The sequence below is a fragment of the Heteronotia binoei genome, chromosome 7, assembly GCF_032191835.1.
Source record: "Heteronotia binoei isolate CCM8104 ecotype False Entrance Well chromosome 7, APGP_CSIRO_Hbin_v1, whole genome shotgun sequence".
NCBI lineage: Eukaryota > Metazoa > Chordata > Lepidosauria > Squamata > Gekkonidae > Heteronotia > Heteronotia binoei.
In genome coordinates, this window is record NC_083229.1 from 111,571,766 (window position 1) to 111,637,426 (window position 65,661).

At 50.4% G+C, this 65,661-nt stretch overlaps 1 protein-coding gene across 3 annotated transcripts; it reads right to left on the reverse strand.

The window, feature by feature from the left end:
- Positions 1 to 30,683: 30,683 nt before the first annotated feature.
- Positions 30,684 to 60,412, reverse strand: TFAP2A (transcription factor AP-2 alpha). Of its 3 annotated transcripts, none has more exons than XM_060244205.1 (7): positions 60,279 to 60,412; positions 48,231 to 48,665; positions 44,269 to 44,320; positions 41,645 to 41,876; positions 39,067 to 39,185; positions 33,888 to 34,029; positions 30,684 to 30,973 (listed from the first exon to the last, which is right to left on the reverse strand). In XM_060244205.1, exons 1-7 carry the CDS (start codon positions 60,309 to 60,311, stop codon positions 30,685 to 30,687), a joined length of 1,302 nt encoding a protein of 433 aa, XP_060100188.1. In that variant the 5' UTR covers positions 60,312 to 60,412; the 3' UTR covers position 30,684. The 3 variants fall into 3 exon arrangements, with proteins under 3 accessions (XP_060100188.1, XP_060100187.1, XP_060100189.1); XM_060244204.1 differs by lacking the exon at positions 60,279 to 60,412 and adding an exon at positions 54,459 to 54,626; XM_060244206.1 differs by lacking the exon at positions 60,279 to 60,412 and adding an exon at positions 50,002 to 50,053.
- Positions 60,413 to 65,661: the final 5,249 nt, after the last annotated feature.

Genomic DNA, 65,661 nt, shown 5'->3' on the forward strand with positions numbered 1-65,661 from the left:
GGACAGGTTGGTTGGTTTGGGATTATTTTTTTTAAGTGAAATTGATCCACATTCTCCTTCTTTAGACCGTACAGCACTCCCCTTTTCTCTGCTGTCTTTCTTGTTTCCCTCGGCGGGGAATGAAGAATATCAAGGAGTCCAGGGCATGTTTTTTAGAAGAAGCCCAGCAGGAACTCAATAGCATATTAGGCCACACCCCTTCATGTCACCATTGTTTTTGTGGAGAAAGCCCAGCAGGAAATCATTTGCATATTAGGCCACAACCCCCTGGCCGCAGGGGGTGTGGCCTAATATGCAAATGAGGCCCTCTAAGGGTTGTTCCTGTGCGTTCCTGCTCAAAAAAAGCCCTGAATAGGACTCACATTTCGCTGGGTTTCAGGGCAAAAGAGCAGAGGCAACTCCTAGGCAAAGTGTCAACTTCTCAATTATCTTTGTCTAGATGGAACGTCTATGCAAGTCCTAAAGGATTCCTCTACATCTTCCAGGAGCTTTAGTTAACTAATCCGCCTACTGTTTGATTTTTACATTTGGGTCTTTTTTTTTTTAAGGGCTCGAAAATGTAGAGCCATCTGCAGCTTACAGAACAGAACACAAAGTTTCGTTAAATCAGTCTTTATTATCTGTGCTGTACCTACAGGGCTTTTTCCAGGTACACGACAGATGTTAGATTCAGATGTTGGTCTGAAGCAACAGAACAAAATTCGGGTCCAGTGGCACCTTGAAGGCCAACGAAGTTTTATTCAAGGCATAAACTTTCCTGTGCACCCACACTTCTTCAGATACAGTGAAATGGAAATTGCCAGTTCATATATATATATATGCAGCGGGTGAGGAGCAAATTAGCATAAGCCTAATAAACATTGCCTTGTCTTCCAGATAATATTCCGAAGTCAATTCAGCGCCGAAATAAGACCGAGTATCTGCGCTCTCCCCCTGGGGTAGCCCCTTGACTTATATTCGAATACCCTAAGGCACAGTCTAAGGCCACTTTTACACACACTAAATAATGCACTTTCAATGCACTTTGCAAAAATTGCAAATGATTTTGAAAGTGCATTATTTATTATGTGTGAAAGCACCGTAAGGCTGCGATCACACACACTTTCCAACTAGATTTTGCCAGTTCACACAAGTAGAATCCCTTTGGAAAGTGGATTGAAAGTGCATCATTTAGTGTGTGTGATCGCAGCAGCCTCGTTTTCTTCAGGGTTTCTACTTTGCACGTGGACTTAGCAAAAGCCCCAGAGAAGTGATCTATTTAGAATCTCAAGCCTATGTTGGCTTCTTCTCGTTTTCCCCAGTGTGCTTCCAAAGGCACAGCAGCACCGCCGAACTATAAAAGTTGGCCGCCGTGATTCTTTTCTTTTTAGACAGCCGCCTACTCACGGATCCACGCCAAGGCGCGAAATGAGTTCCAGTTTAAATTAATTCGGTGTGCGATAATGTGACTCGTCGCTTAGACGCAAATCCCACGTTTTTCAGCAGGATCATGGACGACCAAGGAAAAGTCCATCGAATGGAAGCTCAAGCCCAAAACCTATTTTACTTGGACGTCAGCCACCCGAGCGAAGCAGGGCTTCCTTTGCATGGGTCTGAAGCCCGATACAAAACATTGAGCAACATGGGTCTGGTTCCGGAGACTGAGACCATGCGCATTGACCCGGGAGTAAGGTCCCACCGCAGGGGTGGCCACTGGCCAAACTTGCTTAACCTTCGAGCCACGTGGAATGAACGTCAAATGTTTGAGAGCTGCAAGACATTAACGTCAGATGTTTGAGGGAAGGAAGGCAGGCAGGCAAATAGATTGGGGGAGAGGTGGAAAGAAAGCAACTTTAAATGCATTCTCCAAGCCACTTAACTGGCTTGGCTTGGAGAAGGTATTTTAATAAGAGAAATGCCTTCTCCGAGTTGTCCGATGAGGCTTCGAGAGCCACGCGACATGTGTGAAAGAGCCACAGTTTGGCCACCCCTGCCCCACCGAATATCTCGAAGATTTACTTGTGAGTAAACGTGCCCAGAACGGCGCCACGAAACAGCAGCTTTGGGGCCAAGATCTCTCGGCCTCAGGCTCCAGATGGCAACGTGCAACCCGAGCCGTTTCGCGCTTCTTCGAGAGTAAAGCTGCGACCCTCCCTTCGGGAGAGAATCCCCAGGGAACGCGGTAGGGCGGCTGCGTGGGATGGGGTGGTGCTCTCGCAGCTAGAGCTGAACCCCTGTCCCAGCGCCGGGCGGGGGGTGGGGAGGCGAACTGAGCAACCTGAACTCAAGGCCTCGACTCACCTGCTGCCCCTGGTGGGGGGACGCAGAAAGCCGGCCTGCTTCCCAGGGTGACGTTGCTTCTCGCCCCCTCGCCATTAAACTGGTAATACCGCCAGCTCCCCGCGATGTGTGTCATGCCTGGACTCCGCCTCATTAGAGCCAAGTTCTGAAAACTTAATAACGTCCCCCGCCGCCGCCCCCCCATGCAATTTAACCCTGGGAGACTTTTTTTGAAAAGCGGCTTTCTTGGTAGACTTTGAGCTCCAGCCAAAGAAAGCAGGGGAGGGGGGTGGCTCTTTGGCATGGGTTTCCCTCTGGCTTCTGCGATTGGCCTCTGGTCAGGGGCGTTTTTTCAAGAGTGCAGATTCTCCAGAGTGACATAGACTTGGGCTGTACCCGCGGGTCCCTCCCCCCAGCATAGGGTTAAGGGAACAGAACTAAGGGTTGGAAAGGGAGCTTCTGAAGCTTGGGGATTTTGTTTAAAGCAGGGGTGGCCAAACTTGCTTCAAGTAAGAGCTGCAGAGAATAAAGGTTCAGATGTTTGAGAGCTGCAAGACATGAGTTTCAGATATTTGAGAGGAAGAAAGGAAGGGGAATACCGTAGGTGAGCCGGGAAGGAAAGGTGGAAAGAAAGCAACTTGCAAGCTGCCAGCTGGTTTGGCTGGGTGAAGATGAAGATATTGGATTTATACCCCGCTCTTGTCTCTGAATCAGAGACTCAGAGTGGCTTACAATCTCCTATATCTTCTCCCCCAACAACAGACACCCTGTGAGGTGGGTGGGGCTGAGAGAGCTATTACAGCAGCTGCCCTTTCAAGGACAACTCCTGTGAAAACTATGGCTGATCCAAGGCCATTTCAGCAGGTGGAAGTGGAGGAGTGGGGAATCAAACCTGAAGCTCCCAAGTACTTGAAGATTTTCTAGCAGCATATGAACCACCTGTTTTTTAAGCCATCGTTAATAACACTTAGTGACCCATTAGAAGGGTTCTGATTTGGGTTTCAAGAGAAGATGACCATTTCTCTTAATTAACCTGACCTAGGAGTTTTTACTTACAAACGCTTATAGGCTGGAGAATATTGTTGGTCTTCAGGCCGAATGCTTCAGGGTCTTCAACAGGCCAGTATAAGGCAGCATCCTTGGCATCTGGAACAAGAAGGTATAAATGGGAAACTATCTGCCTGAAAACGTGTGTGTGTTGGGTTAAGTGTTATCAAATTGCTTCTGAATGGGCCCTGACTTGGATAGCCTAGGCTAGCCCAATCTCCTCAGATCTCAGAAACTTTGTTGTTGTTGTTGTTCAGTCACACAGTCGAGTCCGACTCTTTGTGTCCCCGTGGATTAAGTCACATCAGGCCTTCCTGTCTTCCACCAACCTCCGAAGTCTGCTCAGATTTGTTATCAGTAACGCTGTCCAGCCATCTCATCTTTTGCCGTCCCCTTCTTCTTTTGCCTTCTGTCTTTCCCAGCATCAAGCTCTTCTCCAGTGAGTGCTCCCTTCTCATTTGGTGGCCAAAGTATTTGAGCTTCAGCTTCAGCATCTGACCTTCCAGGGAATAGTCAGAGTTGATTTCCTTTAGGACTGACTGATCTGATCTTCTTGCAGTCCAAGGAACTCTCAAGATTCTTCTCCAGCACCATAGCTCAAAAGCATCTGTTCTTCTGTGCTCAGCCTTCCTTATGGTCCAGCTCCCACAGCCATACATTACTACTGAGAATACCATTGCTTTGACTATATGGACTTTTGTCTCAGAAGCTAGCAGGGTCAACTCTAGTTAGTAATTGGATGGGAGACTGGAATAGTAGCTGTGGACATGACTTCGGGGAGCAGACAGGCACACCAAAAAAAAAAAATGAATACCCCCAAAAAATTGCTTCCAATTTATGGCAATGCTATCAATGATTGCCCTCCAGAACATCCTGTTGCTAACAGCCTTGCTTTACAAACTAAGGGCTGTGGCTTCCCTACAGGAATCAATCCATCTGCTGGTGGGTCTTTGTCTTTCCTTGATGCCTTCATGTCAAAGTTGGCAACCTTACTCAAGGACAGATGCACAGAATATGTTGTGTGTGTGTTTTTTCTTTGAGCTTCAGAAAGTACTTCTTTGCTCAGAACCTGGGTTCTTAGGAGAGCACAAGAAGATATTTCAATGGAGAAAGCTTCCACTGGGTCTCCTAGTTAAGTAGCTGCATTGATTAATATATTAGAACTCCCAACCTTGATGAGAACTAGAATTTCAGAGAGAGGATGTAGCCAGCTCATCCAAGTCTTGCTCTGGAATGGGCATTCCAAGAGGTTCCCCATAAGCTTCATGTTAAAAAAAAATTAAGCTGAAGCCCAATGGCCCCATAAAACCTAGCACAAAGTTGTTCCAGCAAAATGCTATGAGTTGGAGTTCACTTATTTAGACCAGCATTTCCCATCTGCAGGGTTATGACCCAATACCGGGTCACAGAAGCCTCAATACCGGGTCACCAGGGGCGACCCAACAGCCCCCATCCCCCCCTCCCTGCTCTATTTATCTTTGGCACTGCATGCCACGCAGCTTTCCAGCCCCTGCCCCCAAGCTGCTGCTGCTGCCTGTAGCACACAGAAAGCACTACAGACACTGTGCTCTGGCCAGAAGCCCTTCCTCATCCCTCTCTGATGTTTGGAAACATCAGAGAGGGTGGAGGAAAGCTCCTGGCCAGCATACAGTGCAGACACCCAGAGGACAATTAGGGAGTGATGCTGAGACTGTGTGCTGGCCAGAAGCCCTCTCCTGTCCCTCTCTGATGTTCGGAAATATCAGAGAAGGACAGGGAAAGCTCCTGGCTGGTGCACAGTCTCTGTATCCCCCCCCCCTGGGATCATCCTCTGCCTGGAGGATTATCAGGGAGCGATACAGAGACTGTGCACTGGTCAGAAGCCCTCCCTCATCTCTCTCTGATGTTCAGAAACGTCAGAGAGGGCAGGGAAAGCTCCTGGCCAGCACACAGTCTCTGTATCCCTCCCTGAGCGTCCTCAGCCCAGATCACGGGGAGAGAACTGGGCCAAGGAGGGGGAAAGTTTGGGAAACCCTGATGTAGATGCAGATTGAACATCCATTAGAAATATATGGGCCTCTGTTTCATTTTTTTGCAAGATAGCAACATGGCTACGTATCTGAACTGACTTCTACAGTACCTTTTATAGAGAATGATATAAAGGTATCCAAGAAGGAGAGAGTGATAGAAGGTTTGGCCTTCTAGTGAGGAGAATTGAACTAGATTAACGGCATAACTTCCAGATCTGAGATAAACAAAAACACTGACGTGCAGCTAAGGGGAACTACAAAGCTCAAACACATCTAGGCAACCGGAATGTGAATATGTCCCCAAATGTGTATTTATGTCTCCATCATGACGATAATTCATTCCGTACTGAACAGGCTGTTTTGATGCAACGGGTGATAAGCAACGTTCCCTCTAAGCTGCAGAGTCTTGTGAGCAAAAATTCTACTTTGTGAGCTACTGGTATTAAAGAAGACGACTACAGATTTATACCCCACGCTTCTCTCTAAACAAGAGACTCAGAGTAGTTTACAATCTCCTTTATCTTCTCCCCCCAAAACAGACACCCTGTGAGGTGGGTGGGGCTGAGAGGGCTCTCACAGCAGCCACCCTTTCAAGGACAACTCCTGCGATAGCTATGGCTGACCCAAGGCCATACCAGCAGCTGTAAGTGGAGGAGTGGGGAATCAAACCCAGTTCTCCCAGATAAAAGTCTGCACACTTAACCACTACACCAAACTGGCTCTCTAAAGTTGCGAGCTACTGCATACATTTTTGTGCTCTGGGGTCCTCCTTCCTGAGCTAAGACAAAGACGTGTGAGCTGGAGGCTAAAAATCTGTGAGCTAGCTCACACTAACTCAACTTAGGGAGAACACTGGTGGTGAGTATTCTCTTTAGGGCCCACCCGGAAGCTTGAGTCCCAGCCATTAGTGGTTAAAAATGTTGATCTCTGTCCTGGGAAAGGCTCATTCTTGCATCCCATGTCTTTGTTGAAGGCACTCACAGAAGGCCCAGGTGGGGTAGCCATGTTGGACCGAAGCAGCAGGACAAAGTTTGAGTCCAGTGGCACCTTTAAGACCGACAAAGTTTTAAACAAAGTATAAGTTTTCATTTGCACACAAAAGCTTATACCTCGAATGAAACGTTGTCAGTCTTAAAAGTGCCACTGGATTCAATGTTTGTTCTAAAGTTGGCAGCAGGGCTTTTTTTTTGTTGGAATACAAGTTATTTACATCCCAGCCATTATAGAGTTAATGTTTGTTTGAAAGAGGAAATGATGTATTGTAGCATAAACCCAGTTAGCAACCCATTCGTCTAAACCCAGGAAACATGTAAACATAGTATTGGTCAGAAAGCACCCTAGGTGTGAAAAGCTTTGATGTTGCATGCAAGCTCAATGTCCTGTCTTCCTGTCCCAAATGCTTTCTGGGAACAAGAAGCCAGTCAGACAGAGACTTGTAGATTGTAGCCATGTAGAGATCAGACGTAGTTAGCCGTGCTAATAAGCTAAGTTTGTATTTCTTTTATCCCAAGTACCTTTCCCCTGATGTTTTTATAGTAAACGTTATTTCTTTTGCTAAGCTTAAGCCTCGACTCCAATTATTGCCACTCCACACCTCTGAATTTAAATATCTTTCCCAACATTTTTTTTGAGCAGGAATGCACAGGAACGCAGTTCTGGCTGGCTAGGCATCATGGGGTATGGTCTAATATGCAAATGAATTCTTGCTGGGCTTTTTCTACAAAAAAGCCCTGTGTGACACATTGGTGATATCGCCAGGTGCGGCCTAAGATGCAAATGAGTTCCTGCTGGGCTTTTTCTACCCAAAAAGCCTGGTTGGCAATATAGCTAATGGTACATAAATAGTGCAGGATTCAAGATAAAATCTTCAGGCTTGTTTTGCATGAGTTTTTGTTGCTTTGCTGAAAGCTTCGTGGGGGGGGGGGGGGGTTGAAGGGGGGGGGAAATCGCATCCACCCCTCCCCCATCTTGTAGGTCTCAAGAAAAGGAAATGATATAAAGTTGTCTGAAAAGCTACAATGTTTGAGTGTGTTTTGCCAGTAGGTGTCTTTTCTGCTCAGATGTTGCATAATTATGCCTCTTTTCCATTTATTCAATAAGTCAGAGTTAGACTTAAACGGCTTTGGTAAACCACATGAAACGCTTTTTGGACTGTGTACGTATGTTAATGGCTTTTAACACCATCCCCCCCCTCCCCATATTAAATGAACAAGCTTGCCCTTATTTGAAACAACATCCTTATGGAGATATTTCAACAGGCTCCCAGCCAATGGAGAAATCTGAGTCCTTTCCAGCTCAAACATAGCGTGTTAACTCTTTAAAAAATTGTTTTCCTTAAAAAAAAAAACCCTGTACATAACCAAAATTATCCTAGAGATTTATCCTCCTCCTCCACACATACACACACCAGTTCTGAATGACATTACAAAGATTTTTGTTAAAGAAAGCCAGACTAATTGCTGCCAGAAGAGGTTCTGCGTAGAAAAGTCTGGTTTTTATAAAGCAGCTTGTGTGGGAGTTGTGGTTACTGCTAAACCTAGAGGAGTTTTTTTTTCTTTTTAAAAGTACATTTTTCTCAATAGCCATTGAAAATACTTACCATGCTGTCAGGACATAACACAGGAGAAAAAGATATCAATATAATGTAGCCAGTTTTTTCTCTCCTGGGAGAATTCCTGTATCTTAAACAGCTGTCTCACAGGCAGAAATTCAGCAGGTAAAGCTCTTTTTCCCATTATTCGATCCCAGGGGTGGCCAATGGTAGCTCTCCAGATGTTTTTGCCCACAATTCCCATCAGCCCCTGCCCCAGCTAATGGGAGTTGTAGGCAAAAAACATCAGGAGAGCTACCGTTGGCCACCCCTGTCCCTATACTTAGGAAAGGAGTGCTCTGGCCTGAATAGTCCAGGCTGGCCTGATCTCATCAGATCTCAGACGCTAAGGAGTCCCCCTGGCAGTGGCTAGTATTTGGACAGAAGACCTCCAAGGAATACCAGGGTCATGATGTGGAGACTGGCAATGGCAAGCCATCGCTGAATGTCCCTTGCTTGAAAACCCTTGAAAACTTGATGCCCCTTTTCACCACCAGCAAGAAAAGCAGCAGCTGTTGTATCTGAGAGCCAGTTTGGTGTGGTGCTTAAGTGCGTGGACTCTTATCTGGGAGAAACAGGTTTGATTCCTCACTTCTCCACTTGCAGCTGCTGGGATGGCCTTGGGTTAGGCACAGCTCTTGTAGGAGTTGTCCTTGAAAGGGCAGCTTCTGGGAGAGCTCTCTCAGCCCCACCCACCTCGCAGGGTGTCTGTTGTGGGGTCAGGAGATATAGGAGATTGTAAGCTGCTCCGAGACTCTGATTCAGAGAGAAGAGCGGGGTATAAATCTGCAGTCTTCTTCTTCTATCTCTGCCTGCTTTGCAGTTGTCAGAGGGGTAGGAGCCTTGACTAGACAAAAGATGGCGACCCTCTACAAAGGCAGCTTGTACAGCCAGTATACCACTAAGCCAAATGCAGCCCCCTCCCTTATGTGTTGTGAATTGACAGATACTTGGCAACCCCTCCCTTCCTCACTAGGGAGGCTTATTGAGTGTAGGCTGATGGGGCAGTATTTGGCTTCATTCACACATAGGTGGTAACTGAACTCATTACTAGATTATCTGAATTTACAGCTTTACAGTCCCCATTCAGTCCTTGCCTCTGCTGTTTGACCTAATGCCACTTGTAACGACTGCTGGACACAGCCCCCTGCGGGAGTTGTCTGCTACTATAATGAAGTGAGATCACACGTTCCCTATCCAAACTGTTGGAGATGTTTGTGTGAGAGGCCTCTTTCCCAGAAAGATCTACCAGTGGAGGAAGAAATTTTCAGTTTGTTTCCTGACCACTCTGCAACATAAGAACATAGAAGAAGCCATGTTGGATCAGGCCAATGGCCCATCCAGTCCACACTGTCACACAGTGACAAAAACATCCAGGTGCCATCAGGAGGTCCACCAGTGGGGACAGGACACTAGAAGCCTTCCCACTGCTGCCCCCCCCCCCTTCCAAGCACCAAGAATACAAAGCATCACTGCCCCAGACAGAGAGTTCCATCTATACCCTGCGGCTAATAGCCACTGATGGACCTCTGTGCCATATGTTTATCCAATCCCCTCTTGAAGCTGTCTTCAAGATCAACAGGTATCATTTTCAACCACAAACTGACTTCAGGGGATGGTATTGCAAATCTACCTGGGAGAGCTCTCTGGAGAGTCATCCAGTTAAATACTCCAAATGGCCAACCCAACACTTTGATTGTATCATCGGTATCCAGACACTGGTAGTAAGATTGTGTCGGCAGAGTTTGAATCCTTGGCTGATTTGGGGCAGGATACTGCAGCAGACTGATTTAATCATCCAGCAGATGTCCCAGTTTCACCTGTGCAGGTAAACTGCAGAAGAACAAAAACCCCACATCACCTCCTGTTATGGCTTTCATTTACAAAACATTCGTCTGTGATCTGTACCGTAGTTAGTTTTACTGAGTCTTTAGGGGGGGAACGCTGTAATAGGTGCACATAGAAAGCTGAAGTGACAAATTGTAATAGCCCAGTAATAGGATTCAGATTAATAATCTATAAAACATTAATGTGAGTTAGAGTAATCTTAAATGGTGTTGCTGTTGCATGGCCTAATTTATTATTTGCTGCATAACATCTTGGCCAGTTTCAAAAGCCTGCACTGCTTATCTTTGGGGAGTGGTTACAGGTGGGGCTTTTTTTATAGCAGGAGCTCCTTTGCATATCAGGCCACACACCCCTGATGTAGCCAATCCCCCAAGAGTTTACAGGGCTCTTCTTACAGGGCCTACTGTAATCTCCAGGAGGATTGGCTACATCAGGGGTGTGTGGTGCAGGGCTCTTTTTCTAGCAGCTCCTCTGCATATTAGGCCACACCCCCTGATGTAGCCTATCCTCCTGGAGTTTACAATAGCCCTTGTACTAAGAGCTCTCTAAGCTTTTGGAGGATTGGCTGCATGGGGGGGTGGCCTAATATGCAAAGGAGTTCCTGTTACAAAAAAGCGCCCTGGTTACAGGTCACTGAGGCCACTCATGCTGCCCCCTCCCTTCCCCTCATGGTCATTTACACCCCTACATCAGGGACAGAGCTGCTTTTATACAACCGTTCAGGGCAGGAAATATACTTTGCTGGACTCCTCTGGATCTATAAGCTATTGGTATGACATGTGCTTAGTCATAGCTGTGGCACGACAAACCAAATACAAAAAGGGAAAGGGTTGTGTGGCTTAGTGGCAGAGTATCTGCTTGGCATGGCAAAAGTCCCCAGGTTCAGTCCCCAGCATCTCCAGCTGAAAGGATCAGGCAGCAGGCAAGGTGCAAGACCTCTTCATGAGACCTGGAAAACCACCTCCAATCAGAGTAGACCAGGACTTTTTTATAGCAGGAACTCCATTGCATATTAGGCCACACACCCCTGATGTAGCCAATTGTTGGGATTAGCAAGTTTGCAACACTTCAGTTAATTATAGAGTTAACTTTTGTTTTGTTAGTCAACAGGAAGTCACATGTGTTTACTGTACCCTATCTGTTAGCTAAAGAGAAAGCACACGAATGTTTGTAGGAGGTCTTAGTTAAATCACCTGGAACTGAGTGTTCTGATTGGAAATCAGTGCATTGGCTATTCTGCATTTTATGGTTCCTCTTCCTCCCTTTGTCTCAGTTTGGAGAAGAGAAGCCATTCTTAGTTTTGTTCTCCAAAGACGTAGAAGTTAGTGTCTGTTATTTTCTTCCCAGTTTCCCCTTCGCTTGTCGTTTTAAGTAAAGCAATCATATTCTTTTAAACACACACATGATCTCTGCATATTCTTTGCTGTGCTAATTCTCAACTCTGCTAAATAATATTTTTCTCTAAGAATATTTAACACCAATCCTCCAAGAGCTTACAGTAGGCCTATATGAAGAACCCTGTAAGATCTTGGAGGCTTGGCTACATCAGGGGTGTGTGGTCTAATATGCAAAGGAGTTCCTGTTACAAAACAAGGCCCGGAGTAGACCACCCGGAATCTAGATAAACCAGTGGCCTGATTCAGTATAAGGTAGCTTCATTTGTCCAAGAATGATGTAAGCAAGCCAGAAGGGGCTTCTGCAGGTCCTGACCTGCAAATGGACAAAATCCACAACCTGCTTTCTCCATTGTGACTTCCACATTGTAGAGACTCCCTCTCTTCTGGCCTTGTGCAAACTATGTAAAACCAAACTATTCAAGAGGGGGTTTTTGCACAGGTAATAAGGCTGCACTGTACAAAATGGCTTTAACAAACTTGCCTCAATAAATAATTAAGGACTGTGGTCTATCCTAGTGAGCCTAGCTTATAGCTAGTGGGTCTAGAGAGCCAGTTTGGTGTAATGGTTATGTGTGTGGACTCTTATCTGGGAGACCCGGGTTTGATTCCCCACTCCTCCATTTGCACCTACTGGAATGGCCTTGGATTAGCCATAGCTCTTGCAGGAGTTGTCCTTGAAAGGGCAGCTGCTGTGAGAGCCCTCACAGCCCCACCCACCTCACAGGGTGTCTGTTGTTGAAGGAGAAGATATAGGAGATTGTAAGCCGCTCTGAGTCTCTGATTCAGAGAGAAGGGTGGGGTATAAATCTGCATTCTTCTTCCTATTATTATTGCAAGGAGGCCCCTGTGCATGTTATTTCTGTACCATGTGTCCTGTGAATACTTCTGCTATGTTTAAGTTCTTTCTGGTGGTTTCGGACTTGCAAAATGTGAATGCACCGGTTATGGAATGTCCCATTTTGTTTATTGTACAGACTCACTCTGTGTAACCCACCTAGAGTCCCTGTGAAAAAGGCAGACTATAAATAATATAAATGAATAAATCATAAAATGCAGATGACTACTCCTTTAGAATATTTCCTAGAACATTTGAAAGCGGGCATCATGTTTTCTCCAGCTGTTGGTCGAGCAGGGGTGGCCAAACTGCGGCTTGGGAGCCACATGACGCTCTTCCACACACATTGTGGCGCTCTCAAAACCCTTGCCACCCTGTTGATCAGCTTGGAGAAGGCATTTGTCTCTTTAAAGCACTTCTCCAAACATGCCAGTGGCTTGGAAAACACAGTTAATGTTGCTTTCTTTCCACCTCTTCCACCCTTCCCCCCCATCTATTTTCCTTCCTTCCTTCCTGTCTTGCAGCTCTCAAACATCTGACATTCATGTCTTGAGGCTCTCAAACAACTGATGCTTACTCTATGTGGCTCTTACGTTAAGCAAGTTTGGCCATCCCTGGTACAGGGCCTACTGTAAGCTCTGTTACAAAAGAAAAAAGAAGAAAAAAGCCCTGATTATCCTCATGTTGCAGATGCAGAAGGGAGAGGGGGTTGAGGCTGACCTGGGACAGGCATTTTTCACACATGACTCCTATCAAGAGGGACATCCATGAAAAAGTAAAGAGGAAAAGAAGAATGTGACCTACACTTCTTGGGGAGGCTGCAAAGAACAGCGCAGGGTGCAATGCAGAGCGAGGGGGATCTGTATAAAGGGTGAGCACACTTGTGTGGCGAGGAATTGTGAGCATAGCCCTCCCCCAACCCTCATTTCCCCCCTAGAAGCCTGGGGACAGGATTACCCCCTAATTAATGGATTCAGTGCTGAGTTCACAGGACAAGTTAATAGGCCTTCCCCCACCTGCTTGTGTCGGGGTGAAGAGTGGAAGAAGCGCAAAACAGACATCATGTCTCAAAGCTTCAGTGGCAGAATTTTTGTGATGGTTTCCCGCAAATGGATTTGCTTTCATTGATAGAAGCTCAGTGGCTGTTTTTTTTTAAAGTAACACCACCCAGTTACATTTTTTAAATCATTTGGCCTAAGTTCCAGGATCTACGTGTTTTTTGAGGAGGGGCAAAATTGAAAAACGATGACCCCTTATGGGCCCATTCTATCTTATGGGCCCATAGAAAAGAATAGACTCCATACCCAATGTGGTGCCCACTAGTGCCCCCCCCCCCCAATTATTAAAAAATATAGGGAATATTAAGAGTGCCAAACTTAAAACTTTTCATATTTTTAATTTACTGATTTTTAATTTTATTTTTTTAATGTGATATGTTATTTAAAAAAAATTGTGAAAATAAGTGCTTGCTGGCCACACCAGGAAAGAGGGTGGTGGGATAGGATGAGGTGGGAGACCAAGTCGCGCATTGGGGAGAGGGGGGGTGGCTTGGCTTTCTTGAGGGCAGCTTGGTGATGGGAGAAGACAAGGTGACAGCGGTCAGGAGCCAGAGTCATGGGTCTGGGAGAGGGCACCCTGTGGTGCCCCCTAGGCCAGGTGGCCCCCTGGGCGACTGCCTATTTTGCCTATTCCCACGCACCGGCCCTGCTTTGTTCCCCCCAACAACAATCCCACATATGGGAAGTCTGCCTCTCTTTTTGGCATCCTGCTTTGTTGTAGCTGTAGGAGTCATAGATTTCAAAGGATGGTGGGATGCTCAAATGCTGGAGCAATGCCAAAAGAAAAAGCCCAACAAACCGATCAGAGAGACCACAGAGATCCTTCTTGCTCTGCCCCAGTGGATTATTACTTACACTTTGTGCGGTTTGCCGCTGAAGAAACATCTGAGAAACATAAACAATAGTTTCTATACCTGTCTGATTTGCTCTTCCATCTAATACATTTAGCAAGGATATGGGAGCATTACACGAAAGAAGGAAAAGAAGGATGTACTGAAATACTGGATGCAAGAACGGAAGCTTTTACAATCCAACATGTGTACGCAGGGGTCGTTTTGTAGAAAAATAGGTTGTGGAGCTCATCCAGGGATTGTTATGCAGCTGCACCTACTATTCAATGGACAAGGTAGGTAGGTGGAGAGGAAGAGGGGGAGCCCTCAGAATGGTTCAGGAGCTGTGCTCCTGTGAGCTCCTGCTGAATTCAAGGCCTGTGTGTACGTCTACTCAAAAGTCAGTGCCAGCCAGTTCCATGGGGCCTACTCTGAAAAGGTGTGTTCTAGGACTGCAGCCTTAGAGTTCTCTTGACACCCCTGCTACTAAAATCATTCTGAACCCAAATGTGTTCTCATCATTCTCAACAAACTGAAAAATAGTTGGAGCCAACAGTGAAGCAAACCTCTTCTCGGTTTCCTAGGGCGTCAGTGCAGGGTTGCCATTTTGGAGGGCAGTAGGCAAGGGACAAATATCTCCAGAGGAGGAGGCAGATCACAAAGCCTAGTTCAAGGGCTTGCTCTTGCATGCCCTCAAGGTTTCACTGTACAGAGCTGATGTGCATTAAAAGCATTTGTCCGGATTGCATTTTTGTGCCTCAGTGTTGGGAAGAGCAAGTCTGCAACACTTCAGTAGTTACAGAGTTAACCTTGCTGTTATTGTTAGCCCACAGGAAGTCACATGTGTTTACTGTAACCTATCTGTTAGCTAGAGAGAAAGCCCACGAAAGTCTGTAGGAGGTCTTAGTTGATTGACCAGTAATTGAGTGCTGTGATTGGAAATCAATGCATTGGGGAGGGACGGTGGCTCAGTAGTAGAGCATCTGCTTGGGAAGCAGAAAGTCCCAGGTTCAATCCCCGGCATCTCCAAAAAAGGGTCCAGGCAAATAGGTGTGAAAAACCTCAGCTTGAGACCCTGGAGAGCCGCTGCCAGTCTGAGAAGACAATACTGACTTTGATGGACCAAGTGTCTGATTCAGTATAAGGCAGCTTCATATGTTCATTGCCTATTCTGCATTTTGTGGCATCTCTTCCTGCCTTTGTCTAAGTTTGGAGAAGAGAGGCCATTCCTAGCTTTGTTCTCAAGATGTAAAGATGTAGAAGTTAACGTCTGTTATTCTACTCCCAGTTTACCCTCCCTTGTAGTTTTAAGTAAAGCAATCATATTCTTTTAAACACACACATGATCTCTGCATATTCTCTGCTGTGCTACTTGCTTCTAACTCTGCTAAATAATATTTTTTCTCTAAGAATACCCAATACTCTGTGACAGCTCATGAAGCTGCCTTGCACTCAGTCAGACCAATGGTCCCTTGCCAGCTAGTGTAAGGTGTTTTTGAACGGCTGCTACCTGAGAGCTTGGAGAGGGGGAGGTAGGCAGATATGAGGGGAGTGATCCTGGAACGTCCAATGTATGCAAAGCCTTGCCACTGAGCCTCACATCTTTGTCATGTCATCAACAGAGAGTAAGAGAAGGGGGGGCAGGGCCTAGGGTGATTGCCTAGGGTGCTGACCTTCTGGGGGCGCAGAACTGGGTGCCCCCCATGTGACTAGGTAACATTCTCAGTGCAGCGGGAGGCGTCAGAAGTTAGCCTTGCCTTGCCTAGGATGGCAGACAGTCTAGAGCTGGCGTTGGGGGGGGGGAGGGGAGAAAGCAAACCGATTTCAAGTTTTGACATGCCCAGTGCCCACCCCCAAAATGCATTGGCCTATTTAATTTTTGCTAGCCATTGTGAGCAAGGTGACTCGGATTTTCAGTAGGGAAATGAGGCGGTGAAATTCACTGGAAGGCATCACATTCTCCCTCTTGGTCTCCACCAACATTGCATGGCAAAGCCAGCAGCAACAACCCCTTTCAAAAAGCTCGGGGCATTTGGGCAACCGTGCGCCGTGTCATACAAGCAAAGAACCGGCATTCTTCAGTGAGAATCTCTGATCTACTCCGGAAGCAGGGAGCAGCCTTCCTTCCCGGGATTGTTCCACTGATAACAGGGAGAGGAAATAACCAATGTTCCCTCTAAGCTGCAGAGTCTTGTGAGCAAAAATTCTACTTTGTGAGCTGCTGGCATGGAAGTTGTGAGCTCCTGCCTCCGTGAGTGTGCTCTGGGGTCATCCTTCCCCGAGCTAAGGCAAAAATGTGAGCTGGAGGCTAAAGATCTGTGAGCTAGCTCACGCTAACTCAGCTTAGAGGGAACACTGGAAATAACCTTCCTGTTACAAACCAGCTGAACTGTAGCTCCTCCAAGGAAGTGGAATAGGCCCGGGGCTTCCTTCCAAGGTCTGAGCTCTCTCCTCTTTTAGGGGGGGGGGGCTATTTTTTTCACTCCAAGAGGGGGGAAGGGCGCAGATCGTGGGTCCCCTTCCTTTGGAGAGGGAGGCGGCGCAGAATTCGCCCAGGGTTTGCAGGGCCCTATCTGGGGAGGGGGGGGTGTCTTTCCTCTCCCCTCCCCACCCCCCTTTTTATTTTTTGGGTCACCCCGCTCTCCAGGGTTCTCTGCTCGTTTGCCGAGGCCGGGATTTGATAAAAGCAGACAGTCTTGGAGCAAGAATGTGATTGAAATGGCGTGTGCCAAGCGGATGGGAGCCAGCGAGGGACAAAAGAGCCCGGCAAAGCCGTGGCCACTCGAGCAATTATTTCTCCACGCTAAAGGTGGATTAGTGCGATGGAAAGAAGCATATGTTTGGCCTGCGGCGACTCTCTCCCATCCCCCGGCTGGCTGCAGAGAATGAGCGCCGGCGAAAGAAAGAGGCTGCTGGCCCAGGAAGATCCCACCCGAGCAGGAGCCCGGCCAGCCAGGCGCGCTCCCAGAGAATCCCCCCACCCCGCCCCCCCGCACCGGTGGAGAGCAGGGGCTGGGGGGAGAAGAGAGGGGCCAGAGGTGAACATCGCGCCCGAGATGACAATGAGAACAAATAAGCAGCCGGCCTCCCTTCCTCCTCCTCCTCCAAAGCTCTTTCCCCCACCCCCACCCCCACCCCCACCCCCCAAGCCGAGGAGAGATGGAAGGACCCTTTTAAAACGGGATCCTTCCCGACCGCGATTATTCTACCAGCCTCCCCTCTAAAGCTGCTGCGATTACACGCACTAAAATGTGCACTTTCAATCCACTTCCCAGGCACTTTTCCCAGCTCGCGCTGTAAAAATCCAGTTGGAAAGTTCAGTGAAAGTGGATTGAAAGTGCATTAATTACTGTGCCTGAACGGGGTCTTAAGGCTGTGATCACGCACGCACCAAAATCATGCACTTTCAATCCACTTCCAAGGCACTTTCCAACTCCCGCTGTAAAACTCCCCTTGGAAAGTGCAGCGAAAGTGGATTGAAAGTGTATTAACTAGTGTGCCTGATCGCGGTTTTAAGGCTGTGGTCACACACGCACCAAATCATGCACTTTGGATCCGCTTTCAAGGCACTTTCCAACTGGATTTTTACAGCGTGAGACAGTTCAGGCAGTATAATCCAGTTGGAAAGTGCCTTGGGAGGTGGATTGAAAGTGCATTGTTGAGTGTGCGTGATCGCAACCTCAACCTCCCCGTGGTTATAGGGCTCTTGGCATTTCCCTGTTGGAGAAGGGCAGGTGGGGGATACGTAATGGCCTTTCTGGGGCGTTCTGTAGGCACGCCACAAACCCCAGTCCACAAGCGACGCACGCGGCTCGGATGATCTCCCCAGAGCTTGGAGGTCCTGACTATAAAGGAAGCGCCATTCTATTATTCCCCTTCCCATTCTTCTTCCTGCAGTTTTGAAACAGGCGGCTTCCCCCTTCTTCCCCGGATGCTCTTTCTGCGAATGGCTCTTTCTGCCACCAGCGCATTTCTGTGCAGAGCTCCTGCGGCTAACTCTACACTCTGAGTAAGATTGCATCGCAAAAGAAATTGAAGCATCAGCCAGGTGAAAAGTGGATGGGTCCCCCCCGCCCCTTTGTTCTGTCTGTCGGGGTGGGGGAGAAGATGAGAGGCAGGGGGCCGCGTCATCCTTCAGATTCTGCTGTCTGTTGCTGACTCTCGAATGAATGGTCCTCACTGAACAATGTAGGCTGGGGTCATATCTGATAAAAAGGAAGACGCGATGACGGATTCGCGCAAGCGAGCCCTTCCCTCTGCTGCTGGCGATGAAAGGGCCTGGCCTTGAGCGCACCTCCCTTGACTGTTTCCCTTGCGGTGGCTTTTCCCAACTCAGCTTCTTTGATTTTGTAATCCTCCTTGAACCTCATCGAGAAAGACGGACTATAAGTAAAGGGGGAGGGGAAAACCTCAATAAAATTGCTCAGCCCTTGACTGTTTGCACCTCCCTTGACTGTTTCCCTTGCGGTGGCTTTTTCCAACTCAGCTTCTTTGATTTTGTAATCCGCCTTGAGCCTCAGCGAGAAAGACGGACTATAAGTAAAGGGGGGAGGGGAAAGCCTCAATAAATAAAATTGCTCAGCCCTCTCCTTCCTATAAGCGACCTGCCTTTAGTGAGCCCGCTTTGGAGAACAGGTGGGCTACAATCCGGTGCGCACTTACCTGTGAGTGAGCGCTATTGGATATAGCAGGACTTCCTTCTGGGGGAACAGGCATAGGATTGAGCTGCAACTCTACTTTATTATTATTATTATTATTATTATTATTATTATTATTATTATTATTATTATTATTATTATTATTATTATTATTATTATTATTATATCAGCAGGACTATATTTGATAAATTTTTGGTCATGAAGAATTTGCAAGCAGTCTAGTCGCAGGCACCGCAGTCAGGAAATTAGTTGATTCTCTCCCTTTCCCCATGAAAATGTATCTTCTTTTTTAAAAAAAATAGGATTCTGCCTTCATTGCAATAATTTCTGGATAACTGACATCCTAAATAAGATACCTACTTATAATAACCTAGGCATTCCAGCCAAATGAGCTGTTTTCCCTGTGCGAACAGCGTCAAATTACCCAAGTACCCAAAAAACTGCGGAGAATCTACCCACATTAGACAAACCCGAGAATCTGTGTTCCACGTGCGCCCCAAAAACAACACTTTAGGGGTTAATTTAGGCCGTGAGTAAAAACAACATATAGGGAAAGCTGACAGAGAAAATGTCATTAAAGTGAGCCGAAGTAGACAATGATTTAAGATGTTAAGACAGCAATGCCGTGTACGCTAACACTATCTTTGGAGTACAACACTACTACACACACTCAATGGAGTGTTTTTATATCCGTCAGTCTGTAAGTATCCCTTCTACAAACTTGACCACGCTGCAAACCACTGATGGATCTATGGAATCAGGATTTCAGTGACATCATTCCAGAATTCTTTAAAAACTGGACCTATCAAAGTTCTGCAACAGGGCTCAGACCCTTCTCTGGATTAGATATGAAACAGCAGAATACTATGCATTGGGTGTGCGTTTCATCCTCCTCCTTGCATTAAGCAACACATATAAGCCTGCCTTCTACTGAATCAGACCCTTGGGCCATCCAAGTCAGTATTTTCTACTCAGACTGGCAGCGGCTCTTCAGGGTCTCAGGCAGAAGTCTTCTACCTGATCAGGGCTTTTGAGCAGGAACGCAGTTCCAGATGGTCTAGTTCAGGTTGTGTGGCCCAATATGCAAATGAGTTCCTGCAGGGCCTTTTTCTTTAAAAAGCCCTCTGTGGAACAATGGTGATGTCAGGGGTGTGGCCTAATATGCGAATGAGTTCTTGCTGGGCTTTTTCTGCAAAAAAAAAAAAAGGCCCTGCTTAAACGGAAGATGGTGGGCATCGAACCTGGGACCTTCTGCATGCCAAGCAGATGTTCCAGCCCTAAATCATGAGGGGAGCATTTCACAAATAGGAGCCGCAAAGGAGTGAATTTAAGTGCCTTCTTCAAGCAGAAAGACAATCAAGCAATAGACTAAAAAACAGGTGCAAGTGATATTCTAGTTTACGGGGAAAAGATGGCTTGTTCCATAGAACCGAACCGAGGAGTAACCACTGCATAGCAGCATAATAAAATTAGTGAGTATGAGTTGTGATAATAATTTCAAAAGCTACAAATGAAGGACACGATCCCACCAAAAGTAAGCCCTCCAGTCTTTATAACATTCGTCCCACCTTCTGGTTGGGACCAAAGGACCCCGAGAACTCCCTTTTTACTCGTGTGTGACGAAGGAAGCTTTGACTCCCGAAGGCTGACACCCCTAAAGCTCTCGTTGGTCTCTAAAGTGCTAACGGGACTGGAATCTAACTTTTTTTTAAAAAAAATGAAAACTTTTTAAAATTGAAACAATGGAAACCTGCAGCTCTAAGCACGCTTGTTAGGAAGTAAGCCTCCCCCCCACACACACACACACGCACGCACACCATTGCCTTCAAGACGCTTAGAAGGACGCATCTCTGCTTGGGGTGACACGATGGCTGTTATTCCACCTACCAAATAATGCACTTTCAATCCACTTTCAAAGCACTTTCCAACTTGACTTTTTTCCTCCAGTTCACACAGTAAAATCCAGTTGGAAAGTGTGTTGAAAGTGCATTATGTAGTGGGTGTGATTACAACCCAAAAGGCTTGCAGTCCTTTCCCGGAAGTAAGCCTCACTGAACGAACTGGGAACGAGCAAGACTTTTTAGGACTGCCGCTAAAGGCTCCTCCGGTTTCATAAGGGAAGAAAGAACAGACGCAAATGAACTGGATATATATTTTAAAGCGCTTGACAGCAGCCATTCGAGGCAGATCTACTCAGAATCCTACTCAGGTCTCCTCAGTGGGGCTTACTCCCGGGAAAGTCTTCTTGGACAGCAAGGCTGGGTGGTTTTAAGGCTGTAGTCCGATTGGGTTTGCTTAGACTGGCTCCAGTCCCGGCCTTTCTTGAGAAGGGAACCCCTATAGTTCCCATACATCCTCTATTTTGAGTTATGTTTTCAGTTGCAGATACCATGCATATGAAAAGGGAGAGCCGTGACTTGGTCTGTGAATGCAAAATCAAGCCCTATGAATGCTAAGTGCTTTCTTTTATCATCAAGAAACTAATACATTTAAAGTTGCTTCCTTTCCACCTTTCCCTCCCTTCCCTATTTCCATATCTATCATCCATCTTTCTTTCTTTCTTTCTTTCTTTCTTTCTTTCTTTCTTTCTTTCTTTCTTTCTTTCTTTCTTTCTTTCTTTCTTTCTTTCTTTCTTTCTTTCTTTCTTTCTTTCTTTCTTTCTTTCTTTCTTTCTTTCTTTCTTTGCCACACACCTCTGATGTAGCCAATCCTCCCGGAGCTTACAGTAGGCCCTGTAAGAAGACCCCTGTAAGCTCTTGCAGGATTGGCTACATCAGGGGAGTGTGGCCTATTATGCAAAGGAGGTCCTGCTACAAAAAAAGCAAAACATCTGACGTTTTTGTCTTGTGACTCTCAAACATCTGACACTTATTTTATGTGGCTCTTAGATGAAGCCTTGGCCACCCCTGCCGCTCTAGAGCATTCTTCCCATAACAGCAATGGGAGCAGAGAGCCTTCAAAAGATTGGGCGGCCGCTGGAGGAGACTCTGCCATTTAAGCGAGGTGCTCCGCGCGTCACAACGCTGTTTCAGAATACCTGCCGGTCAGCTGATGACCCCTCCAGGGGTAGCAGAAGAAACCGGTTCTACCAAAGCCGCTTCCTGTTCAAAATCCAGTGGGCATCCCTGAGATGTAGAAATAGCACAACCTGGAATGGGAGTGAGCTGGCCTGATGGGCGGAATTATTTTTCCCGTTGGGTCTTGGTGGATCCGCCCTTAGGATGGGATTCTTCAAACACCCCGCCCCCCCCCCCCACACACACACACTTTGTCTCAGCCGAAGAACTGCAAAGGGGAGCGAGCAGTGCCAGGAGATCTAACTCTGACGGTCGAATAGCGCTAGATACCAAACAAGGCAGCCCGGTGGCGCAGAGTGGTAAAGCTGCAGTACTGCAGTCCTAAGCTCTGCTCACGACCTGAGTTCGATCCCGGCGGAAGCTTGCTTCAGGTAGCTGGCTCCAGGTAGACTCAGCCTTCCCTCCTTCCGAGGTCGGTCAAATGAGGACCCCGCTGGCCGGGGGTTATGTGTAGATGACTGGGGAAGGCAGTGGCAAACCACCCTGTAAAAAAGTCTGCCATGGAAACGTCGTGATGCGCTATCACCCCAGAGTCGGAAACGACTGGGGCTTGCACAGGGGACCTTTCCTTTTTACCTTTTAGATACCAAACAAACGGACACACACGCACACACACCCTCTATACAGACTTGAGGGCGTTTCGGGAAAGCGCCCCTCGGTGAAAGCGAAGCCCTCCTTCTTGCCCTCCTTTGAACCGGGGCTGGTTTTCACCGGGAGCCGCCGAGCATGACTAGAGGCACCACAAGCAGGAGGACAGAACCAGGCGTAGGGGATCGGGTGGGCGGGCGCTGCTGCTCTCTTTCCCAAAGCCCAAGAGGGACCGGGCGGGATTTCTCCCCTCTGGGGGGGCCAGAGAAGGGCCAGGGAGAAGGCAAAGGCAAGGATCCCCAAATTCATCCGGTGCCTGAGCTCGCAGGTCCTCTCTTGTAGGGCCAGCCCTAGACTGTCTGGCACCCTAGGCAAGGCTAACTTCTGGCCAGAAAAAGCCCAGCAGGAACTAATTTGCATATTAGGCCACACCCTCTGACATCACCATTGTTTTGCACAGGGCTTTTTTTGTAGAAAAAGCCCAGGAAGAACACATTGGCCTATTAGGCCACACCCCCTGATGCCAAGCCAGCCGGAACTGCGTTCCTGTGTGTTCCTGTTCAACAAAAAAGGCCCTACTTCTGGCACACACACCCTGCACTGATAGCTGCCAAGTCACATGGGGCCCCTCCACAGTTCATCACTCCAGAAGGCTGGCGCCCTAGGCAATCACCTAAGTTTGCCTAGTGGCAGGGTGAGCCCTGCTCCTTCGCCCCTCCCCCGGCCAGGCAGCTAAAGATCCGCCTCAGCTTTATGCCCCCCCCCGACCCTTGCCCGGGGTTTCCCAGTGCTGGGAAGATAAAAGGGGGAAGGTGTGGGAAGGCGAGCAGATGCGAGTGGCCAGCAGTTGTCTAACCCGATTATTCTTTGGACGCGTTAGGCGCGCGGGAGTGATTGATAATGACGCTAATGAAGAGCCCGCTGCTCCCGGCCAATCCGAAAGAGCCGAAGCCCGCCCAGGCCAGACCCTACAGCGGGGCTTGTGCGTAGAGCAGGAGCGGGGCAGAGGCTCCCACCAATAGAAATCCCGCCAGGCGGCAGTTGATGGAGAGGGGCTCAGAGGCCTGCAGAACGGAGAAGGCTGCAAAGTGTAGTCAAGGGAGCAGCTGAGTTAGGAGTTCCAGACCTCCCCTCGGCTCCAACCTCCCTTGGCCCTGAAGGCTCACCTTTTGGGCACGCGGAAAATTCAATTCCTGACCTCGGCCCTGGAGCGGGGCCATCCCATGCAGAATGGCTCCAGTCAAAGCCCACTGACCGCCCCTGGATTCCCACCGCAGAGGATGGATGGCACCGTAATGGCCTGATTAGGGTTAAGGGCAGCTTGGCTAGGCAGCCCTGCGGGCGCTTTCACACACTTTGGGTCCACTTTCAGGGCACTTTGCAACTGGGTTTCGCCCTGTAATGTGGTCAAATTGCGAATGATCACTGAAGTGCATTGAAAAAGTGCATTATCCAGACCGTGTGAAAGCACCTTTAGGCTGCAATCGCACACACTAAAGGAGGCACTTTCCACGCACTTTCCAACTGGATTTGTACCGCAGGTACACACACACGCCAAATAAAGCACTCTCAATCCACTTGCAACGAACTTTGCTGCTGCCATCGCACGGACTAAATAATGTACTTTCAATGCACTTCCCAACTGGATTTCGCCCGTTCACACAGTACCATCCAGTGTGAATGTGCGCTGAAAAGTGGATTGAAAGGGCATTATTGACCGCAGCCTGCAACTGGATTTTACTGTTTGAAATGGCATAATCCACATGCAAAGGTCTCTGAAGTGGATTGAAACTGGCTTATTTCTCATGTGTGAAAGCGCCTTCAGTTCGGAAGTGCATTGAAAGTGCAATATTTAGGGGACGCGGTGGCAGCCTCAGGCAAACGAGCTGGCTTCACACACGCCCCCTTTGCGCAGTTACCTACCTTCCAGGCCAGCTGGAAGAGGCGCCGAGATCCCATCTTTTGAATACTACCCTCCCACCGTACGAGGTTGGATGCTGTCAGGAACACCCCTTGGTCTGAATTGGCACCACGTGGGCTGCGACATTCCAGTTCCTTCGAACGGCGTTCTGTAAGCAGGCAGGAGACGCGACGGATATGGACACAAAGCCAAGAAAGACCATCAGCAAGGCGGGCGCTCTTTGCTAAGCCTTGAGCCCCAAAGGAGGCCAGAGCAAACACCTGAGAGACGCCGTTTCCTGCTAATGGGACTCCACCACGAGGGATGCTACAGCAGAGACAGGTTGTCTTCTTCTGACCATACCCGAACGCCTCTAAGCTTTAGGGGAACACTTACTTTGGTTTTCCCAGGAACAGGGGTGCAGAGCAATGCCCCCTCTAAGCTTGCTTTTCAGACTTGCTTTTAACGGTTAAGGGGAGGTGGCTATTACTCCACAGCGCTGACAATCTCACTGAACTACTATAACTGAAACAAAAAGCATCAGAATAACTAGAACATCAACGTGCATCTTGGGCTTTTAATGACTATATAATGGAAATGATTTTATTGTATATTTGTATTTAATATTTGATGTTGTATTTGTTGTTAGCCGCCCTGAACCCGTCGGGGGAGGGCGGGATATAAATAAATCAATAAATAAGCTGAGTTAATGTGGGCTAGTTCACAGTGTTTTCGCCTCCGGCTCACACATTTTTGGCTTAGCTCTGGAAAAATGGTCCCAGAGCAAACCAATTGATGTAGTCGTTCACAACGTACCCAGGGCATTTTTTTTGGAGCAGGAACTCCTTTGCATATGAGGCCACACACCCCTGATGTAGCCAATCCTCCTAGAGCTTACAGTAGGCCCGGTACGAAGAGCCCTGTAAGCTCTCGGAGGATTGGCTGAATGTGTGTGTGTGTGGGGGGGGGGTGGCTTAAAATGCAAAGGAGTTCCTGCTACCAAAAAAAAAGCCTTGCGGAAGTACAATTATTGCTCACAAGTCCCCACAGCTTAGAGGAAGTATTGGTGCAGAGCTGTCTCCTGCTTGCTGACCCGGAAGTGAATTCCCACCACGATCAAGGGGACCCCCCCCCCAAATAAGCATCACATGGGGGTGTGGTCTTCTCACAATCCTTTCTGGCAAACAGTTTGAGAGGTCTGCGGGTGGCGTGAGATTGTGGGTTTGGCTTTCACCCACTCCAGTCAGCTATTCAGCGCCTATCCTTTGCGTGTAGGAGGCTCTAGCTCTTCGCCCTGCCTATCTTTGGGAGTCCCAGTCCTAAAAGACTTACCTGGAAGCCCCATACATTTCAGTGGAGGAGTTTAGACCACCTTCTCTGAGGTGGCATCTGGGCTCTCTTTTAAATTCTGATAAAGGCGAAGGGGGCAAACTGTGGGTTAGCTTAAGCCGTCCTAGCTTTGGGGAGAGAAGGAGAGGTCCAGGGTGGAATTTCAGAGGGAATCCAAGCCCCCCCCCCAAAAAAAGAGGTCTTGATCTGATTATGCGGTCAGATTAAACACGGGCAATCAAAGAAATCGCCTTTATATTTGAGGATTTAGATAAATGAATATTCCGAGCAAGTGAATAAAATGTATTCAATTAACTCCAACCCTCGTGCACTTCTGAACTGAAGTGGAATCGACTGTAATTGATTTATTTGGAACCAGAGGTTAAGGACTGAATTAGCTAAGTACAACTGGGTATTTCAAGCCACTGACTTATCAAATGTCAAATCTTTTTCTATTTTAAATATTATTTCAGCTGCGGGGCATTGCTGTGCTGATGGCTGTTCCACCAGTTAAATCTCAAATTATATTAATATTCGATTTTGGGGGGCTGGGGAGTGGGTGGAGGGGAATAGATGGTGATTTATTACAAAGGAGGGTGGTAACCATTCCGCTTGAAGACTATTGTGCTACGTTTTTTAAAAAAAAAATGCGGATATTAGCCTAGCATGAAGGACCTGAGCTATAACTCATTAACATTTGACTATTCATCCTGATTTCCGTTAATCTAAAGAGCTGGGGGGGGGACATTTTTGGGGGGGTTAGCGGCTTTAAGCATGGCCTAGAATCTGAAAGGCTGGAACAATGATTGATTACCACGTGTAAAATACATTCTCCCCCCCTCCAAAAAAAAAAGAACGTGAAAGTAATTAACACGATTTGCTAACTGCACTATGATCACCGCAGATGCGCCCCCCAACAGCAGCGCGCGGCTCTTCCATTTTTCCTCTTTCCACCCACGATTTTTTTTTATAAAACACAAATCGAACAGAATCATTTTTTAAAAGCCCAGGCGTATCTCAGGAAACTCACCCTGGCTTTCCTGAGAGGCGAAGGCGATTTGCATTGCGATTCTCTGGAGCTCTCCAATTTCATTTGACAACAATGGCGAAGGATTGGGATATTGGGATTGCTTTCAGGTAAAGGAACCAAGCGATCCGTATTCAGTGGGATGAAATTTACAGTGGTTGGGAGGGGAGAGGGGGAAGATCCCTGAGGCTCACTCAGCATATTCGGAGGGAAAGGGAGAGAACTTAACGAATAAACTGCCGGCCTCGTTCTATCTTTCATTTACAAGAATTCCCAGGGACTTCAAGAGATCCTACTCCCGAGTAAAGGCCGGGATGCCATTGGTGGCAGTTTTCAAGCTCCCTGAAGCCTGGGAGGGAGAGGGAAGCAGTTGGTTGTTTCTAGACAAAATGCATAACCTTTTAAAAATATGATAACAAGGTATATTCTTCGTCGCTCACATAGGCTTCATGCTACCACATTAATGGCCAACCAATTATAAGATCTCCAGCGACTGTTTGCAGCGCGTCCAATAGGCGCTCTAATAATTTATTGCCTTCGCATTTCTCGAATTGTATTGTGCATCTTAAAATACACGGCTCAGCTCCTTACAATTAGGAGGACCTCCTCGGGTTTTCTGAGATGTAAGTCCGTTTTACACCTCGCCCTGTCGTGGCCTTAAACGATTAGCCAGAGTTCAAAAAGGGTGGGGGGAGAGAAAGAAAATAACAAGAATCTGTAAATCCAGATTTGAATGAATGGGGTTTAATAAGAGTGTGTGTGTGTTTCCAACCCATTTAAAAATGGGTATTTATGCGTCGCTGGAGAAAGAGCAGCAGTGTGTGTGCCTGGCTGTTTATGAATGCCATTGTGCCTGGGGTTAGGATCCCCCCCCACACACACACACACACACACAATCTGCGATGCAGCCAAGAAAAACAGCCCGGATAGACAATGCTTCGCTTCACCTGCTACAAGGCTGCGCCTTTCATTTCTGTCAAGGCGGCGTGTACAGTTAAGGGTTCAGTCACCTCATTATTTGGTTACATCCACTTTCCAGTTAACCAACGGATGGGGAGGGAGGGGAATGAATAAGCATTTTTCCAAACGGAGGTCATCTTTTCGTGCGGAAGATCTCCCTTCCAAGCTGCCATTTTTACATCTCTCTGGCTCTCTCTGCACACACACACACACACAGAGTCCTGCCATTAGAAAACAGCATTTCAGCTCCACCAGCCCTCTGCCAGGCCATACTAGTTTTCTGCTGCCTGTCCTTAATGGATTACGCCCCCTTCCCTTCCAAGGAACATTTTGTGCTTTTATCTCCTGCGCTGGCTACCCCTACCAAAAGTACAATCACGGAAAAAAAGGCCTCATTCTGCCTTGGCAGATTCACTGAAAACCTATCAGACCCGGCTTTGCCTCACAAGTGACAAAAGACAGGGCAAGCGCCTTCAAGACACTCAAGCAACTCAAAACAGACGCACGCAGAGAGAGATTGCATCATCTTTGCAATGCTTATAACAGAATGCAAAAGATGGAGCCATTCAATCCATGCCGGGACCAGCCTGACCGCGCTGCAAGTTGCCCCGTGCTTTTTGCTCAGGCTCTTCGAGTTGAACATTCCAAATAAACATTGCAAGCAAATTGCTTTTTTTTTTTTTTTTGGGGGGGGGGGGGGGGTGTTTGCTCAGGTCAAATACCCAAGTCCCTGTTCTGGCTTCTGTTCTATGAAAACCGCCACAAAACTCCACAAAGAATCCGAAGCAATTAAGCTAACTGGGATTTTTCAGGACGGCGCATTTCGAGTCAAATTGAATGGTCAGAAAAACAAACAAACAAGCCTCCACTTCGTTCGGCTACCCCAACAACCTAAAGAACGCTCTGCGTTCAATATGTGCTTTATGCTGGTTATAAAGTTTGACCATTTATTTGGGGGGGGGGGGGCAGTGGACTCGTCTCAGTCTCTCTGATTGAAAAATACCTTGCGCCGAGAGATGTGCATAAATATACACGTTGGATTCATAGGCATCCACAAACGCAACTCTTTGATCGCAGGCCTGTTACAAGAACTGTAGCTGAATCCACGAATGAAATCCATCAAACCTACATCTTCAGCGGCGCGAATGCTTTTGTGCACCAAGCTGGTTCGCTTCAAAGTTGTGCCTTCTGTCTGAGCATTTCTGTGGAGCACGTGGCCTCACCCCCTCCCCCTTTCCTGTCGATGGCTAGCCCAGATTTAAAAAAAAAAAAAAAAAAGCGATGCAAACGAACAGAATGACACGTTATGCGGATGAGCGCTACTTATACAACATTATAAAGCAGGAATAAAAAACCCTAAAAGATCCAATAAACAAAATAAACCTTTTTTTTATTTTTTTCGTAAAAAATAAAATGACCTTTCGGTTAAAGAAAAGTCTGCCATTTCTTGAACAGTACAATTTTTTTTTTTGTATCCAAAAGAGTACATTGTGTTTTATTGTGTAATTTGTCTGAATACAGACTCAGTGGAATATCTAAATGATACCCTGCTCTGAACTCCAACTTGAAAGTAAGTTTTTATTATACTTGAGGGAAACAGTGGGTTCAGCTGCTTATTGCAAGGAGCAATTGCCAAGGGAGAGTTAAACTCAATTACTGTAACCATACTGAATAAAAAATACTGCCAAGAACAAAAATACGCCTGGGTAAAGTCAGCCACTGAATAAAATAAAAAAAAAAATCGACATAAAGCGTATCAAATATTTATTTATCTGGGAAACAAAAGACTATGATACATTGACAGGCTTGGAAACTATTGCCAGCACAACTCAATACAATACAACGAGAACGGCTTCCAATATGGCCGGTGGAAAGAGAAGACACCAGGTGGTCCAAGATGTATGGAAGTTCTTTCAACCAAAAAGACAACTCAAAAGGAAAAGCCAGGGGGGAGAGGGAGGAAGTATCCTTTATCTTTTTAGCGTGACAATATCAATTTATTGTTCTGATTAGGAGGCTTTCAAAAAGGACATTGGATAGAAAACTTTGTTTGGTTTCTTTGCAAGTTTTTTTTTTTTTGGGGGGGGGGGGTTTAGCCACAACACCTAAGAGGGATTACTTTCTTCTTCGATACTCTTTCAGGTCAAACTTTTTGTTGTTGTTGTTGATTTATCAGTAAGAAACTAAGGTCATACTAATGATATCTCTTTAAAATCCAGGTTAGTTTATTGGTTTGTTTTTGTTTGTTTGTTTTGCTGCTTTATTGTCTCTTTTAAAAAAAAAGAACATGCTACAACAGGGCAGACGTGATGAGCTCCAGAAATATACCACCCCCTCCCTCCAAAAAGCCTCCCCCCCATTTCTAAATAAGTGACCATGAATCCACAGTGTTAGAACTAAGAAGGGGGAAGAGTTTCCTTTTTTAAAAAAAAAACCACTAAACAAGAGGTAAACGAGTTCACCAGATAAATAAAAAAAAAGCTTCCAACAGACTCACCATATTTACAATTCCCATTAAATTACACATAAATAAAATATATACATACATGAACACTGATTCCCTTAGAGAAGAACCGTGAAATCGGTGTCACCCTCAGAAAGTTCGGATGGGATTGGCTTTACCTTGGACAGGAGGAAAAAAAAATGTCTACCACTGAAGATACGACATGGAACTGGGCGTGGTTTGCGTTCAAGTTTATTCACAATACTGATAAAATGTCACCGTCATCATCATTATCATTATCTTTCCGTTTGTTTTCGCCTCTTTCGCTCGTGTGTGTGTGTGTGTGTTTGTGTTTAAATATGGCTACAATCTTTAAACGAAAGTTTGTATAAGGGGAGGCGGCGATTCAAGTCCGATGAAGCGCTGGGTTCGAGTTCTCCACACGTGTCGCGCTTTCAGTTTTAGCTCTCTCTTTCGCAGGACAAAAAGTTCCTTTTTTAATTTCTTTTAAAAAAAACACAACTTTGTTTTCTTTCGAAAAATGAAAAAAAAAATAAGTTCACACCAACTTAAAAATCCACCGGGGGGAGAAGGGGGGGGCTGATGATTCCCACACCAGCCTCGTTGGTTTCCCCCTCGAGGGTTTCCAGGCCGGGTAGCAACTGGGAGCCAACTGGGGGCGGGGCTGCTGGAAGAGGGCGGAGCCTGCGGGTGGGGGCGGGGCTCCGGGGAGGGCCGAAGCTCTCGGTGGCTTGCAGTAATTGCCCGGGCCAAGGAGGCGGCTGGCAGGAGCGGAGCGGGGCAGAGACCGTCCTCCACCCCGCCGCCTTCATTTCCGGTGCTTCTCCTCTTTGTCGCCGCCCTTGGCGCTGCTGTCCGTGTGGCTGTTGGGGTTGTTGCTGAGGTACATTTTGTCCATGGCCTTGAGCGCCTCGGTGAGATAGTTCTGCAGGGCGGTGACCGCGGCGCAGACGGCCGGACTGCCGAAGCCGTGCGAGATGAGGTTGAAGTGGGTCAGGCAGCTCTGGATGCCCGGCTCCAGGATGGGCGAGGGGCGCGAGTTGCCCAGCGGAGAGCGGTCCTGAGCCAGCAGGTCGGTGAACTCCTTGCAGATCTGTCTGCAGCCCCGACGGCGCGCCCGGGAGAAGGAGGAGAAGCAAGGGGGAGAGGGAGGGAGGGAAAGAGAGAGAAATCAGTCAGCTTTTCGCAGCAGCCGAGGCAAAATGCACTCCACACCACACCCCTCCTCCAACTCGCACTCAGAGACCCCCCGACGGCTCCTACGGCTTGGCCTGCCACTCCACGCCCCCCCTCTTCCCCTTGCCCTGCCCAGCCCAGCCTTTAGGCACCTGCCCCGCTTCAAACTTAGCCCGGTCGATGCGAGCCAGCAAAAAAGAGCAGGGGCGACCAACGCTCCTTCTAAGCTGTGGAGTCCGGTGAGTAAAAATTCTGCTTTGTGAGCTCTTGACATTAAAGTGGAGAGCCACTGCCCACGTGAGCTTGCTCTGGGGCCATTTCTCCTGAGCTGAGACAAAAAGGTGTGAGCCGGAAGCTAAGAATCTGCGAGCTGGCTCACACTAACTCCGCTGAGAAGGAACACTGGGGGCAACCCCCGCACACAGACACACACACACCATTTGCCCTTCTAAGGCAGATCTCACCCCTCCCCACCCCTAGAGCAGGGCCAGCTCTCCCCGCTAGGGTTGCCAAACCCCAAGTGGGGGCAGGGGATCACCCGGTTTGGAGGCCCTCCCCCCGCTTCAGAGTCACTAGAAAGCGGGGTGGGGAAGGGAAATGTCTGCTGGGAACTCTTATTATTCCCTAGGGAGACTTATTCTCATAGGAAATAATGGAGAATTGATCCCTGGGTATCTGGGGTTCTGGGGGGCTGTTTTTTTTTAGTTAGATGCACCAAATTTTCAGTATAGCATCCTGTTCCTCTCCCCAAAATACCCCCCAAGTTTCAAAAAGATTGGACCAGGGGGTCCAATTCTATGAGCCCTAAAAGAATGTGCCCCTATTCATTATTTATGGGAAGACATTTAAAAGGTGTGCGGTCCCTTTAAATGTGATGGCCAGCATTCTCTTTGGAGTTCAATTATGCTTGTCACAGCCTTGCTTCTGGCTCCACCCCCAATGTCCCCAGATATTTCTTGAATTGGACTTGGCAACCCTACTCCTCGCCTTCCGTAACCAGGGGTTGGCCCAGCAGAGTTTCTGGGGAGGGAGTTGGTTTGGGAGGCGCTGGCTCCCGGGATCTCTGCCTTAGCTGGCCCATGGCTCAGCGGACACCCATTCATGGTGAAGGAGGGCCTCGGAGCGGATTTTACTTGGTTTTTAAAGGGCGGGGGGGGGGGAGTCCACGTGGAAGAGCAGGGAGGGGGCGCTGGAGAGGCAGAGGGAGCTTCCCGTCGGGCCAGTCATCCCCTCCCCCCTCTGGGACTTTGAGGGATTCCAGAGCCAGCCAGGCAGGCGGGCAACCTCAGCGCAAGGGCCAACGCGCCCGCGGACTTTGCGCGCAGGCGACAAGAGAAGGCAGAAGCCGTCTGAGTAAACTGTCGCGCCTGGGAAGGGAGGGAGCCTGCAGAGGGGCACGTGGAAAGCCTTTGCTCTCCCGAGCCTGGAATATCTCCCCGTCTGTCCCCAGCTTCAGCCGCTGCCCTCTGGCGCGGTGCCCTTGGGGGACGGACATCGCCAGCGGTCAGGAAGGGCCAGCCCGCCCGCCCCGCCTTTGAATTTCCAGCAAACACCCCATTTGCAGCCGGGGGGGGGGGAATCTCCTCTCGCGCAGGCGCGCTGGTCCCCGCCCACCACCCGCAGAGCAGTTCTCAGTGCAGCCCTCCGCTGCTGGTCTCCTGGAGCCCCTTTGCAGACTCACCACCCGACCGAGTGGCTGCGCCCAGCAGCTTCCCAGGTTAGAATGGACTGAGAGCGGCACGAAGCCCAGGTCCCACAGAGGCCACCGTGACTGTCTGCCATTGGAGATGGGGGGGGGGGTTACCATTCTCCTCCCCCTTTCTCTCTGAAATGCCTAGTTGTGACTCCCTCCCCCAAAGCTGGATTTACAAATACCAAGATAGATAGATAGACAGACAGACAGATGACTTTTTCGTAGCAGGAACTCCATTGCATATTAGGCCACACACCCCTGATGTAGCCAATCCTCCTGAAGCTTGCAGTAGGCCCTGTACTAAGAGCCCTGCAAACTCCAGGAGGATTGGCTACATCAAGGAGGTGTGGTCTAATATGCAAAGGAGTTCCTGCTACAAAAAAATGATAGATAGATAGATAGATAGATAGATAGATAGATAGATAGATAGATAGATAGATAGATAGATAGATAGATAGATAGATAGATAGATAGATAGATAGATAGATAGATAGATAGATAGATAGATAGATAGATAGATAGATAGATAGATAGATAGACAGACAGACAGACAGACAGACAGACAGACAGACAGACAGACAGACAGACAGACAGACAGATAGATGATGGATAGATGGATAGATACAGGGCTTTTGTTGTAGAAAAAGCCCAACAGACACTCAGTTGCATATTATACCACACCCCTTGATGCCAAGCCAGCCAGAACTGTGTTCCTGATGAAAAAAAGCCCTGGTAACGCTATTGGGTCTCAGCGTCCCCTAAAACAGAAGTGGACTACTGGACTCTTCCCCAACCGGCCAATTCCAATCGCTGATCATGACTTAAAAGCGTATTTTTGCTTTCAAATAATCACCTATTACAATTTATTTCTTTTGGCGGGAAAAAAATCCTCTCCACTTATCTGCATAAACTCCAACCCGGCAGTCACTTCAGTTCTTTGGGCCCTTCTGTGCCACCCAGTATACACCAAAGGGGGCGCTTTCTACAGGGGAGGGTCTTGTATGGGTGGCGGAAACTTCCCTCCCAACGAGATGCAGCTAAATCAAAGGAAACAGCCCAACACAGCCAACCTAACAAACCGAAATGAAACGTTTCTTTTCTTTGTTAAATGCTGACGTACTCCTTAAAGGTAAAAGCCTTACTTCGTAGCTAGAAGCATGTTTTTTCTTGTGACTTGCTCGTTTGGATCGGAATGTTGTCGGTTGAGAAATTCAGCTACCGCTTTGGCAGGAAATTCTGTCTCACAGACGTAACCAAAATCCCTGGCGAGATGAACTGCTTCTCCTGGAATTGGAAGATGGGGCGGGGAGGGGGGAGATGGGGGAGGGATGAATACTCTGATCAGTACTCAAACGTTTCTCCAAGGGGCAATTTTAGTTACCCTCTTCTAAGCCCTTCATAAGAGCCCCGTGGCGCAGAGTGGTAAAGCAGCAGTCTGCTCACGACTTGAGTTCGATCCCAGCGGAAGCTGGTTCAGGTAGCCGTCTCCAGGTTGACTCAGCCTTCCATCCTTCCGAGGTCGGTAAAATGAGTACCCAGATTGCTGGGGGGAAAGTGTAGATGACTGGGGAAGTCAATGGCAAACCACCCCGTAAAAAATCTGCCTTGAAAACGTTGTGAAAGCAACGTCACTCCAGAGTCGGAAACGACTGGTGCTTGCACAGGGGACTACCTTTGCCTTTAAGCCCTGTACTCAGAAGGGTGTTTAGGATCGCACTGCTTAGTAAACCCCTTGAACAAAACAAATGCTCCGGCCAAAAACGTCCTGAAGTTGCCGCTTTAAGTCAGTGGGTGCAAAACGACGCGGGGGGAGTGGGGGTTAGACACGTTTTGCAGTTAGACAAGATTCCAGCCAAGGAGAAGGCGTGCATTTGCTGACCTAAATTAAGAAGGCAGGCTCACCGGAAGTGCTTGATGGATCTTGGCTGAACATTAACCAAAGCAAACCAAGGCTATAAATATGGGTGTATATATTGGAAAATGCCTGGGCCCAAAAAGAGATGGGAGGACGATTTCTGGAGGTAACAACCTGCTTCTCGTTAACTAATTCATGCCATGAGCGTTGTTTACCATCCGGACATCACAACCAAACAACTCTCCCCTCCTCCAAGCGACGTATCTGGCTGAAACATGCTAAGATCTTTTTCTTTTCTTTTTTTAAGGAGGGGAAAACTGCAATAAACGAACACCATGGTTTAACTACCGACTAATCCACTTCAGTGCTTTCAGCCCTAAAACTCATCGAATGCAATCACACATGCTAAATAATGCAGTTTCAATACACTTTCCATGCACTTTCCAAATAAATTTTACTGTGCGAACTGGCCAAATCCTGTTTGAGAGTGGATTGAAACTGCATTAATTAGCTTGACGTGTGATCGCCTCTTTAGACACTGATTTTGACCAAAGCACTTTGCTTTGTTTCTGTTGGGTCAAGTGAAATAGCGAGTTTGTATTTTAAATTGATACACGTTAATCACAGATAAGATTTATATATATATATATATCTTAGAAGCTTGCGTGCTAAAAACGCTTATGATTTTGTTTCATTTTGCATATTCCAGCGACTAGTATTGATTCTTGATCCCCGCTGCTTCTGCAGCTCTCCTCAACGCGCTGCGCTAAACACCTCTGAAGTGTTTAAATTTTAACTTGAGCGCACATATAAATAGTTATCCCTCCTTTCCCTCCTCCTCCTCCTCTCCCGCCCCGCCCCCGTTCCCTTCCAAACGATTAACCATAAGAATGTGAGGGTCATTCCGTTGAAAGTCTGTCTGTTTTGTTGATTTTCGAATCTTTGGTTTTAATTTCCTGAACCAGTTGGTTTTTTACTGCAGGGCTTCCTGCCATTAGCTCGGGGTCCGGAAGAACGCATGCGCCAATTAGAGCTTCAAAGCCTCAGTCGGGCGAGCTTGTTTCCATAAAATGGAGCGGATCATAAACAATAACAGCGCCTGAGAAACTGCCGCATCGCGCGGGGACCCGCAGCCAAAACAACTGGACGCGATCTCGGGAGGGGGCGGAGAAGGGGGGGAGGTTAGCCACCATTCTCGATTTATCTGCCTCGCATTAGCCTACCCCTCTTTTGTGTCTTCCCATGTAAGTGGATCGGGCCCCTGCAATGTCCAATAGATTGTTAAGAGAGAAAGAGAGAGAGAGAGAGAGAGAGAGAGAAAGCAAGCCCAAAGTCCTGATAAGCTCTACTACATATTATTTAGAATCTCAGCAGTATCAGCCTTCACCAGACATTTTTCTTTTTAAATCGGATTTCCCCTCTCTCTCTTTATTTTGTTAGCACTCCCTTCAGAGTATTTCTCCAGTTTATGGAAACTTTCTTGTCATTCCACCCCCACCCCCGAGTTTAGCCTTCAACTGCGCATCACCTTGCAGGTAGCCTCTGCTTCCTAAGGACAAAGAAAAGCTCCACGAAGCTCTTTCTGTTGTGGCTGCATCCTTAAAATGCCTTTTGCCTCGTTCCTTTGACACTTGCGTGTTTTAAACCAGACACCAGGCCAGAGAAGCAAACTGTTCTCTGGCTGCTAAGTGAAAACCACAGCTGGTTCTTAGGAGCCAGAAGACACCCTTTAACTAAACTCTTTGCAGAGAGGAATCAAAATTGGGGTTAAAGACCTCCAAAGAAAAATGCTGAAGGAGAAGGATTGCAAAGGTGTAACCCTCACATCAGTTTCCTGGTGTCAACAGCTGCAGCCAGGTAGGCCTTCTTATGCCAGACCAGAGTATCCCCTTCTGCATTAGAATACAAGGGCTGCAATGAAGCTTCACTCCGGCCAGGCCATTCATTCCCTGCAAAATAGTGTCCTGTTTTCCTCCCCTTCTCTTACAGTCAAATCAGAGAATCCTACCCAAGGCAGCTGCCTCCTATTCTGTAATGACCGAGAACAAAGGGGCTGCTGGCTGGGAGGCTTTCAGGACACCATTAAATCATGGTTTAGGAGGTCAAGGATTCCCAAACTAATTCAGGAAGCAGTGGTCATGCATTTCTCAAATGCAGATGCCAGAAGAACTCAAATGATTTACTGGTATGTGGTTTCCAGCAGCAGGGACTTTAACTTGGGGGGAGAGCGGCCCCCTGACATTGTTCAGCGATGAGCACAGAAGGTGACAGAGGGGGGCTGGAAAGGGTGCGTTTAAAAAATGTGGTCTAGACAAACAGATGACCGGACAGTGTACCTGTTTGCGTGGTGACCTAGTTAATGCGCCAGTGCCAAGAAATATATTCCTCAGCCTCCTTTCTGAATTCCATTTCCCTTTTATATCCCAGCTCACAAGAATTAAGAATATTAGCTTGGCATAAACATGGAGAAATGACTGAATTTCACACTAGACCTTTAATCATGGCTTAACTCTGTCCCCAAACTGACATTCTACACTAGAATCAGAGAAGCCAACTCTATGATTCTATGATTTTAGCGTAGACTGTCAGCTTGGGGACAGGGCTAAACCAGAATTAAAAGTCCAGTGCAAAATTGGTCTGAATGTATGTGGCCTCTTTTACAGGACAGCTGGCAGAGCAGAGGTACATGGAAGCTGGCAGTGCCATGCATTCTGAACATATTAGCCTGTACCATTTATACAGAATGTGAGAGGTGGTCTGATCCAAAGGACACTTTTAATTTATTTTATTTGGAAGAGTAGTCTTTATTTGGAAGAGTGGTCACGCTCCACTGTTGGGTAGACCAGACCATCTCCTATGTCAGGGGTGGCCAACGGTAGCTCTCCAGATGTTTTTGCCTACAACTTCCATCAGCCCCAGCCAGCATGGCCAATGGCTGGGGCTGGTGGAAATTGTAGGCAAAAAAAACATCTGGAGAGCTACTGTTGGCCACCCCTGTCCTGTGTGTGTGTGTCTCTGTCATCCTTCCCTCCAACTCTGAATTTGTTTATAGAGTCTTCACTTGTGATGAGGCCTGTTTGGGACTTGCAGTGAATAATGATTAACATAACAAAAGTTCTAATTGACTCTATTATAGCATCCCTTCAGTCACATGAGCCAGCAAACATGGGTTCCTTCCATGGCCCCTTTTTTAACAACCTGAGTCATTTTCCTGGGTACAGTATACACACTTGGGAGTCATTTTGTGCTTCTTTGAATCCATTCTGTTCAGTGGAATGAACATAGGGGATCATGGATTTCAAGGTAAAGTAAGAAACATAATTTTCAGATAACCCACAAATGAGTTAGCCGGAGTATTTGAACATAACCTGGATTTAAATCCCAATTACATCAACAAGAGAAACATAATTTTCAGATAACCCACAAATGAGTTAGCCAGAGTATTTCAACATAACCTGAATTTAAATCCCAGTTACATCAACAAGAGTCTTCAGTCTACAGCACAGCTGAACAGAGGAACTGGATTTGCAATAAAATCCATCTAGGTTCTAGATAAATTCAGTTGTGTGTATAAAGATTCAATAAATTAGAACACATTTACGAGTTAGATCACCCTGGATCCGAATAAATTGCTTAAATAATCCTAAAGCAGACATTTTAGATTAGTGGGATGGCAGTCCTGGGTGAGTATTAGTTTAAATCCAAATTACTACCTTTTTAAAGCCCAAAAGCTCAATTAGTTTATGAACCACGTTCAAAACCACTTGCTTTAGATTAATTAATCAATTCATTTTCCAATAAAATTTGCAATTATCCAGAAGAGAAGCAGCATCTCTTGAGTAAACAGCATAGCTAAACCACATATTGTTTATAAAATAATCATAACCTCCTGATCTGAATCAAGAGCTAGCGTGAGATTGTGCGCATTGCTACATTGCCCCCTTTCACTGGGGACTGCTCTGATTAAAATCCAATTAAAATCCACCATGTCAATCAGTGATTAATAAATTAATCCATTAATTACGCTTACTCGATTAATGTTCCCCAGTTCTACTTTTTTAAATGCAAGGGACTGTTCCACTGGCAACCCAGTTAAAGTGAAGTTTTAGACTTTAAGCCAACTTAGTTTCACTCACTTCCCTGGGACTTGGCAACCAGGTCCTAAATGCATTTACAGGGATTTAAGTGCAAACAGATTTCAATAGAGCCCACTTCCAAGTATTTTGACATGAATGGGTTTTTGACTGGGCTGACAGTTTCAATTCACTTTTCAGAAAAAGTACAAAGCAGAAGGTCAAAACAAGAGTTTTCTTTAGACATAACGATTTAAATTAAACAATGCCCATAAACATTTTAACACGGCTCTCCCAAATGCCCCCGTTTTGTTGAACTGACAAAAAAAATGAACCCCTATACCTTTACGAAAGAATCCCCTTCCACCTGCAAAATCTAAAGTCATGACTTACCTTCTACTAGTGATGTCAGTAGGGTAACATTAGCAGCTTTACGTCTCCCGGCTGGCAAATTTAATCCTATTTTGTCCAGTTTTTCTCGCAGAGATCTCCCTCCATTTTTTGACTTCGCCCTATTTCACACATTTTTAAAAAGCCATTTAACACATGACTAATATATGCCACATCATATTGAAATTATTTCATATATTTTCCTCTTCCCTCCCCCCCCCCAAAAAAAACTATTACCAATCCTTATTAGGAAGGATATTTAATGAAGTTGCATTCCCCCAAAATGCCAAGGCAGAATTAAATGCAAACTAGGCAACTGTGCTGAAATATTTCCTTGAGTCTGAAAGAAGGATAGGCTGGCCAGTGAAGTGCTTTTTTGTTTGAAAGGTTATCTCTTTGCAAGCCATAGGTGGGCAACGAGGGCTGCCACAGATTCTTTCCTGCTGAACCTGAATTCAGAGCCACTATCAGTGGCCTAGTGGGCCTGGTTTAGTCAGATCTTCTGGCATTATTGACAAGCCTAATTCACAACAGTCAAGGGCCTTCATTTGTCTGCCATTATGAAAATTGCATTCCATTTTGCTGCAGAGATTAAGAGGGAAAGATGCATATTATTTTGCCAAAACCGGGGCTTTCGTTATTTATTATAGTGGTCAAAAGGGAGGAGGGGGAACAGGCAGGTGGAAGAAAGGCTGTTTGCTGAATTGTAGTTCCTTCCATAAAGAAGAAACCCCTGTGCCCAGCTTGCCGGATAAAACCCCTGAGAGTCCCCCATTGCAGCACAGTCATACATAGTGACTTCTTTCAGGAAAATAATGCTGGCACTGCCCTCAGCTGGTGCCTGCAAGTTTTCATCAAACCTTGATGTGCTTTGCAGTGTTATGGGGAAAGGGATCCATACTACGGGATGCTATAGAGCTGGAGACAGGGATGTAGGGATTAGAGTGCTGGCCTAGGACCTGGGTTCAAATCCTCCCTCCGCCAGGAAGATCCCCGGGTGACCTTGGGACAGTCGTCCCCTCTAGGACTGCTTCAGAGGGCTGGTGTGAGAACAAAAAGCCAGGAAGCCACTCTTTGTGGCAGAACATGCTGCCTGCCTTGAGTAGGACCAAGCCACATCTCTGGAGACTTTGCAGTACTTTCAGAAAGTACTTTTATATTCTGTATAATATAAAACCAGGGTTGTTGTTTTTTTTAACAGGAACGCAGTTCCAGCTGGCGTAGCATCAGGGGGTGTGGCTTAATATGCAAATGAATTCCTGCTGGGCTTTTTCTACAAAAAAGCCCTATGTGGAAAATGGTGGTGTCAGGGGGTGTGGTCTAATATGCGAATAAGTTCCTGCTGGTCTTTTTCTACATAAAAAAAGCCCTGTGTATAACCATGTTCTAGTAATAACAGCCCTAAAAGGAAGGTCTATTCATACCATGTGGGACTGTGAAACCAGCATCTCCCACGGTTAAATGGTCTTAGCTTGCATTTGGACACAGAATGTACAGGTTGGCTGGCATGAAGGGAACAGGGCTACCCAGAATAAGCTCTCTGGAACGCCCTTAAGTTTAGATTCCTGCTTCAAAATGCCCAATAACAGCTGGGGTGTACTAAGGGTAGTCCTCTCCTGTTCCAATAATAATAATCAGGGCTTTTTTTTAAGTAGGAATGCACAGAAACGGAGTTCCGGCTGGCTTGGTGTCAGGGGGTGTGGCCTAATATGTAAATGAGTTCCTACTGGGCTTTTTCTACAGAAAAGCCCTAAGTGAAACAAGGGTGATGTCAGCGGGTGTGGCCTAATATGCAAACGAGTTCCTGCTGGGCTTTCTCTACCAAAAAGCAATAATAATAATATAGGTGGAATTCTAGCAGGAGCTCATTTGTATATTAGGCCACACCTCCCTGATGTAGCCAATCCTCTTGGGGCTTACAGGTCTCTTAGTACAAGGCCTACTGTATGCTCTTGGAGGATTAGCTACATCAGGGGTGTGTGGCCTAATATGCAAAGGAGCTCCTGCTAGAATTCCACCCCTGATAATAATAATACCAAACTTTTACAGCTATTAATCCTGACTTAAGACTAGGGAGAGGGGCGTTTTAAAGATTGATTTGATTGGAAGAAGGCAAAAATGAGACCCCCTTCACACATGACTAATATGCCCTACCACAAAAACAAATATCTGTTATGCAGCATATTTATTGAAATTCCCTTCTGGTTAAGGCTAAGCTCTGAAGGCACAACTGACTGCACACCTAAACAGGCAGCTCCAGGTGCCAAACAGGGTCAGCTCGAGATCTCGGCCCTGAAGAGGCCCTTGTTAAGGAAGAGCGTGGAACGCAGAGCCTTTGGGCCCATCCTGGAAGCCTTGCGGAAAGAGGGCCAGCCAGCAACTAGCAGGAGCCCCCTGCCTAGTCAGTAGCCCATCAGGAGCTCACGGGGCCTCCAGTGGGAAAGGCCGAAGCGCGAGAAAAAGGCGACCCAGCCCTGGAGACGTGTGATTGGCTGGCGGGCCCGCAGCGCCTGGGCAATCCCCGCCAATAGAGGGCCTTCCCGCCCAAACCCTCCTGTTTCCCCCCGGCCCCGCCCCTCACCTCCGGAGGACCCCGCCCAGCAGGGAGGCGTTGAGGCACTCGGGCGGGGAGAGGCGCCGCTGCACTTCGGCCACCGTGACCTTGTACTTGGAGGTGGAGCTGAGCAGCGAGAGGCGGCCGGGCACCGAGCAGAAGACCTCGTTGGGGTTCACCACGCCGCCGAAGAGCGCCTCCTTGTTGAGGGGCAGGGCCGAGACCGCGTTGACGCTCGCCTTGGACAGGGAGACCGGACCTGCAGGGGAGGAGGAGGAGGAGAGCCGCGTTAGGGCGCCCGGGAGGAGGAGGAGGATTGCAGATTTATACCCCGCCCTTCTCCCTGAATCAGAGACTCCGAGCGGCTCCCCATCTGCTATCGCTTCTCCCCCCACAACAGACACCCTGCGAGGTGGGTGGGGCTGAGAGGGCTCTCCCAGCAGCTGCCCTTCCAAGGACGACTCCTGCGAGGAGGCGGGGGTGGGCAGCGGAGCCCCCCCCCCCCAGGGGAGCCGGCTGATGCCTTTGCCGCCGCCTGTCCGCCTTAGCCTGTCTCCAGCCCAGCCCCTTCCCAAGCCCCGCCTCTGCCACGCCCCCCGTCGCCTTCAAGACCCCCTTCAAGGGGGCGGGGAGAGGCCGCGTCTTCCCAACCGACTGGCGCTGCAGATCGTCCCCTGGCAGGCCTCCTTCTACAGACAGGGCAGTGGCTGCTGGCTTAGAAGGCTGCGGCTCTCGGAGGATGCCAACGGTGGGCGCTACTCCGAAGCCTACTCAGGGGCTACTTCCTCCCCGCAAGGACCCGCCCTACCGACCTCCCCACACTGGTCTGGGCAGCAGGAAGCAACCCTGAACGTGGTGGGACTTCCAGGCAGACGTGCACCGGTTGGGCACATGTCTTGTGGTACCTCTGCTGTTCCTTCCCCCCGCCCCGCCCTCCCCATTCCCAACTGCTGTGGGCTCGAGGGCCTGCCTAGGCAGGATGCTGGTTCCAGAGCAGCCCCGAAGCTTTGGACGGGGTCCCACCCAGGCGGGCCTCTTCCGTGGGCGCCGCTTCCTGAGCCCCAGAAAGCCCAGCGCCCAGCCAGGAGGCGGCCGAGGCAGAGGAGCGACAGCGCCGTCCTTTGTTTCAAAGCCAGGCGACGGCGGCAGCTGAAGGGCCCCGGCAGGCCTTCTCGCGTAGCCGCTCCCCCCCTGTCCCCATTGCACACACGGGCACATCTCCAAAAGGAAGGCGAGCAGGGGATGCGCTTCGTTCCCAGACCTTCCGGGCCTGGCGCGGTCCCCCTAGCTATCTCCACGCGCGAAAAGGGGGTCTTGGCTTGCCGGCGTCGCCTTTCACGCCACCGCCCCGTTGCGCTCGAAATCTTGACTCTTTTGTTATCCTCGGGGTCTTCCTTCCCCGTTCCCTTCCCCCCCCTCTTTTTTTTCTCGTATTCTTCCTTAAGTGGGCTTAATCCAAATGTGAAAAGGGTGGCGCGGGGAAGGCGGAAGGGGGTGGGGGGGAGATCTCGGTTTTGGATAGATCACTTGTGACATTAATAGCTCTGGGGAGGCTAATCGAGACAATGGGAGTTAAACGAACTCCTGAGATTACTAATAAAAGAGCCAATTATCATGTCGACTTGGAAAGAGCATCTCTTGAAGATTTATTCCTGGCGCATCTAATTTGACGTGACAAAGGCTCCCCACATTGGGCGGCGCGGGGCAGGGGGGGGGAACGGCCTGAAACTTTTGCTCTGGAAGGGGCAACCCCACGGAGGGGTATCTACCCCAGAGGCGGCTGGCTGGCCCATCCACCCTGCCCTAAAGGACCCCGAGCCGCGCCTTCCCGCCGGTCCGACGCCAGCCATCCCTGGATCAATGGTGTGTCCCCTCCTTCCAACAACAACAATTTACCAAGCAGAACACGGCAGGGAGAACCACGGCTCGGGTCCTTCCCCCCGCACCCAGAACCACCTGCAACAACGCTTCTCTCTCTTCCCCCCCCCCCCCCGTCCCACAAAAGCTGCCACCCAGAGCCGCGCACGCATGTTCTCCGCGCGGCGGTCCAAAGCCAGGGCAACGAGGACGCGACCTCTTCTCGACGCGCAACGATCCCGAGGAAAACAGGAGCCCCCGTCGCCTCCAGAGACCATCCCAAGGCCGGGCAGCACCAATCCGGCAGCGCATACACACACCCTCGTTGCCAGGATACAACAAAAGGCTTCCTGGCGGAAACCGTGCACAACCATCTCATGAACCTGAAATCGAAGGCGAAGGCCCGAGGGGAGGAAGGACGGAGAATGGTGGTTTTGCGTGTGTTTCATGCAGAAGAACCCCAGGCCACTAGGGAAACTAGACCTCGGGTCTGGACCACGCAGTGAGACGAGCTGGGGATCCCTTTAGCCAGGGCATAGGATCACACACAACCCCCACCCCACAGGCCACATCAATTGACAGAGGTTAGTATTAACCGAAAGGTTGGCTTCGAGGGGGATTGTCGGCTCGGTTTTTCCATTTGCCAGCCCCTTGTAAATTACGTGGAGGGAGGGGGAGAGAGAGAGAGAGGAGGGGAGGGGAACAATAGCTGCCGCCGCCGCCGCCGCGAGTTCTCCGGGCAAGAGCGCCCGGCTTGTGAGGACATGTTTGGAATGCGCAAGGCAACGGCTTACCTTTCTTAATTACAGTTTGATCTGGGATGTTCAGGCCCGGGTCTTCGACGTGCTGCAACAAAAGAACAGCCCGGGATGTGAATCTTGAAAAGGAGCGAAAAGAAACACAGCAGGAAGCTTCGCCGCCCCCCCCCCCGGTGGTATTTCCGCCTCCTGCCTGCTACGGCGGGTTGTTATGGTTTTGCCGGGCAGTGTGGCGTTCCAGAAGGCGCGCGCCTTGTGGCGCTGCCGGTTTGGTTTTTGTAAATGGAAGGCAGAATTTAATGTAGGTTTTTTTTTATTATTTATTTTTTAATAAAGAAAGAAACTGTATTTTCCCGGTCCGGGGTCTTTAACAGTTCCTAGAGTTTGCTTCCAAGACACCTTAACTTCCAAGCCAGTAGAATTTAGGATTTCAACCCTGCCCCACCAGCAACTGAAAACGAGTGGACTCCGCCAAGAAGAGGTTCCGGGGCTTCCCAGGGCTCCTACCTATTCTCTCCCCCCCCCCCCCTTCCAGGGCTGGCGAGCCTCCTGCTCCCCTCTCTGTCAAACCGGGCGGCGGGGGGGGGGGGGGAGGAAGCCTTTTTTCCAAATGGGCCATTATTAAAATAATCGCCAGACTCCAGGAGGCGAAGGGCCGCTGCCTCTGGGCACGCGGAGCAGCACAATGGGCCAGGAAGCGGGAGGGCTCGTTGGGGCAGGAGGCAGACGTGGCCCAGGGAGACAAGGAGCCTTGGGGCCCGTAGCGATGGAGCCAACACCCCCCCCCTCTCTCCCCAGAGCATCCCAGCCGCCCCACAGGCCTGCCCTCTCCCAACCGCTGCTGCCCACTTGGCCAGTCGCCTCCTGGAGACCTTGGGATTTGCAGTTCGGGGTTGCCCGTTTGCAGGCGCTGGGGAGGGGTGTGGGGGGGGGAGGTGTGCCCGGCCCGCGCGCTGGAATCCCAAAACGAGCTTAGAAAGTCAAAGTAGAGGGGAGAGAGAGAGACACAGAGGGAGACAGAGAGAGAGAGACAGAAAGAAAGACAGAGAGAGAGACAGAGAAAGAAAAGGAGAGAGACAGAAAGAAAGAAAGACAGACACAGAGAGAGAGAGACAGAGAGAGACACACAGAGAGAAGCGTGTTTTCTAATTCCCCGCCTGACAGTCAATCTAATGTGTCTGTCTGTGTTTACAAATTAGCGCCAGCGCTGCTGCTTTGTGGGAAGGGGGGGCAGAGAGAGACAGAGACGCTTTCGCAGGGTCTTGTGTCCCCCTCCCCGCCGAAGCCCTCCCTCCCTTCCTTCCCTCCCACCCCTCGTCTCTGTCCAACAATAATAACCGATTCTTCGACCATATTTCCCCCTCCCTCCCCCCTCGCGTCCTTGCCTGGGATTTATGCTCCTGTTAATTGTGCCTGAGCTCAATGATTCCGGGTGGATGGGACGAAGTTGCTTTATTACAGGTTTTATTGTACTCGGTGCTCTCATTTGTAACTTGCCTAAAGTGCTTCTGGATTTGAGCATAATTAAATTGAGAAATGTTCAGAAATGACGGGCCGCGGCGGCAGTTTCCTTTGGTTTGTTTTTTTCCCCCCCTTTTCCTTTTTTAACTATATGGGGAAATATGATCCCTTCGAGCGGGCGGCCTTAAACCCATAAAGTAGAACGTAGTGGGGCGGAACAATCCCCCCCCCCCCGGTCTGATTTTCAGCAACCTCTCTGGAGCTGCACCAACCGCCGGCTGCTGGGTTTTAAAATCCCGCCGAGCTATTTATAATCAAATAAGCCTAAACCCTCGATTTAGCCTGTCTTCTTCAGTAGGCTTACTAGGAAAGGCGAACAGAGGCAAACCAAGGATGAAAACGACCCTTGTCCCCGTGACCCCCACCCGTTCCAAAGGGCTAGGCTGCTGGCCCCCCACGCACCCCACGAACACGGGAAGAAAGGAGCTCTGACACCAGCCGGTGCACACGTGCACACAAAACCCGGGTCAAAGTCCGGGGCTGCCACGCAGCTCAGGGCATTGCATGCAGCCTACAGCCCCAAATATCATTTCAGTGGAACCGGAATAAGGATCCGGCCGCCGACGCTTCCGGAGGGAGTAGGAGGTTTAGTTGGGTCGGTTGAAGGATTTAAACCAGATGGCAACTGATTTCTCCTCTTTCCCCCCCCCCCCGCGTTGCAAATACACCCAAGGATCAGTCATTGCTGTCTGAGAAAGCAATGAAACAACCGGGGGGGGGGGAGGGATGGCGGGGCGGAGGGGGGGGGGGTTGGTTTGGAATCCATGCAAATGTGCTGTTTCCAAAAGCCCTCCCCGCGGCCAACGAAATTGCAGGACAAGGAGCCGATTTTAGATCAGGTTTCTCACAGTAACCGAAACCCACGCTAGCATCAAATTAGTTTACATCCCGATACCCAAACACATGTGGCGGGAAGGCCCCGTGGGTTGCAACAGGAGTTGCCTCCGCTGGGAAGCCGAACAGGCAGAGAATTTCCACCGGCTTGTCGCTGGGCTTAAAATAGAAAGCCCCTTCGAAATATGACTTGCATGGGATTTTAGAAAATAAATAAATAGGGGAAAGGTTTTATTTTAGGACTCTCGCGATGACTGATTAAATTCTTCCCTGCCCATACTTCGAGAGAGAGAATTATTATTGTTGTTATTATTATTACTACTTCTTCTATTACATCTGAACCCGACCGTTGCTGAGATGGACACAGCCAGAAGAAGCTGGCTGTCATAAATTCCCTATCCCTCCCCCCCCTCTCAGTTCCAAGCCTGGTTTGTTAAAGGGGGGAGGGGGGGAGAAAAGGTTGCCCAAACGACCCCCAAACGGCCCAACCCGTCTGAACGGATCTCCCTGCAACGCGATACTGAAAAGCATTAAACTGTCAACGGATATCTCGCGGCAATATTTGATCCTGTAATTTGGGGAGGCGTTTTAGCAACCGCGACCGCACCCCCCCCCTCCCAAAAGAAAAAAAAATCTCATCCAGATACCACAAGCCGCCCCCACCTTTCAGTATGATAAAACCAGCGCTGGAAACAGCCCTGAAATGAGTAGCCCGGCTCAAATCCCAGATCTATATTTTTCTTTCCAGTGGAAAAGCCAGCAGGGCTGGACCTTGAGGGAGGAATTCTCCTCTCAATTCAAGCACAGAAGATCGAGCCCTATGGCGAACACAGCAGCCCCCCTTCTCTCTTTGCAAGGAGCGGAGACGTAGGCATTGGCACGAATGCGTATGTCTGGATCTGGGGACACCCTATTCAAGAGGGATGCAATCCAATAGCAGACATTCGGCCTGCTTGGTCAGAACACGAAACCCCTATGAGGATTTGCCAGGGCCCCGTTTTCAGCTGTACAATTTACGACTTTTCATTTCCTTTTGTTGTCGCCTGTTGGTTTTCCTTTTAAAAACTGCCATTCGTATTATGATCTGAAATAGGAAGCACTCTGGGTGATATTTTTTTTTTAAATCATCTTCGGAATGCTCCCCCCCCTCCCCCCTTTCCCGGTGCCGGTGTCCGCTGGTTTTGTTTGGATTTGCACATTTAATTTGCAATTCCAAACAAAACCAGCACATTGCATTTGCAATTCTGCGGGTTGGCTCCCTCTAGTCGGATTTCTCCAGCCCTCGGGCCTTGGGCGAAAGGCGGCTGACGCTTCCCTCGACGGCCCGGATCCTGCTCCGAGACCAGGCCTCTCGGATCACGAGAGGAGGTGGCCTTTCCCACGGCGACCGCTCTTTGTCGCCGGCAGGGAGACGGCTATTGTTCCTTGGCGTCGCGCTCCCCCATATTCGTGCCCGCAGCCCTCCCGTGTTAAGAAGGCTTGGGGAAGCGATGCCCGGTGGGTGCCCAAGGGATCGAGGCCCCTCCTCGTCTGACTCTCTTCGCTGCACGCCGGGGGTCAGCAGCGCCCCGGTTCAAGCCCCGATTTCGCCCACCCCGAGCCCGCAGACCCAATGGGGAGGTCTGTCCGAGGGTTCTCCTTACCGGGACGTCTTCTATGGCGTGAGGTATCGAGTGGATGGGGAGGTCTCCTAGCCCTGAGCTGAGTCCGTGAGGTCCATGCAAAAGGTCTTCGTGCCGCCGGTAATCCCTTCGCGGGTCCAAGCCGGAGAGTTGGTGGGGGAGGCCCCGGTGGGTGTGCAAAAGCCCCGTCTCCTGGCTTTGGCGCTGCCCGGGCCAGCCGGGGTGTTGCGGCTGCGGCTGGGCGTGCAGGGGGTTCAGGCTATAGGGGTCGTTGACGTGGGCATAGGGGTCTTGGGACTGGGGGTAAATGGGCTGGTAGGGCGGGGGGAAGTAGGGGGGCTGGAAGTCGGCGTTGGGGGTGTGGGAGAGCGGAGGGGCGCTGGTGTAGGGGGACTGGCCCACAGTCCCCAGCTGGGGTAACCGGGCGGTTCCGTTGCTGGTGCCATCGTGGCGGTCCTGGGGAAGGAGACAAAAGGGGAGGGGGAGAGAAAGAAGGTCACCATCAAGCTCTGGGTAGCAGGCCCTGGACCCCCCACCCCACCCCATGCAATTTGCAATTCACTTGGATCAAAACCGAAGAGGGGAGGTCTGAAGAGACCGGGAGCTTTTCAGTAGACCAAATATGTGGAATTTTTCCTTCTTCTTCTTTTTTTTTTTAAGGACGATCCCCCCCCCTTCCTCTCCAAGATCAAACGGAGAAAATATAAAACAGTCTTCCGTAGAAAAAGCTCCGGCGATTTTGTTTTTCATTGCCAAATTGAATTTAGCCACTCTGTTTAAGCGGTGGGGGAGAGAAATTCGGACTCAGTGCAGCAAAACAAGATGCCTTTCTACACCGAGAGCTGAAACCCAACGGCCCCAGTGCGAAGGTATCTTTGTTGTGTGTCTGTCGCCAGTTCGAAGGAAAGCATCGCAAAAAAAAAAATTAAAATTGCCTTTTGTTTTTGATAGCTCTGGCCCGTCCTTATTTTGATTTTGAATACTCCCACCCTGGACAAGTCGGCTAATAATAATAATACTAAAAAGAACAACAATACTAAAAATAATAATAACGCTAAAACCTGTGAAAGGTTTTAAAATCAGTCAAGAAATAACGACGCGTTGGTACATGGATTAGATCTCGGCTATGCTGTAACGCAGGCATATATATATATATATGAAAGTAAGTAAGACAATATCCAACATAAATAATTATTTTTAAAAATAACTTGGTATATAATCGGAAAGCAAAAAACCCCCCAAAGTTTTAAGAAGGCAGGAAAGGGAAATGAAAAATGTGAATTCTTTTACCCGTGTCCAATTGGGGCCGGGAAGGTTAGAAAAGGTAGCCCACAGGTAGGGTTCTAGGAAATTAGCAGCCACACAAATGGAAGGTGGGGTGCGGAGTGAGGGGGGGGGGCGGTCTGGGAATTATAACAAAGATCTCGTTCGATGCCTCCGACTTTCCATCTCACGCCGGTCTTATTACCCCGGGCAAGAACAGAGAGAGGGGAGAAGGCGAGATGCAAATGAAATTACTGGAGGGGGGGTGTTGTTTGGAGACGCCACCGGAAGCCGCCTTTTGTACCGAAAGCAACAATAAAAGTTACGATGGAAACAACTCCCAAAAAAAGAAGAAGACGCAGCAGCAGAAGAAAAAGAAGTCAAAGCGGGTGGCGGGAGAAAGGGAGGCCCGGCGGACGGAGCCGGCGCGGGGGAGAGATCCCAGGCGCTGCCCGTCCCCCCCCCTCCCGCCCCAGGCACCCCAAACCCCGGCAGGAGAAGGCGAAGAAGAAGAAGAAGCCGCACTCACCATCGCCGAGAAACTGTGCACTAACATCTGCGCGGCTTCGGGGGGGCGGCGGCAGCAGAGAGAAAAGGGGGAAAGCAATGGTGGCCGCCCGGGGAGTCCTCAGGCTGGCGGTGGGGCTCTGGGCGCACGTCTCCAACCCTCCTCCGGCCCTCCCGCCCGCCCGCCCTCGCACACAATGGGAGCGGCCCCCGGGCTGGGCTGGCCTGGCCTGGGATGGGGAGGGGGGGTCGGTGCCGGCTCTGTCTAGAGCGTGCCTCCTCCGAGTCCCCCGCGCCCGGGCTGGTCGGCGAGCTGGGGGCGAGCAGCGCGCCGAGACTCCATCGGCAACTCGACCGGCGTTCCGCAGCCGCAGGGAGAGCGAGCCAGAGCGAGAGAGAGCGAGCCCCGGATCCTGGCGCGATGGCACGATGCAAAGTTGAGGCGGTGTGCACGGGGGTGTGGATGTGCGTGTGTGGGTGAGAGAGAGAGAGCGCTCGCGGGTGTGTGTGCGTGCGGGTGTGTGTGTGTGTGTGTTCCTTAATTCCTTGTTTTGCCCCCACCTTCCTCGCCTCTTTCTCTCTTTGCCGGCTTCCCGGAGACAGAGGGGGAGAGCGAGCGAGAGAGGAGACAGATCCGCCGCTCGCTTTCCTCGAGAGTCCCCCCTAATAGCAGATATTCATGACTATTAATATTACACGAATCCTTAATAAGGGAAGAATGGCTGGAAATCGAGCGTGAAGCGCGGAGGCAACTCAAGGCAGGGTCTGTTCTAAATGACGTCCATTGAATGAAGAATCAGTGTATCTAATCAGAGGTGGGGGGGAGGGGAAGGAGGGAGGGAGGGAGAGACAAAAAAGGGAGAGACGTCGGGGGAGGGGGAGAGCCATGGCGCGGCGTCTGACGAATCACAGGAAAGGGGCAACATTTTAAAAGGTTGCAGGGCATCGGAGAAGTGAAAGAGAAAGAGAAGCCAGAGAGAGAGAGGGTGGGTGGGAGGGAAGGAGCGAGGCAGGCAAGGGGGGGAAGGGGAGGGGGAGTGAAGGGAAGAGGGGGGTACCTAGAGAAGGGGAGGGGTGTGGGAGACAATTGCTGAGAAAAGGTGGCAGAGAGAGAGATGGGGGGGGCGGGGAGACGTTTCCAAATGGGACGCGAAGGAGTTGCGCAAAGGGATCGGTGGGAGTGGAAGCGACAGGAGAGGCTGCGGCGGGTGGGGGGGGGGAGGAAGGAGAGAGAAGCAGGAGAGTGGGGGGGGAGCTGGAAGAGGCTCCGTCCCCGCGAAGGTGGGGGCGGGGGTCAAAGCAAGCGAAGCTCCGGGCGCACCTCGGACTGCTCCGGCGGCGGCGGCTGCTGCTGGGCGAAGGCGGGCGCCTCGAAGGACAAGGCGAGGAGCTGCGGGGTTCCGGCTCCCCCCCTCCTGCCCCGGGGGGAACCCCTCTCCGAGCCCGGCTCGACGCCTCCGCCTTTCGAGGGCCCGCGCTCGGCTGGGCCCGGCTGCTCTCCTCCAGCCGCGTCCTGCTGCTGCTGCGTCACGTCCATGACTCGACGGGCCCGGCGGCGGTGGCGGCGGCGGCGGCTGCAGGGCCTCGCCGGAGCCTGGGCCTGGAGGCGATCGGCCTCCCCTGCTCGGCGCGTGGGATCCCCGTCTTCCCTCGGCGCTCCGTCCCTGGGGCAGGGGGTGGGCTCGGGGCGGGGGGAAGAGGCGGTGGAGCGGCTGTCCGCGCCCTGGGAGCCCCGCGGAGCCTTCGGGGCTGAGGCTCCGGGAATGGGGTGGCGAAGACTGGGGGGGAGGGAGGGAGGGAGGGAGAAAAGGGAGGCGACTGAGGAGCGTTGCTGGGCCCGGACAAGCCGGGGCTCCCAGCCTCGGCCCAACCCGTCCAACTGGCTGAGCAACTCTCAGCCAGCAAATCCCGTGAGATGACAGGCAGCCATGCTCCACTTTGCCTGCCGGCTTATCATAACAACAGGCGCTCTGCCGCCGAGCGAGCAGGTCCCTGCAAAGCTCCCAGCGAGCACACCTCACCAGGGCTCAGGGAGAGGGAGGGAGGGAGGAAGGAAGGAAGGAAGGAAGGAAGGAAGGAAGGAAGGAAGGAAGGAAGGAAGGAAGGAAGGAAGGAAGGAAGGAAGGAAGGAAGGAAGGAAGGAAGGAAGGACACGCGTGCTACTTGCCAAATCTGCTGCTTCGAATACCTTTAGAAGCTTCTCTCTCTGTCTATGTCTCTCTATGATTTCGCATGCTGATTCCCTGCCCACTTTCTCTATATTTAGGACTGCTTGCCATTCCATCCTACTTTCTGATGAGGTGTGCTTGGAGCACACGAAAGCTTTCGTTCTGAATAAAAGTGTGTTGGTCTTAAAGGTGCGACTGGACTCTGCTTTGTTCTTCTGCTTCAGTCCAACAGGGCTGCCCGCCTGGATCTCTCTCTCGCTGTCTCTCTCTCTCTCTCTCTCCCTGTCTGTCTCTGTCTCTAGGTGTTTCTATCTCTGTGTCTCTCTGTGTCTCTCTCTGGTGTCTCCTAAAACTACTGGGGGTGGGGGGGTGGGAAGAGATCTGTAGTTCCACCCCGAAAAGAAGGGAGCTTGGTTTTAACAGGGAATGGTTCCGCCCTGGTGGTCGAAGTTAGTAGAAATGTTAAACCGGCGGAGGCGATTGAGGCCGACCGCGGCTTCATTTCCGAGTCTCAATCGCCATCCCGTGATCAAGACTTAAAACAACAAGAGCCAAAGATTTCTTTAAGGTCAGGCTTTTTGAGCGCTGACACCCTCCGCAGGTTTCTCGGGGAAACACGTCTGGTTCAAAGCGCGAGGGTTCCGGTTTGCAGCCCAGGTCAGTTGCAAGACTTCCCCCTGGTCAGTTTCAGACATTCCTGCCAACCCGCGACTTTCTCTTCCAGTAGACCTCACCCCAGCGCTCGCCCTCCTCCACCAGCAACACACCCGCAAGGATCCCGCCCTACCCGGCTTAGGAAGCCTCGACGCGGTCGCTTTATTGGGCACCTCGGTGTGGAGCCTGCCAGGGCCAGAAAGAAACAAAAAGACCATTTGCCGAGAAACCCCCAGGCGGAGAAGCTCTCCGATTCCACGCCGAAAACGCAACCACAACTTCACAGGGGCGTCGGGGGAAAATAATAATAACAAGAAAAGGGCAAGTCTGTGAAGGTTCTTAAAGCGAGGCGGCGATGCAAGGCCGGCTCGCCATCGACTCTCCCCTGCTGCCAGTGGTAAACGCGACTCGCCGTAAATCCTGGCACCGCACAGCCCGCAACGGTTCCTTAATTAATCTCCCCGACTGGCGCTTGCCGGATGCTACCCTGGGGTCAGCATCGAGGAAGGAGGAAACGCAGCCATGTGGGTGTAGGTTCCACCACGCGCGCGCCCATTCGGGGCGGTGGGGCCATTCCGGAAGGTGGGGGAGAAAACTCGAATTAAAGACGATGGGGGGGGTCATGCAATCCAGAGCGGGAGGGGGTGGGTGGGAGTAAACGCCGACTAGAAATGTGGTGCAAGGATGGGCTGTTCTCAACCTTTGCGCCGCGCAAAATAACTTGGCGAGGTCGTCTAATAAGCTTTCCCTCCAGCGGCCCGCACTATAGATGCGTCCTTCTCTTCCCCCACCCATAAATATCTGCCTATCCCCTGGTCTGTCCTTCTCTTTATGCACCTCCAAAGTGCTTCGCTTCCCGCCGTGGTCTGACTCTGGCAACTACGTGAAAGTATTCGGAGATCAGTTGCAGCAGAACCGATCGGCTGGGTGCATCCCGGTCAGCCGTCAGCGCTCTTCTCCGGAGCCGTGTAGGCGGCCGCAGCTGCTGCTGCGCGGGCTGTGGGCTGTCTCTCCCCTGCCCAGCCGGCAACCCCCGAGTCTCTCCGGATCGCCGAGCCTGGAAGGCGGCTGCTGGCGGGTCTGGAAAGGCGTGCTCAAAGCCGCGCTTTCGTCCAACCCTCGTCAAGAGAGAGAGGCTGAGCCGAAGCGCCCAGGTGAGCGGCGCTTTGACTCCACAGTGACAACTGTCCCTCGTCCGCGCGCTGTAGCGCGGAGACCTGTGGCTCCAAAGCCATCTGTTTTGGGCCAGCGTCAGGGCCGACTCTTGGGCGACCTCTCTGCAGTTGCTGTCGGTCAGGATCCTTTCCTCTTTGTCTGGTTGCCTTTTCCGATCCCTGCTCATCCACCCATGCCCCCATTCATTCATCCTCTCGCTGGCTCAGCCCATTCATTCCATCCCCCCTGCTGCTGTTTGGGCGCAGATGTTTGCGACAGAAAGATCCGCGTGGGTTTGATGTCTCTCTCCTGCTCTACTGTGGTCCATTTTTGCAGAGAGACCCTCCTGCCCCCCCCCCCAACATGTGTCGCCTGCTCCAATCCTGCGCGCCTTCCTTTGGTCAGATCCAGGTGGTTCCAGGTGCTTCCCAACGGGCACGGGCTTTGGGGGAGGTTGGAGCGGGTGGGGCGGTGGGGGGCGACTCTCTCGCGTGGCGCTTACCTCGCATTCCTCATACTTGATATTATCCGTCAGTTTCCAGAGCATTTTCATGGATTGGCGCGGCAAGAGAGCAGAAGGAGAGACGGAGAAGAGGAGGCTGCGCCCTGCCCGCCCGCCCGCCTGCCTTGCGCTCTCCTCTGGCATGCACGGCGCGCCTACTGCTGGAGCGCTGGAAGCAGCAGGAGGAGGCGGAGGAGGAGGAAGAGGAGGAGGAGGAGGAGGCGATCTCCCTCTAATGGTTGCAACTTTCTCCTTTTGCCAAGCGAGGCTTTTTCCACCAGCCGCCTAATCGGCTCATTAGCATAGCAACAATAGCCAATTGCCCAGCAGCGCAACAACCTGCGAAGAAAGGGACGCCGGGGCGGCCCCGCGCTCGCTTTCTTTGGGGCTGCTTTTAAAAAGCGCGCGGGGAGGGGAGGGGAGGGGGGGAGAGCGCTACTTGCGCGCCGTGGGCAGGGGGGAGGGGGAGGAGGGGTTTCATTTATTCAGGTGGTTTTTTTTGAAAGCCCGGGTTCGTGAGATCGTCTGCGTTACGCGTGCTCTCCCCCACCCCCAACATACACACCGTTCTTCGAGGTGGAACCAAAGTCCCCGCGCGTCAAATTCTGCGGCTATTTGGGGAGGAAAAGGAACCAACCGCCTGCCTCCTGGATCTCCTCCGCTCCGATGTTTCTCTTTCTCTGCACAATATTTCGAAAGACTACAAAAACCTGCCTGCCTAGGGGACCAGGGCTGCTGCTGGGTTCTTCTGCAAGTCCAGAGAGGAGGGAGGGAAAACTCCCCCTTGGTTTTCAGCGGATTGCAAAACTGCGGCGCCTCTACGCGGGAGTAAGCAAGAGGCGTCCAGCGGCTCTCAGCTTTTGCGCGCAGGGCCTCTGCTGCTCGAGCCTCTTCTTACACTTACGCAGGCGTCGGCCCTGCCGAAGTCAGCGGAACTGACTTTCCAGGCAAGTCGTCCAGGGATCGCAGCCTCTAGGGAGATGGTCCCCGCCCAAGCTTCTCTGGGGACATCTTAAAAGTTTTTATTTTCTTTTTTTTTTTTTTTTTTTTTTTAGAGTTTTAAAGTTTTATTACTAAAAATCAACTACAAACATAACAAAATGCTAACACACTAATAACGTGAAACATATAACATAAAAAACAACACAATACACAACACAATATACATACTACTCCCTACCACATCATCCCCTACCAACTACCAACCACCCACACTGGAGAGGGATAGGGGGGTTAAACATAAAAGCATTACACAGTTCAATGCTTCATCTATACATTATCCTGATATACTCTGTTTTTATATGTCTTATATCATATAACATATGTCATATATCATATATCAAAACCTATCATATATCATAACCTCTGTTTTTAACCCAGTTTTTATTTTCTAACACCGCTTTCCACCTGACAACCTACTATAGTTCCAAAGTTTTATTGAACTGGTTCTGTCGGGGAAGAAAAATCCCCGTATAATCCCCCTGCTCTTATGTGGACCACGGGGACTTGTCTCTTAAACTACTGCTACTATTGTCATCATCATCATTACCATTATTATGTGTAGTGGTTAAGTTAAATATTATTATTATTATTATTATTATTATTATTACTATTACTATTATTACTATTACTACTACTATTATTACTACTATTATTATTACTATTATTACTATTACTATTACTATTATTACTATTATTATTATGTGTGCGGACTCTTATCTGGGAGAACCGGGTTGGATTCCCCACTCCTCCACTTGCAGCTGCTGGCATGGCCTTGGTCAGCCATAGCTCTAGCAGAGCTGTCCTTGAAAGGGCAGCTTCTGTGAGAGCCCTCTCCAGCCCCACATACCTCACAGGTTATGTAGTGGGGGAGGAAGATAAAGAGATTGTAAGCCGCTCTGACATTCGGAGTGGAGGGCGGAATATAAATCCTATTACTGTTGTTATCATCATCATCGTCGCCGTCATTATTATTATTATTATTATTATTATTATTATTATTATTATTATTATTATTATTATTATTATTATTATTATTATTATTATTATTATTATTATTATTATTCATGAGTTTATGGTGCTAATGAGAAAAAGTTAAATCTGCTCAAAACTCTGAGGCTGAAATCCGAGCAGGCCACCACCGGAACCGGAGGAAGGGAAAGGTGTAAGGGGATTGTTTTCAAATGTACTGCCAACCGCTTAGACTGAAGGAGACCAGGCAGGCCGCACGCGCAGCCCTTCCATTCAAGGCTGCCGGGTTTTGCTTCCAAGTCAATAAGCGTCGAATGGGGGGGGGGGAGGGGCTGACGGTTCTCTCGAAAGGGAGGCGAGGAAAGCGTCGATGATTGGCTCGGGGGATCCAGCGGTGGTGACGTTTCTTTGGTTCCAGTCGCGGATCATCCACCAACTCGTGGAGTTTTCTTTTTGTGCCAGAACTGTAGCTCGGGGGGGGGGGGGGGTATTGTTTGGATCAGTTGTCCTGGGTCCGAATGAAAGATGGGGAAAGTGTCTCTGAGCAGATGCAAAGTGCCTTTAGCCACAACCCTCGGGCTTAAGCCACAGGGCCCTCTCAGCCCAAAGAGCCTAGAAAACCCATAGCTGGCTGGAGTCTCCTGTCCTTGGCGGTGACACCAAGAACATGGTGGCATTTCGGGATGGCACCGGCTGGTTGGGATCCAGCTTCTTGTGTCCTTTTCCCTCCATGTTCCCATGCGCCCAACTCCGCTCCTCCCTTTGGTTTTGAAATACCTCTTTCAGGCACGAGGCCCTCTCCCAAACCCTTAAGCCGCTGCCCTTCCTTTGCTCTTCTTTCATCCTTGAATCCAAATTTGTTGCCAGTCGCCCTGGCGGGTCTCTGCCGTGCCCAGCTCTGTTCCCCACTTTCGACCGTTTCAACCAAACAAAAGCGCCTGTCTTTGGTTTTGCCACATCTCCAGTTGGAAACAGTCCAGTTGGAATCCGTTCTCCGGCCCTGGAAGGGGCCGCTGCAGACGGGGCCCTTTCCTGGGATCCTCCCCTCCCGCTGCTCCCCGCGCAGCCCCCTTTGCCTGGATTCTCCCGGGCAGGTTGGCGGCCAGAGAGGGCGGGGGGGGTGGCGACTGTACCTGGAACGGCCGCTGCGGCGCCGGCCTCGGGAGGGGGAGGGCGGCCAGTTGCAGCTGAGCGCGGCTCTCTTTTGTTGAACCACAGCGAGATCTACAGGTCCAAGAAGGCATCCTCAGCCAGGGAAACCGGCGGCCAGCTGGCCCACACGGGAAGCTATTAAGCCGGTGCCTGGTGCGTCCCCAGAGCTGGATGCGACTCCTTGGGGATGCGACTCCTTGGGGCGCTCAATTGGCTTGCGCTTCGGCTCAAGCGGCTTGTGGATCGGTTGATCTATTTAAAAAAAAAGTCTAACCTACAGAGTGCAACAGTCGCGCTTTTGAAGACTAAGAAAGGGCAAAGGGATGTAGCTCTTTTCGCATCCGGAGCCACCCAGTCTCCCTTCCTTCCTCCGGCACACTTTTCCCCCTTTGGGGCAGACCAAGTTCGCCAGAAAGAAACCGTCGGTTCAGTTCCCCGGGCGGCTAAAATGGGCCTGTATGAAGCTAGCAAGCCAGAGGAGGTGCTTGGCAAAAGGTGCCCCCCCCCCCCCGCTTCTCTGGCATGGGCGCCAGGTTGGCCTCCCGGCTCAGCGCTCCGAGAGCAGGGCGAAACAGTCACTGGCCCATCCCCGCTGCGCCTTGCGGCGACCATAGCCTCGCGCCCCAGGCTCTAACGGGCGTGCCAAGCTTTCCCACCCCCCAGGCTGGGTTCAGTCCTGCCGCTTGGGGGCTGGGCGGGGAGGGAGGCGGCTCAGCCGAGGCCTTCAGGAGAGGCCTACCCACCACGAACCGGCCTGACCGGCCTCCTGGGAACTTGTCGGGCCCGCGGGCCTTCTAGATAGCCAGGAGAGGAAAAACGCGCGGCAGGGAGGGGTAGATTTTGCAAGCAGCCCCTTCGAACCCGGAAAGCCTCCCCCCGTGTGAGTGTGTGTGTATGTGTATGTGTTGGGGGGGGCTTTAAACCAGCTGGGAATATCCCCCCCACCCTCAAAGCGGTGAAAGTTGACTTCCACCTCTCCAAAAAGAAGGAGATTCGGCGTAAAGACACGGAGGTCCGCGCCCCGGTGTCTCCAAAGGCGAAGGAATGTTTATTTGTTTTTTTCCCAGGGTCCCTTTTCTGGCTTTCTTTGTTGCTTCAGATTGGCCGCCCCCGCCCCGAAGGCGCCCCTTTTAGCTGCGGCCAAACCCCTCGCCCGATTTAGCGCACCATTTCCAAGATATTTTGGTGGGACTACAGTGGCGGTGGTGGGGAGGGATTCTGTCCGGGGAATACAAGTCACGCCGCGATCTTAAAGCTCGAAAGTAGGAGCCCTAGAATGGGGCTTCGTCGCTTCTAGCTTAATAGGTTTAGGGAGAGCCAGGCGTCTATGACAACCCGACCCATCCACCGACCAGACCCCGCGCTAGGCGTTCCGTTCGCCCAGAAGAAAGTGGCCACCAACTTGGATCCGATCAGGTGTCACTTGGGAAAGGAGATCGATTTCAGGGGAATTGACTCCCCACCGACCTGGGCCGAGGGTCAACTTTCTAAGAAGTAAACGAGGCCCCGTTCAACCCACGGGAGTTCCCTGTGGCCTTTGGCAAAAGCGCCGGAGGGCACGATCCTGAGACATCCGGTAGGTTTTGCTTAGGATTACACCTTTAAGTCCATGCTTGAATGGTCTCATGGTAACTCCCTGGGACCCTTTGGAGGAGCCAAGCTGGGACTGCGGTGTGGGGAGAGGACGGGACCTGACCGTTCTAGGAGTCCAGTGCGGGGTTTCGGGTCAGATGCTGCACACAGTAGCCGCCCAGCTCCCAACCGCGCACAAAGGTCACCTTTCAAGGGGTTGTGGGGAGAGAGAGAGAGAGAGGAAGGAAGGACACGTGCAAGGCGACCGAAAACAGGGAGCCCTGGGAAATGCAGTATGGAACAGTCACCCCATTGACGGGGGAGATCCGCTGGAAGGGCGCCTTTCTCACTCTCAGCCCCTTCCAAAAAAAGGAAGACCTTTCTGGGGACGATCCAGCGAGGCCTAGCTTTGGCAGCCGCTGTGGGATGGGGGTGGGGAGAGATTTCGCGTTCCCTCCTCGAGAGAAAATAGGCTATGGCGGACCCTAAAACCTTAGATCCCGCGCAAAGGGTGCAATTCCCTGCTTTTGGCCTTTAGTGGAATAGCTATTGGGCCTCCAAAGCTTCCGAGGTATCCCTTTCCATTACAACTCTCTCTCTCTCACACACACACACACAGAGGCGCACACTCACCAAAGCCGAAACTCCTTTTAAAAGCCCCCTTGCCTCAGCTTTACCTCCCTACAGAATTGAAAAATATCTCACCCACCAAGTTCAGTAAATCATCTCTTTCCTTTAAAATACAAAACACACACACACACACACAAACCAGGGGATCGGCTTAATGCACAGGGGGAAACGGGATTTTTCTTTTGAAATGGCCAGCAGCTAGTGAAGCCGGTTGCACCGTCTCTCCTGGAGCCGGGCCTGTCCCGGGAGAAGTTCCTGCCTCGCCCCACCTGTTGAATTGTCACCTAAGGGCTGGGCTGCCGGTTGCAAGGCGCCGCTCCGCTATTTCCCGGCTCCTTTGAGCGGCCTGGGCGCTGCTGGGTCCGGCGCAAGATCGCCAAAGCAAAGAATTGGTACGTCTTTTGGGGCTGGATCCATTTCTCGGAGTTGCACACCGCAAGAGGAGGAAGGAAGAACGCAAGAGAGGGGAGAGGAAAAGAAGGGGAAGCGCTTTACCTGCCAGTCCCCCATTTTCGCGAGGAGTGACATGCTGGCTTCAGGCTGCCTATCGCCAGATCCCTGCCGGGCATGGAAGGAGGGATCCGCCCGCTCGCCTCTCCTGCGATCTCTTGAGGCAAAGCCTCCCTTTACCTGCCGCCAGGACGAACTCACCTGGTCATAAAGAGCAGGGTGCTACCTGCCCGCGCCTGCGCACTGGCGCTGGAATGCATTCGGCCAGCTCCCCTCCGGAGCTCCCAACCTGTCTCGGTGGATGATGGATTTACAGCAGAAGAAGGCAGCGTCGGAGAGGCCTTGCCCGGCCTCCCACCCGCTGCTTCTCTGGGGAACCCAGCCGGGGAGGGAGGGGGAGAGAGACCCAACCAGCCGTCCGTCAGAGATGCTGCTGCGGGGACCCCTTCTCCTATTGTCTGGCTGGGGAGCCCGGGAGAGAGAGACCCGGGGAGAGGGAGTGGGTGGAAGCCGGAGCAGAGCCCGGGAGATGGAGACGGGGAACCAAGAGGCCGAGAGAGGCGCTTCTGCAACGCGGGTCGTGGTAGCTTGGGGGGGGGGAGGGATGCGGGGGGCGCGGCTCGGTGCGGGCGCTGCAGCCGCGGAGGCGCAGAAGGCGCTAAGGACTGGCGGAGTTCTCCTGCCTGCTTGGACGGGCCCCACCGCCTCCACCGCCGCCGGCCGCAGCTTGTAGGGCCCCCTTTGGCAAGAAGGGACAGACCTCTGGCCTGGGGCGTCTTCAGGGCGGCAGATCTGGCGGCCGCCAAGCGCTGGAGGGGGGCTTTCATTCTCCCTCACCTCACCCCACCCGCAGAGCGGGTCCGTTTCGCCCGGCGTCCTTCGGCGCTCTTGGGAAGCCCCTGAGCCCAGCCCTGCAAAACCTGGCCTTGCCAGTCACCCGGTGGTGGTCCAAGGGCACGAAACTGGGCTTTGCAGAGGGAAACGCTGGGGTGGTTCTAAGGCTCGACTTGAGCGGGCTGGGGAAGCTTCCGTGCCGGCAGCCGGGTTCAGCGAGGCGCAGGGAAGCGCGCTGGGTTGCCCCCGACACCGGAGCTCTGAGTCCAAAGATTCAGACGGGGAGAAAAGGGGGAGAAGAGATGTTGGGAAGCGAACCCCAGGAAAGGGTGGAGCGGCTGGTTTTTACTTTGGGAGCCCTGACTTCGCTTTTGCCCGCTGAACCTCCCAGCCGGGAATAATCCCCAGAAGGCGTCTGTTTCGTCCCTTCGGTGGGGCAGAGGACGCCGGAGCTGACTTTCGTCACGCGCGCCTTCGTCTTTGATGTTGCTCGGTCTTAACGAACTTTCGGCAACTTTCTGCAAGATCTGTATGGCTCCCCCCCCCCACCACCCTTTAAAGACACAACATTAACACTTGGCTTGGGAAGCTTGGGGGGATTTTGTTTTCTTGACTGCAACAGGTTGAAAGTCTTATTTCTCAAGACTCCGGGTGTGCGCGAGAGTGCCTGGGCACAGGTGTTAAACATCACGTTCCTCCTGTTCTAGTAGGGGGGGGGCGTTTCTAGTAGGGGGGGTTTCCCATTAGACGAAAAAGAGAGTAAACTTGTCTGAGGAGGCGAAAATACTGCTAAGGCAGATCTTGGGCAGGGCGGGCCGCACTTTGCCAGGAAATTATTCGTCGAATGTTCCCATTTAGACTCCAGCGACTTCTGGTAAGGGACCCGAGAAGAGGTTCCGGAGATGGGTTTCTCTCCCTTAACCGGGGTTTAATGATTCGCCGGCGCTGCCTTCTAGCTTCATAGAGACCTTTTCAGCAGAGGGAGGGAGGGAGGGAGGGAGGGAGGAAGGAAGGAAGGAAGGAAGGAAGGAAGGAAGGAAGGAAGGAAGGAAGGAAGGGAGGGAGGGAGGGAGGGAGGGAGGGAGGGAGGGAGGGAGGGAGGAAGGAAGGAAGGAAGGAAGGAAGGAAGGAAGGAAGGAAGGAAGGAAGGAAGGAAGGAAGGAAGGAAGGAAGGAAGGAAGGAAGGAAGGAAGGAAGGAAGGAAGGAAGGAAGGAAGGAAGGAAGGAAGAAAGAAAGAAAGAAAGGAAGGAAGGAAGGAAGGTAGGTGAGGGTGGAAACTTTCAGCGTAAGACTGGGGTGGGAATGGCTCCGCTGTTGTTTTGCCTTTTTTCAGCTCGGGGGCAAAAAGTCAAACAGGTTTCCTGAGCAGAAGCGCCACCGGCAGCCTTCGGCCAGGACTCGCTATCATCAGATACGGGGTTTCAAAAGACTTGCTCCTTGGTCCTCCTAAATGCAGCTCTTCAAAAGCTTTCCTGGAGCCCGTCGCGGCTGCAGACCTGTTGCTTCTGCTTAACGAAGCTGCGGATTGAGCTCGTGGTCCCATCGAAGAGTCGAGCTGGCCGCGAGCGCTCCGACCGGACCTCCCTTGGGCTACACTCCACAACACCCGGCTGGAATCCGCTTCTTCCCTCCCCTGGACGGCCCTTGGGCCCGGATCTCTCCCTTCCCCCCACAGCCCCCCTTGGAAACGGCCCCCTTCCCGGAACAAGGAAGGTTTGCCTGCCTGTGCCCTTCGGGAAGGGGGCTCAGATAGCCCAGAGATAACCCAGCTTCAAGGGAGCATCGCTTCCCCCGAGGGCTCATCCCATTTGCAATCGCAGTGTTCCTGGGGGAGGTGTGTGGAGAAGGAAGGAAGGCAGGAATCCGGACTCCGGCCAGCATTTGCAAGTCAACAGCAGTCTCTGCTCCGGAGGATCGTGCGCCGCTGAGCAGAGAAGACCAGGCGCTGCGAAGAAGCCCCTGAGGCAGAGAGAGCTCCGCTTGGCTCCGGGATGGAACCTGTAAGGGTGGCCCTCGAAAGCTTGCCTTAGGAAGCAATATACTCCCTCCAAGCTGCGGAGGCTCGTGAGCAAAAACTCTGCTTTGTGAGCTACTGCCGTTAAAATAGATCCAGGAGGGCAGCCGCGTGGGTCTGAAGCAGCACAACAAAGTAGGAGTTAAGAGGCACCTTTAAGACCAACAAAGTTTTGTTTAGAAGGGAAGCTTTCATACGCATGCGCACTTCTTCAGACGACGGGATAGGGTACAGTGGGCTGAAATACATGGTGGGTTAAAAGTGTAAGCTGCTACAAGGGATCAATTGGCTACCCAGACCAAATGGTCTTCCAGTTTGTTACACGATTTTGCCATGTGATCCTTTGCGTCAGTTTACACTCTTAACCCACCAACTACATGCATTTCAGCCCGTTGTGCCCTCTCCCCTCGCCTGAAGAAGCGTGCATGCATACGAAAGCTTACATTAATAACACTTTGTTGGTCTTAAAGGTACCACCTGACTCCTACTTTGTTCTGCCATTAAAACTGTGAGCTGTTGCATAAATTAGTTTGCTCTGGGGCCGTTTTTCCTGAGCTAAGACAAAAATGTGTGAGTCGGAGGCTAAAAAAACGGAGCTAGCTCACACTAACTCAGCTTAGAGGGAATACTCAGTCAACCAATCAGTCAGTCAATCTTTATTGCAAGAGGGAACACTGTTAGGAATAATAATAAATGTAAAAGTGAAATGTAATTGTTGCTCAATTTTCTTGATTTCCCCCGCCTCTTCTCCCTCCCCCAAAGGAACAGCCCACTTGTCCCATTTCTGACAGGGGTGCTCAATCCCACTGAGGTCAATGGGATTTACTTCCGAGGTGCCTGATTTGTCGGGAGGTGCTCGCAGCGTTCCCCAGCAAGGGCTTCCCAGCAATTGAGCCTGGAGGCTTGCAGTCCCGCTGGACTAAATCGAGTTGACGGGTTCAAAGTCACCCAGCAACAAAGGGCTGGATCCCCGCCTCTGCCCCTGTGAAAGGCAGCAAGGGTTTTCCTCCAATCCTTCCAGCTCTTACTGCACAGTATTCATTCCCTGTAGTAAAATGGAAACAAGTCCTTGGGATTGTAAAGACCGATGTGATTCCTGTTGCTGTGTTGGTCGCAAACCGGTGGCCACTGCAACAAGCGTGATGCGAAGTCTCAGCGCAACCCGGGGGGGTCACAGCCCAGTCATCCGTAACACCGCGGTATCTTTGGGACCGGATGTAAGTACGTTTGGACTCATAGATTTCCCTTTAACCGAACTTCGTTTCCGAAGGTAGGTGTCCGCTGAAGGAAAATGCCATTGCCATCCATAGGATATCCTCTCACACTAAAACCTGATGGGAAATATACGTTGAATTCAGAGGCTTGGAGTGCCAATAATTGGAGTCGAGGCTTAAGTTTATCAAAAACCCCTCCTCGGATTAAACCAGAACGCTCCACTACAGTTTACATATTTGCTCTATTTGTACCCCGCCTTTCTGCCCAGTGGAAACCCAAGGCGGCTTACAAGCACCCTCTCCTCCATTTAATCCTCACATCAACTCTGAGAGTGAGGTTAGGGTGACCCTGGCCCGCACAGGTTGAGAGGTCAGGCTAGCCCATACAGCGATACAGCAAGTGGTCTAATCTAGATAAGGCAGGTTCTTATTTTCCTAAATCTCTCTAGCAGGGCATTTGGATTGTCCCCTTCCTCCAAAGAGCAAAAAGTGGCCAGGAGAGTCCCACCTGCCTCGTTTTAGTCCCCCCCCCCCAGCTGGCCGTTCATCCCAACTATGTGGTTAGCCCCCCCCCGCCACAATTTGCACAAAGGTACAATGGTCCCCCCTCCCACCGCGCACACATCTTCTGTTCGACTTTTTTTTTGGGGGGGGGGGACGCCGGCTGGCTTCCACTCATGGAGGAGGGTGCCGCAGACACAGACTGCCTACATTTGACACACACACCCCTTGCTAACTTAAGAGCTCGGCAATTGCAATAATAATGGAAGTAGGATAGGGGGTAATGGATCTTAAGCAGGAGTGGAATTCTAGCAGGGGTGGAATTCTAGCAGGAGTTCCTTTGCATATTAGGCCACACCCCCTGATGTAGCCAATCCTCCAAGAGCTTACAAAAAAGAGCCTTGTAAACTCTTGGAGAATTGGCTACATCAGGGGTGTGTGGCCTAAAATGCAAAGGAGCTCCTGCTAGAATTCCACCCCTGATCTTAAGAATTAACTTGTTTTTATTGTAAACTGTTTTGAGCAATGCGAGAAAGCGTGTGGTTAAAGAGTGTTGGGCTGTATCTGGGAGACTCGGGGGTTAGAAGCTGTGAGGCAGTCACATCCTCTGGCCCGAGTTTACCTCACAGGGTTGTTGTGCAGACAAAATTGGGGAGAGGGGAAGGGCGTTGTCCATTTTGGTTGAAAGGCGGCGTACAAATTAAGTACATGTTTTTGTTTTTTAAAAAAATGTTTCTTCCAAGCCATGTTCCCTCTAAGCTGTGGAGTCTTGTGAGCAAATATTCTACTTTGTTAGCTACTGGCATTAAAGTCGTGAGCTGCTAGCAATAAAATGGTGAGCTGCCGCATAAATTACTTTGCTCT

What these genes read in the sequence shown, in the direction of transcription:
- TFAP2A (XM_060244204.1), bottom strand. Translation starts at nt 54,602, where the DNA reads ATGCCAGAGGAGAGCGCAAGGCAGGCGGGCGGGCGGGCAGGGCGCAGC. An exon ending in ACTGACATCACTAGTAGAAG is followed by an intron (nt 34,030 to 39,066) that starts GTAAGTCATGAC and finishes TTCCAATTCCAG; the next exon opens with GAGAAGCAGTTCATCTCGCC. An exon ending in AACATGCTTCTAGCTACGAA is followed by an intron (nt 30,974 to 33,887) that starts GTAAGGCTTTTA and finishes TCGGGGCTGCAG; the next exon opens with ACAGATCTGCAAGGAGTTCA.